The 72,089-nt window shown below is 44.9% G+C and overlaps 1 protein-coding gene across 2 annotated transcripts; it reads left to right on the forward strand.

Annotated features, from left to right (window-relative positions):
• The first annotated feature begins 11,611 nt into the window (after positions 1 to 11,611).
• On the forward strand, positions 11,612 to 59,333 carry DNAJC27 (DnaJ heat shock protein family (Hsp40) member C27). Of its 2 annotated transcripts, none has more exons than XM_073673852.1 (8): positions 11,612 to 11,782; positions 32,688 to 32,828; positions 46,228 to 46,310; positions 46,781 to 46,850; positions 47,827 to 47,991; positions 48,067 to 48,189; positions 48,298 to 48,458; positions 56,013 to 59,333. In XM_073673852.1, exons 2-8 carry the CDS (start codon positions 32,742 to 32,744, stop codon positions 56,143 to 56,145), a joined length of 822 nt encoding a protein of 273 aa, XP_073529953.1. In that variant the 5' UTR covers positions 11,612 to 11,782; positions 32,688 to 32,741; the 3' UTR covers positions 56,146 to 59,333. The 2 variants fall into 2 exon arrangements, with proteins under 2 accessions (XP_073529953.1, XP_073529952.1); XM_073673851.1 differs by having other exon boundaries at positions 32,737 to 32,828.
• Positions 59,334 to 72,089: the final 12,756 nt, after the last annotated feature.

Consider the following 72,089-nt stretch of genomic DNA (forward strand, 5'->3'; position numbering starts at 1 on the left):
CTGAAAAAGTAAAAAAACAATATCTGAATTGTTGGTTGTTTATTCTGCCTCACAAAAATTTGAATAGAAAGCGATCAAAAAAGTCACGTGTCCGAAAATGGTACCAATAAAAACGTCAACTCGTCCCGCAAAAAACAAGCCGTCACATGACTCTGTCAGCAGAAATATGGAAAAATTATAGTTCTCCAAATATGACGATGCAAAAACTAGTTTATGCAATAAAAATCTTCTTTTACTGTGTGACAGCTGTCAGTCATAAAAACCCGATATAAATCTAGTATCGCTGTAATCGCACCGACCTGAAGAATAAAGTCATCTAATCACTTATACCACACGAGGAATGGCATAAAAAAAAATAAAACCAATTCTTCACCTGCTGTTGATTTATTCATTCTGCCTCCCAAAGATCGCAGTAAGGCTTGGCTCACATTTATCCTGCGCTCTGCGCTGAGCGCTTACACCGAGGTTTCCGTGTAAATCTCTGAAATACGTGATTCAGACAGAATCTCCAGCAGAAGATTCCCTGTAATGAGGTAGATGGAGGCACTGTGGACGTTGTCTGCCCTGTGATTCCACGGTGCCCGTCTTTTTAGGCATGCACAAAAGTGCCGTCGGCCACAGTTTTGTGCACCTCTGATAATAAGGACAACGCTGAATAGAGGCCAGACGGAGTACAGAGTAACTCTGCTGTCTCATTATAGTGAATAGATCCCTCGGGGGTTTCATCTGAATCACGTCACTCAGAGATTTCGATGGAAACCCCGATATAAGTGCTCAGCCTAGAGAGCAGGATCAATGTGATCCAAAATGTTATGTAAAATGTTCCCAATAAAAGCTTCAACTCAATTCACAAAAAAAGCAAGTCCCCACTCAGGTCCGTCATCTGTTAGAAATATAGGAGCTTCCACGTTACTGGTAATACAAAGGCTCTGGAAAAGCGAAATGGCTCCTTGCCCCCCAAAAGAAATCCAGAAAATTCTGCGCTTCCAAATCCAAATGCCCCCCTCCCTTCTGAGCCTCACAGTGTACCTAAACCGCAGTTAGCGTCCACATGTTTGGCATTTCTGTGGCAATGAGAGCCCGCCTAATTTACAGGTGCGTGCCAGAAGCACAAGCTGGGCACAATGTATAGGCACTACAGCGTACTGGTCACTACAACATATTGGTCACTACAACGTACCGGTCACTGTAACGTACTGGTCACTACAACATACTGGTCACTACAATGGCAGATTCGCAATATTCACTCGGCAACATCCGCTTCTACTTGTTTCTGGAAAACACCCATGGAGTCAAAATCATCACTACACCTGTAGACAAATTCCCAGAAGGGTTTAATTTCCAAAATGGGGCCACTTGAGGGGGGATTCTGCTATTCTAGCACTTAGGGTCTCTGTATATGGAGTCCACAAACTATTCTATGATAATTTGTTCTTCAAGAGTCAAATAGCGCTCCGTCCCTCTCGAGTCTCACCGTATCACTAAGCAGTACGGTACAGCCACATATGGGTTATTTCCACGTTCAGCAGAAATTGTGGGACAAATTTTGGTGCCATTTTTACCCAGTGTGAAAATGTAAAATCTGGGGCTAAAACAACATTTTTGTAGTAAAAATTTAATTATGTTGTCTTCACTGCCCAATAGTATAAAATTCTGTGACACACCGGTGATGTCAATATGATCACTGCACCCCTAGATAAATTCATTGAGAGGTGTAGTTTGTAAAATGGGGTCTCTTATGGGGGTTCTGCTGTTCTGACACCTTGGGACCTCTCCAAGTGGGTTATGGCACTCGCAAACCATAACAGCAAAATCTCACTATAATATTGCGCTCCTTCCCTTTTGAGTTTTGCATTGTGCCTCAAAAGTATTTCATGATTACATGTAGGGTATTGGCGCAAACTGTGAGGTCCATTTTGTCCTATTAACCCTTATAAAAATTAAAAAACTTTGGGCTAAAACAACATTTTAGTGGTAAAAATATAATTATTTTTCCTTCACTGCCCTATGGTATAAAATTGTGTGAGGCACATGTGGTGTCAATATGATCACTGCATCACTAGATGACTTCATTAAGAGGTGTACTTTGTAAATTGACGTCACTTATGGTGGGTTTCTGCTGTTTTGGCACCTCAGGGGCTCTACCAATGTGACATGGCACCATCAAACCATTCCAGCAAAATCTGAACTCCAATATGGCGCTTCTTCCCTTCTGAGCTTTGCATTGTGCCTCAAAAGTAGTTTTCGACCACATATGGGGTATCGGCGTACTCAGGAGAAATTGTACAATTGTATGGCCCATTTTCTCCTATTAGTAAAATTTTAATTTTTCCTTCCACATTCCTTTAATGACTGTGAAGCCCCTAAAGGGTTAATAAACTTCTTGAATGTGGTTTTGAGCACCTTGAGGGGTGCAGTTTTTAGAATGGTGTCACTTTTGGGTATTTTCTGTCATAAAGGCCCCTCAAAGTCACTTCAAATGTGATGTGGTCCCTAAAAAAATAGGTTTTGTAAATTTTGCTGGAAAAATGAGAAATTGTTGATAAACTTTTAACCCTTCTAACAAAATGAAATTATGCTTTGAAAATGATGCTGATGCGAAGTAGACATGTGGGAAATGTTATTTATTAACTGTTTTGTGTGGTATAACTGTGATTTAAGGGCATAAAAATTCAAAGTTTGAAAAGTTTCATTTTTTTAAAAAAAAAAAAAAATCTTTGATATTTTCATAAATAAATGCAATTAATATAGACCAAAATTCACCACTAACATGAAGTACAATATGTCACGAAAAAACAATCTCAAAATCAGGGGAATCCGTTGAAGCGTTCCAGAGTAATTACTTCATAAAGTGACAGGGGTCAGAATTGAAAAAATTGGCCCGGTCATGAAGATGAAAACAGGCTTCGGGGTAAAAGGGTTTAGGCTTCAAAATGGACAAAGTGAATTAGACTATCATATATACAGTGGCGTACCGCCAATGGCGGCAGACCACGCGACTGCTATAGGGCCCATGAGCCGGGGGGGCCCCATAGCAGTCCAGGGGTGGACATACCGCCGCCTGTGCAGCTGCGCCGGGTCCCCACCATGCAGCTGCACCAAGGGGCCCGCAAGGTGCAGCTGCTCCCTGCACGCGGCGGTCAGGGAGCGATCCCTGCAGCTCCGCTGCTGTCAGGAGGAGATGCAGCACGCGCCTGGGTCAGGAAGAAAGCTGCCGGCAACCAGGAGGATGCTGCTGCAGGGGAGCGAGCTGAGGTAAGTTCTTTTTTTTTTTGTTTGTTTTTTTTACTGAAACGCTGGGGAGAGGAGGTGGGGGGAGAGCAATGGTGGGGTGGTGGGGCTGGGTAGAGCAATAATGGGGCTGATGGGGCTGGGGAGAGGGATGATGGGGCTGGGAAGAGCAATTGACGCGCCCCCTGGGCCGTGTGTGGGGGAATACCCGGAGCCGGGTCTCTGTGTAATGCTGGGGGTTTGTAGTCTCCGTGGCGGCGACCCGGTCCCGCGGCTCTTCGTGGTGAAACCAGTGTCGGATCTGTTTATTTGGTTCTTAATGTTTTTAAATGTCCGACTACGCCACCCGTGGATTGCGGTCACTGAGAACCGCCGCTGCGGGGCAGACCGCTGAGGCTGATGTTGTGTGTGCAGCAGAGGGTAGTATAACTCCCCACGGGAGGAGTATAGCCTCAGGGCAGCACGTGTAGATGGTGAGGGTTGTGGTGCGTGGGCGCAGCAGAAATGACTCAGAGTCCGTGCAGTGCAGTTCAGGGTCTTTACTGTTGGTAATGAAGAAGGCCCTGCCGGGAGTACTGGCTAACATTAGAGGCCTGGTCAGTCTGTGAGCGAACAAGAGTCCCCCTGGCCAGGTGGAGGTGTAGGCCTTGCCATCTGACTGCACTCTTCCTGGCTACCTTGCTGTAGTCGTGTAGTAACCCACGTCCCTGAGTGTACCGTGTGGTGCTCACCCGTATGGCTGGTGACTTGGGGCCTTTGGTACCTTCCGCTCCTCGATGGCGGTGCCGGTCCCTTGCGTGTGACTGAGCCTCCGGGCTTTCTATGGCCAGAGGACCTGGAATCCCCTGCCAGGTGGTTTCTGCTGCTGAATGTGGATATCCTCACAGCCTCGGACTCCGGTGTCCGGTTCTCTGCGTCTTCTGCCAGGATGAGCTCTATCAGCTCCAATCCCTGGCTCTCTGCTCCTGTGTTGCCTCCAGAGCTCCTTGCTCTGACTAGACTCGACTCTTTTAACCCCGCCCCAGATCCAGTTTATAAAGGGCAGGTTCCTCCCCTCCCTGGACTGGGGCAGGAGGCGTTGCATGCAACAGTGCTCCTGACCAGGAAAACCCATGCTCACTCTCAGACATGGTATTTCTACCACTGTGGCAACCAGACCCCCTGGGGTGCCACACAATAATGGGGCTGATGGGGCTGGGGAGAGGAGTGATGGGGCTGGGAAGAGCAATAATGGGGCTGATGGGAATGGGGAGAGGAGTGATGGGGCTGGGAAGAGCAATAATGGGGCTGGGAAGAGCAATAATGGGGCTGGGGAGAGCAATGATGGGGCTGGGAAGAGCAATAATGGGGCTGGGAAGAGCAATAATGGGGCTGATGGGGCTGGGGAGAGCAATGATGGGGCTGGGAAGAGCAATAAAGGGGCTGATAGGGCTGGGGAAAGCAATGATGGGGATGGTGGGAGAGAGCAATGATGGAGGTGCTGGGACAGAGCAATGATGGGGGTGCAGGGAGAGAGCAATAATGGGGTTGCTAGGAGAGAGCAATGATGGGGGTGCTGGGAGAGAGCAATGATGGGGGTGCTGGGACAGAGCAATGATGGGGGTGCTGGGAGAGAGCAATGATGGGGGTGCTGGGACAGAGCAATGATGGGGGGGCTGGGAGAGAGCAATGATGGAGGTGCTGGGACAGAGCAATGATGGGGGTGCTGGGACAGAGCAATGATGGAGGTGCTGGGACAGAGCAATGATGGGGGTGCTGGGACAGAGCAATGATGGGGGGCTGGGAGAGAGCAATGATGGGGGTGCTGGGACAGAGCAATGATGGGGTGCTGGGACAGAGCAATGATGGGGGTGCTGGGAGAGAGCAATGATGGGGGTGCTGGGAGAGAGCAATGATAGGGGTGCTGGGAGAGAGCAATGATGAGGGTGCTGGGACAGAGCAATGACGGGGGTGCTGGGAGAGAGCAATGATGGGGGCGCTGGGACAGAGCAATGACGGGGGCGCTGGACAAAGCAATGATGGGGGTGCTGGACAGAGCAATGACGGAGGCGCTGGGACAGAGCAATGACGGGGGTGCTGGGAGAGAGCAATGATGGGGGTGCTGGGAGAGAGCAATGATGGGGGTGCTGGGACAGAGCAATGACGGGGGTGCTGGGAGAGAGCAATGATGGGGGCGCTGGGAGAGAGCAATGACGGGGGCGCTGGACAGAGCAATGACGGAGGTGCTGGGACAGAGCAATGATGGGGGTGCTGGACAGACCAATGACGGAGGCGCTGGGACAGAGCAATGACGGGTATGCTGGACAGAGCAATGACGGGGGTGCTGGGACAGAGCAATGACGGGGGTGCTGGGACAGAGCAATGACGGGGGTGCTGGGACAGAGCAATGATGGGGGGGCTGGGAGAGAGCAATGATGGAGGTGCTGGGACAGAGCAATGATGGGGGTGCTGGGAGAGAGCAATGATGGGGGTGCTGGGAGAGAGCAATGATGGGGGTGCTGGGACAGAGCAATGATGGGGGTGCTGGGAGAGAGCAATGATGGGGGTGCTGGGACAGAGCAATGATGGGGGGGCTGGGAGAGAGCAATGATGGAGGTGCTGGGACAGAGCAATGATGGGGGTGCTGGGACAGAGCAATGATGGAGGTGCTGGGACAGAGCAATGATGGGGGTGCTGGGAGAGAGCAATGATGGGGGTGCTGGGAGAGAGCAATGATGGTGGTGCTGGGACAGAGCAATGACGGGGGTGCTTGGAGAGAGCAATGATGGGGGCGCTGGGAGAGAGCAATGACGGGGGCGCTGGGAGAGAGCAATGACGGAGGTGCTGGGACAGAGCAATGATGGGGGTGCTGGACAGAGCAATGACGGAGGCGCTGGGAGAGAGCAATGACGGGTATGCTGGACAGAGCAATGACGGGGGTGCTGGGACAGAGCAATGACGGGGGTGCTGGGACAGAGCAATGACGGGGGTGCTGGGACAGAGCAATGATGGGGGTGCTGGGACAGAGCAATGATGGGGGTGCTGGGAGAGAGCAATGATGGGGGTGCTGGGAGAGAGCAATGATGGGGGTGCTGGGACAGAGCTATGATGTGGGGCTGGGAGAGAGCAATGATGGAGGCGCTGGGAGAGAGCAATGATGGGGGCGCTGGGAGAGAGCAATGACGGGGGCGCTGGACAGAGCAATGACTGAGGTGCTGGGACAGAGCAATGATGGGGGTGCTGGACAGACCAATGACGGAGGCGCTGGGACAGAGCAATGACGGGTATGCTGGACAGAGCAATGACGGGGGTGCTGGGACAGAGCAATGACGGGGGTGCTGGGACAGAGCAATGACGGGGGTGCTGGGACAGAGCAATGACGGGGGTGCTGGGAGAGAGCAATGATGGGGGTGCTGGGAGAGAGCAATGATGGTGGTGCTGGGACAGAGCAATGACGGGGGTGCTTGGAGAGAGCAATGATGGGGGCGCTGGGAGAGAGCAATGACGGGGGCGCTGGGAGAGAGCAATGACGGAGGTGCTGGGACAGAGCAATGATGGGGGTGCTGGACAGAGCAATGACGGAGGCGCTGGGAGACAGCAATGACGGGTATGCTGGACAGAGCAATGACGGGGGTGCTGGGACAGAGCAATGACGGGGGTGCTGGGACAGAGCAATGACGGGGGTGCTGGGACAGAGCAATGATGGGGGTGCTGGGACAGAGCAATGATGGGGGTGCTGGGAGAGAGCAATGATGGGGGTGCTGGGAGAGAGCAATGATGGGGGTGCTGGGACAGAGCTATGATGTGGGGCTGGGAGAGAGCAATGATGGAGGTGCTGGGACAGAGTAATGATGGGGGTGCTGGGAGAGAGCAATGATGGGGGTGCTGGGACAGAGCAATGATGGGGGGCTGGGAGAGAGCAATGATGGAGGTTCTGGGACAGAGCAATGATGGGGGTGCTGAGAGAGAGCAATGATGGGGGTGCTGGGAGAGAGCAATGATGGGGGTGGTGGGACAGAGCAATGATGAGGATGGTGGGGATGCGGAGAGCAATGACGGGGGTGCTGGGAGAGAGCAATGATGGGGGTGCTGAGAGAGAGCAATCATGGGGGTGCTGAGAGAGAGCAATCATGGGGGTGCTGGGAGAGAGCAATGATGAGGGTGCTGGGACAGAGCAATGATGGAGGTGGTGGGAGAGAGCAATCATGGGGGTGCTGGGAGAGAGCAATTATGGGGGTTTCACTTTGCTTGTACTGTGAAGCCTTGTATGTTTTCCGTGTGCACATAGCCTTACAGTTAATTGGGGAGAGTCACAGAGACTGAATAATTTATATTATTGGCCGGTGCAGATTATAGTTAATGGGGGGCACAGTGCTGCTTATCACTTTATATTTTGATTACTAAGTGGCTAATAGTATATTAATGGGGGGGTACATATCTGTAGTCAGGGGCGCAGTGCGGGGGAGATGCATGTACAATGTGACCATGTTATTTTCTAGGCTGGAGATCATCGTGACAAGACGAGTCGTGGCTGGGAGATGTCGACATGAAGGTCTGACCAGATGGAGAAGAAGCAGCAGAAACTGACTCTGATCAGATGAGACGTCAGCGGTAAGTGCCTGGATGTAAATATTATTCTGTATCTGCACTGTGTGACTAGGAGTGATAATGTTATCTGTAAAATCCCTTAGGCCACATTCTCACATTTGTGTGAAATGTTCATGTGCTGCCAGATCTTTTTATCGGATGGTCCACGGACTCGTACAGTTTTATAGATCCATTCACACATCCATGAAAATCACGGATCTGAGAATGAGATCTAAGAGGGTCAGAGAATGTCCTGTTCTGATCCGATTTTGAGGATTAGAATAGGACGTGCTCAATGCGTCGGTAAAACAGGGCAGCACACCGACACTGCACACAGATGCAGGAATGTAGCCGTATTATGTATAGCACAGTCCTTTAGTATATAATGTACCCACTTATTATGTATAGCGCCATCCTTAGTTATATAGTTTCCTCTTTTATTATGTATAACACCCTCCCTTATTATGTACCATCCTCTCTAGCTCTAGGGGGTCACAGTTGGGGGATCATACTGTGTTGGGGTCAGCATACTTTGCCCTGGAAGTTGAGGTGGGGTACAGTAGGGTCAATATACTGCGTATGTGGAGGAATTCACCATGGGGGTATCATACTGTGGTTGGGGGCCCTTTTATTGGCATCACACTTTATGGGGCAATGAAAGAGAGATCTAGGACTTCAGCACGAGGAAAATTACTATGTAAAGGATGGAAAGTTGTGAGATCTGATCTTTGGTGACCTGACAATTATTTTTTTTTGGGGGGGGGGCCCAATTAGAGCTTCTGCTATGGGGCCCCATGATTCCTATGTACGCCCCTGCATATATAAGTAGCCACACAGGGTGGGAAGGCCATTCCAGATATCCCCACCCTACTGTGGACCTCTACTGTGTTTGTCAGGCTCTACAAGTAACGAGAGGCTTTTCTGGCCAGTCCATGTCCCATTTCTTCCTCAGGGACAGTGAGACTCATACAATCGGTACACTCTCCCACTGATATTGTCCACTTTATTAAGGAATTCTAACTGGAAGTCCAAGTTGTGAAACCCAAGATGATACTCAAGCAGATCAGAGCCGAGGACTTGTTGGAGCCTCTTCTAAAGCTCCCTGTCAATACTGTAGAACTATATATACTAATGTGTCTTCTGGTACTGTAAGTTAACCACCGGGAACACGACTTGTCATGAATGGTGATTCAGAGGGTGCTCATCCAGTAATTTATAAATGTCTGCAACCTGTACAAAACCAGGTAATGCCCAAGGTGCCCATATGTGGCAGAAAAATCTTTGTTTGTCTTTTGCCATTACCGCTTTGCACAAGTTCTGTTGGACGTCCTAGATATAACTCAAAGGCTTCTATAGTTAGACGCCGTCTATCTTACCACTGTGTGCTTGATGGACTCTCTCCTTGGGATCACATTGATCAGGCCATCCAGTAGGCCTGGGGAACACACTGACGGATTTATCCAGGAGGCCTGGAGGTCACACTGATTGGAATAGGATCACACTGATCGGACCATCCAGGAGGCCTGGGGAACATACTGACCGATTTAACCAGGAGGCCTGGAGGTCACACTGATTGGACTAGGATCACACTGATTGGGCCATCCAGGAGGTCTGGGGATCACACTGATCGGACCATCCAGGAGGTCGGGGATCACACTGACTGTGCCATCCAGGAGGCCTGGGCAACACACTGACCGATTTCTCTAGGAGGCCTGGAGGTCACACTGATTGGACTAGGATCACAGTGATTGGGCCATCCAGGAGGTCTGGGGATCACATTGATCAGGCCATCCAGGAGGCCTGGGGAACATACTGACCGATTTATACAGGAGGCCTGGAGGTCACACTGATTGGACTAGGATCACACTGATTGGGCCATCCAGGAGGTCGGGAATCACACTGATTGGGCCACCCAGGAGGCCTGGGGAACATACTGACCGATTTCTCTAGGAGGCCTGGAGGTCACACTGTTTGGACTAGGATCACAGTGATTAGGCCATCCAGGAGGTCTGTGGATCACACTGATCGGACCATCCAGGAGGCCTGGGGAACACACTGACGGATTTATCCAGGAGGTCTGGAGGTCACACTGATTGGAATAGGATCACAGTGATTGTGCCATCCAGGAGGTCGGGGATCACACTGATTGGGCCATCCAGGAGGCATGGGGAACACAATGACTGATTTATCCAGGAGGCCTGGAGGTCACACGGATTGGACTAGGATCACACTAATCAGACCACCCAAAAGGCCTGGTGAACACAATGATCGGACATTCCTAAAGGCCTGGAGATCACACTGACCGTACCATCCAGGAGGCTTGGGGAACACAATGATTGGACCATCCATGAGACCTGTGGAACACATTGATTGAACAATCTAGGAGGCGTGAAGATAAGACTAATCAGATCATCCTGGAGGCCTGGGGATCATACTGACCGTACCATCCAGGATGATGATTGGACCTGTGGGACACATTGATTGAACAATCTAGGAGGCGTGAAGATAAGACTAATCAGATCATCCTGGAGGCCTGGGGATCACACTGACCGTACCATCCAGGAGGATGATTGGACCATCCATGAGATCTGTGGAACACATTGATTGAACAATCCAGGGGGCGTGAGGATAAGACTGATCAGATCATCCTGGAGGCCTGGGGATCACACTGACCGTACCATCCAGGAGGATGATTGGACCTGTGGGACACATTGATTGAACAATCTAGGAGGCGTGAAGATAAGACTGATCAGATCATCCTGGAGGCCTGGGGATCACACTGACCGTACCATCCAGGAGGATGATTGGACCATCCATGAGACCTGTGGGACACATTGATTGAACAATCTAGGAGGCGTGAGGATAAGACTGATCAGATCATCCTGGAGGCCTGGGGATCACACTGACCGTACCATCCAGGAGGATGATTGGACCATCGATGAGACCTGTGGGACACATTGATTGAACAATCTAGGAGGCGTGAGGATAAGACTGATCAGATCATCCTGGAGGCCTGGGGATCACACGGATTGGACTAGGATCACACTGATCAGAACATCCAGGAGGACCTCCATCTCGGTACAACTATATTGCTCACTCACAGGCTGGGAATCATAGAGGATTGTGACGTTTACTGTACACTGCCATTACTGAAGAATATTGTACAATGAAATCCTGTCAAGGAAATAAAAAAAAAAAAATAGTTAAATGTAATAAAAAATATTGTAAAAAAAATATTCATTAAATAAAAAAATAACAATTTCAGTCCCCTAATTTTTAAAAAATTGGTATTGATGCGTCTTTAAAAAGCACAATCTATAAAAATATACAATTAATTATACAGTAAAGAACATAAAGAAAAAAAAAATAGAAAAGTTTGAGTTTTCAGCTATCGCATCTCTGGCAGAGAATCAAAGAAAATTAATATTTTATAGTTACCCAAAATAGGAGCCAATAAAAACGTCAACAAAAAAAAAAAAAGGGAAAAAAATTTTTTTTACAATTTTTTTTTATTAATCTCTAAAAAATAAATGAAGAGGAGGAAAAAAACAGAGGAAATGACAAATGTCTCTCCCATGTTCTGACTAGTGTTGGCATGCAGCGGTGTCAGTGCAGCATGCGGTAACTGTGCGTTTTCTGACATTACTATCCTGCGCTGATTTGCAGAACATTATATATTAGTGCCTGGCGACAATTTGCAATTAAAACAAAAACCCCAGTGCATGCCGGGTGATGTAGTCCAAGCTATGCAGGGAGGTAAGATGTCTGCCCTAGTAATGGGCGGGGGAAGCCTGGGGAACGCCCCCGGATCGTTACAGGTTTGTTTGCTGCTAAGGGTGACGTCACCTGTCACCGCCCCCTCTCCTCATTCCCGGCCCAGCTGCAGCTGTGGTCACATGACACAGATCAGGGGGCGACCCGGGGCTGAGCGGCCCCCAACGGGGGAGCAGACGTAGTGACCGGCACACTGCCCCCTACTGGAGAGGTGAGAGCTGCGCCCTCTACCCCTGACGCCAGGCATGTTCACTGTCCTCATTCACACCTCTGTATAGATAGGGGGATCTGCAAATATACACAGTGTATATATATATATATATATATATATATATATATCAGGGGTCAGCACCGCAGATACAACGGGGTATACAGCTCTATATACAGTGTAATATACAGGATATACAGCGGGGTATACAGCTCTATATACGGTGTAATATACAGCTCTATATACAGTGTAATATACAGGATATACAGCTCTATATACAGTGTAATATACGGGATATACAGCGGGGTATACAGCTCTATATACAGTGTAATATAAGGGATATACAGCGGGGTATACAGCTCTATATACGGTGTAATATACAGCTCTATGTACAGTGTAATATACAGGATATACAGCTCTATATACAGTGTAATATATGGGATATACAGCGGGGTATACAGCTCTATATACAGTGTAATATACGGGATATGCAGCGAGGTATACAGCTCTATATACAGTGTAATATACAGGATATACAGCTCTATATACAGTGTAATATACGGGATATACAGCAGGGTATACAGCTCTATATACAGTGTAATATACAGGATATACAGCGGGGTATACAGCTCTATATACAGTGTAATATACAGGATATGCAGCGAGGTATACAGCTCTATATACAGTGTAATATACAGCGGGGTATACTGCTCTATATACAGTGTAATATACCGGATATACAGGGGTATACAGCTCTATATACAGTGTAATATACGGGATATACAGCGGGGTATACAGCTCTATATACAGTGTAATATATAGGATATACAGCGGGGTATTCAGCTCTATATACAGGATATACAGCGGGGTATACAGCTCTATATACAGTGTAATATACGGGATATACAGCGAGGTATACAGCTCTATATACAGGATATACAGCTCTATATACAGTGTAATATACCGGATATACAGCGGGGTATACAACTCTATACAGTGTAATATACAGCTCTATATACAGTGTAATATACAGGATATACAGCGGGGTATACAGCTCTATATACAGTGTAATATACAGGATATACAGCGCTCAGCTCTATATATACAGTGTAATATACCGGATATACAGCGCTCAGCTCTATATATACAATGTAATATAGCGGATATACAGCGCTCAGCTCTATATATACAATGTAATATAGCGGATATACAGCGCTCAGCTCTATATATAGTGTAATATACGGGATATACAGCGCTCAGCTCTATATATAGTGTAATATACGGGATATACAGCGCTCAGCTCTATATATACAGTGTAATATAAGGGATATACAGCGCTCAGCTCTATATATACAGTGTAATATACGGGATATACAGCGCTCAGCTCTATATATAGTGTAATATACAGGATATACAGCGCTCGGCTCTATATATACAGTGTAATATACGGGATATACAGCGCTCGGCTCTATATATACAGTGTAATATACGGGATATACAGCGCTCAGCTCTATATATACAGTGTAATATACGGGATATACAGCGCTCAGCTCTATATATACAGTGTAATATACCGGATATACAGCGCTCAGCTCTATATATACAGTGTAATATATGGGATATTCAGCGCTCAGCTCTATATATACAGTGTAATATACGGGATATACAGTGCTCAGCTCTATATATACAGTGTAATATACGGGATATACAGCACTCAGCTTTATATATACAGTGTAATATACCGGATATACAGCGCTCAGCTCTATATATACAGTGTAATATACGGGATATACAGCGCTCAGCTCTATATATGCAGTGTAATATACCGGATATACAGCGCTCAGCTCTATATATACAGTGTAATATACGGGATATACAGCGCTCAGCTCTATATATACAGTGTAATATACGGGATATACAGCGCTCAGCTCTATATATACAGTGTAATATACGGGATATACAGCGCTCAGCTCTATAGATACAGTGTAATATACAGGATATACAGCTCTATATATACAGTGTAATATACGGGATATACAGCGCTCAGCTCTATATATACAGTGTAATATACGGGATATACAGCGCTCAGCTCTATATATACAGTGTAATATACGGGATATACAGCGCTCAGCTCTATATATACAGTGTAATATACGGGATATACAGCGCTCAGCTCTATATATACAGTGTAATATACGGGATATACAGCGCTCAGCTCTATATATGCAGTGTAATATACGGGATATACAGCGCTCAGTTCTATATATACAGTGTAATATACGGGATATACAGCGCTCAGCTCTATATATGCAGTGTAATATACGGGATATACAGCGCTCAGCTCTATATATAGTGTAATATACAGGATATACAGCGCTCAGCTCTATATATACAGTGTAATATACGGGATATACAGCGGGGTATACAGCTCTATATACAGTGTAATATACAGGATATACAGCGGGGTATACAGCTCTATATACAGTGTAATATACGGGATATGCAGCGAGGTATACAGCTCTATATACAGTGTAATATACAGGATATACAGCGGGGTATACAGCTCTATATACAGTGTAATATACCGGATATACAGGGGTATACAGCTCTATATACATTGTAATATACGGGATATACAGCGGGGTATACAGCTCTATATACAGTGTAATATACAGGATATACAGCGGGGTATGCAGCTCTATATACAGTGTAATATACGGGATATACAGCGAGGTATACGGCTCTATATACAGTGTAATATACCGGATATACAGCTCTATACAGTGTAATATACAGCTCTATATACAGTGTAATATACAGGATATACAGCGGGGTATACAGCTCTATATACAGTGTAATATACCAGATAGCGCTCAGCTCTATATATACAATGTAATATACCGGATATACAGCGCTCAGCTCTATATATACAGTGTAATATACGGGATATACAGCGCTCAGCTCTATATATAGTGTAATATACGGGATATTCAGCGCTCAGCTCTATATATACAGTGTAATATAAGGTATATACAGCGCTCAGCTCTATATATACAGTGTAATATACGGGATATACAGCGCTCAGCTCTATATATACAGTGTAATATACGGGATATACAGCACTCAGCTCTATATATACAGTGTAATATACGGGATATACAGCGCTCAGCTCTATAGATACAGTGTAATATACAGGATATACAGCTCTATATATACAGTGTAATATACAGGATATACAGCGCTCAGCTCTATATATACAGTGTAATATACGGGATATACAGCGCTCAGCTCTATATATACAGTGTAATATACGGGATATACAGCGCTCAGCTCTATATATACAGTGTAATATACGGGATATACAGCGCTCAGCTCTATATATGCAGTGTAATATACGGGATATACAGCGCTCAGCTCTATATATGCAGTGTAATATACGGGATATACAGCGCTCAGCTCTATATATAGTGTAATATACAGGATATACAGCGCTCAGCTCTATATATACAGTGTAATATACGGGATATACAGCGGGGTATACAGCTCTATATACAGTGTAATATACAGGATATACAGCGGGCTATACAGCTCTATATACAGTGTAATATACGGGATATGCAGCGAGGTATACAGCTCTATATACAGTGTAATATACAGGATATACAGCGGGGTATACAGCTCTATATACAGTGTAATATACCGGATATACAGGGGTATACAGCTCTATATACAGTGTAATATACGGGATATACAGCGGGGTATACAGCTCTATATACAGTGTAATATACAGGATATACAGCGGGGTATGCAGCTCTATATACAGTGTAATATACGGGATATACAGCGAGGTATACGGCTCTATATACAGTGTAATATACCGGATATACAGCTCTATACAGTGTAATATACAGCTCTATATACAGTGTAATATACAGGATATACAGCGGGGTATACAGCTCTATATACAGTGTAATATACCAGATATACAGCGCTCAGCTCTATATATACAATGTAATATACCGGATATACAGCGCTCAGCTCTATATATACAGTGTAATATACGGGATATACAGCGCTCAGCTCTATATATAGTGTAATATACGGGATATTCAGCTCTCAGCTCTAAATATACAGTGTAATATAAGGTATATACAGCGCTCAGCTCTATATATACAGTGTAATATACGGGATATACAGCGCTCAGCTCTATATATACAGTGCAATATACGGGATATACAGCACTCAGCTCTATATATACAGTGTAATATACGGGATATACAGCGCTCAGCTCTATAGATACAGTGTAATATACAGGATATACAGCTCTATATATACAGTGTAATATACAGGATATACAGCGCTCAGCTCTATATATACAGTGTAATATACGGGATATACAGCGCTCAGCTCTATATATACAGTGTAATATACGGGATATACAGCGCTCAGCTCTATATATACAGTGTAATATACGGGATATACAGCGCTCAGCTCTATATATACAGTGTAATATACGGGATATACAGCGCTCAGCTCTATATATGCAGTGTAATATACGGGATATACAGCGCTCAGCTCTATATATAGTGTAATATACAGGATATACAGCGCTCAGCTCTATATATACAGTGTAATATACCGGATATACAACGCTCAGCTCTATATATACAGTGTAATATACGGGATATACAGCGCTCAGCTCTATATATACAGTGTAATATACGGGATATACAGCACTCAGCTTTATATATACAGTGTAATATACCGAATATACAGCGCTCAGCTCTGTATATACAGTGTAATATACGGGATATACAGCGCTCAGCTCTATATATGCAGTGTAATATACCGGATATACAGCGCTCAGCTCTATATATACAGTGTAATATACCAGATATGCAGCGCTCAGCTCTATATATACAGTGTAGTATACAGGATTTACAGCGCTCAGCTCTATATATAGTGTAATATACAGGATATACAGCGCTCGGCTCTATATATACAGTGTAATATACGGGATATACAGCGCTCGGCTCTATATATACAGTGTAATATACGGGATATACAGCGCTCAGCTCTATATATACAGTGTAATATACGGGATATACAGCGCTCAGCTCTATATATACAGTGTAATATACGGGATATACAGCGCTCAGCTCTATATATACAGTGTAATATACGGGATATACAGCGCTCAGCTCTATATATACAGTGTAATATACGGGATATACAGCGCTCAGCTCTATATATACAGTGTAATATACAGGATATACAGCTCTATATACAGTGTAATATACGGGATATACAGCGGGTTATACAGCTCTATATACGGTGTAATATACAGCTCTATATACATTGTAATATACAGGATATACAGCTCTATATACAGTGTAATATACGGGATATACAGCGCTCAGCTCTATAGATACAGTGTAATATACGGGATATACAGCGCTCAGCTCTATAGATACAGTGTAATATACGGGATATACAGCGCTCAGCTCTATAGATACAGTGTAATATACGGGATATACAGCGCTCAGCTCTATAGATACAGTGTAATATACGGGATATACAGCGCTCAGCTCTATAGATACAGTGTAATATACGGGATATACAGCGCTCAGCTCTATATATACAGTGTAATATACGGGATATACAGCGCTCAGCTCTATATATACAGTGTAATATACAGGATATACAGCTCTATATACAGTGTAATATACGGGATATACAGCGGGTTATACAGCTCTATATACGGTGTAATACACAGCTCTATATACAGTGTAATATACAGGATATACAGCTCTATATACAGTGTAATATACGGGATATACAGCGGGGTATACAGCTCTATATACAGTGTAATATAAGGGATATACAGCGGGGTATACAGCTCTATATACGGTGTAATATACAGCTCTATATACAGTGTAATATACAGGATATACAGCTCTATATACAGTGTAATATACGGGATATACAGCGGGGTATACAGCTCTATATACAGTGTAATATACAGGATATACAGAGGGGTATACAGCTCTATATACAGTGTAATATACGGGATATGCAGCGAGGTATACAGCTCTATATACAGTGTAATATACAGGATATACAGCGGGGTATACAGCTCTATATACAGTGTAATATACCGGATATACAGGGGTATACAGCTCTATATACAGTGTAATATACGGGGTATACAGCTCTATATACAGTGTAATATACAGGATATACAGCGGGGTATGCAGCTCTATATACAGGATATACAGCGGGGTATACAGCTCTATATACAGTGTAATATACGGGATATACAGCGAGATATACAGCTCTATATACAGTGTAATATACCGGATATACAGCTCTATACAGTGTAATATACAGGATATACAGCACTCAGCTCTATATATACAGTGTAATATACAGGATATACAGCGTTCAGCTCTATATATACAGTGTAATATACCAGATATATAGCGCTCAGCTCTATATATACAATGTAATATACCGGATATACAGCGCTCAGCTCTATATATACAGTGTAATATACGGGATATACAGCGCTCAGCTCTATATATAGTGTAATATACGGGATATACAGCGCTCAGCTCTATATATACAGTGTAATATAAGGGATATACAGCGCTCAGCTCTATATATACAGTGTAATATACGGGATATACAGCGCTCAGCTCTATATATACAGTGTAATATACGGGATATACAGCGCTCAGCTCTATATATACAGTGTAATATACGGGATATACAGCGCTCAGCTCTATATATACAGTGTAATATACCGGATATACAGCGCTCAGCTCTATATATACAGTGTAATATATGGGATATACAGCGCTCAGCTCTATATATACAGTGTAATATACCGGATATACAGCGCTCAGCTCTATATATACAGTGTAATATACCGGATATACAGCGCTCAGCTCTATATATACAGTGTAATATACCGGATATACAGCGCTCAGATATATATATACAGTGTAATATACCGGATATACAGCGCTCAGATATATATATACAGTGTAATATACCGGATATACAGCGCTCAGCTCTATATATACAGTGTAATATACGGGATATACAGCGCTCAGCTCTATATATACAGTGTAATATACCGAATATACAGCGCTCAGCTCTATATATACAGTGTAATATACCGGATATACAGCGCTCAGCTCTATATATGCAGTGTAATATACCGGATATACAGCGCTCAGCTCTATATATGCAGTGTAATATACCGGATATACAGCGCTCAGCTCTGTATATACAGTGTAATATACCGGATATACAGCGCTCAGCTCTGTATATACAGTGTAATATACCGGATATACAGCGCTCAGCTCTATATATACAGTGTAATATACCGGATTTACAGCGCTCAGCTCTATATATACAGTGTAATATACCGGATATACAGCGCTCAGCTCTATATATGCAGTGTAATATACCGGATATACAGCGCTCAGCTCTATATATACAGTGTAATATACGGGATATACAGCGCTCAGCTCTATATATACAGTGTAATATACGGGATATACAGCGCTCAGCTCTATATATACAGTGTAATATACGGGATATACAGCGCTCAGCTCTATATATACAGTGTAATATACGGGATATACAGCGCTCAGCTCTATATATACAGTGTAATATACGGGATATACAGCGCTCAGCTCTATATATACAGTGTAATATACGGGATATACAGCGCTCAGCTCTATATATACAGTGTAATATACGGGATATACAGCGCTCAGCTCTATATATACAGTGTAATATACGGGATATACAGCGCTCAGCTCTATATATACAGTGTAATATACGGGATATACAGCGCTCAGCTCTATATATACAGTGTAATATACGGGATATACAGCGCTCAGCTCTGTATATACAGTGTAATATACGGGATATACAGCGCTCAGCTCTGTATATGCAGTGTAATATACGGGATATACAGCGCTCAGCTCTATATATAGTGTAATATACAGGATATACAGCGCTCAGCTCTATATATACAGTGTAATATACCGGATATACAACGCTCAGCTCTATATATACAGTGTAATATACGGGATATACAGCGCTCAGCTCTATATATACAGTGTAATATACGGGATATACAGCGCTCAGCTCTATATATAGTGTAATATACAGGATATACAGCGCTCGGCTCTATATATACAGTGTAATATACGGGATATACAGCGCTCGGCTCTATATATACAGTGTAATATACGGGATATACAGCGCTCGGCTCTATATATACAGTGTAATATACGGGATATACAGCGCTCGGCTCTATATATACAGTGTAATATACCGGATATACAGCGCTCAGCTCTATATATACAGTGTAATATACCGGATATACAGCGCTCAGCTCTATATATACAGTGTTATATACCGGATATACAGCGCTCAGCTCTATATATACAGTGTAATATACGGGATATACAGCGCTCAGCTCTATATATACAGTGTAATATACGGGATATACAGCGCTCAGCTTTGTATATACAGTGTAATATACCGAATATACAGCGCTCAGCTCTGTATATACAGTGTAATATACGGGATATACAGCGCTCAGCTCTATATATGCAGTGTAATATACCGGATATACAGCGCTCAGCTCTATATATACAGTGTAATATACCAGATATGCAGCGCTCAGCTCTATATATACAGTGTAGTATACAGGATATACAGCGCTCAGCTCTATATATAGTGTAATATACAGGATATACAGCGCTCGGCTCTATATATACAGTGTAATATACGGGATATACAGCGCTCGGCTCTATATATACAGTGTAATATACGGGATATACAGCGCTCAGCTCTATATATACAGTGTAATATACGGGATATACAGCGCTCAGCTCTATATATACAGTGTAATATACAGGATATACAGCTCTATATACAGTGTAATATACGGGATATACAGCGGGTTATACAGCTCTATATACGGTGTAATATACAGCTCTATATACAGTGTAATATACAGGATATACAGCTCTATATACAGTGTAATATACGGGATATACAGCGCTCAGCTCTATAGATACAGTGTAATATACGGGATATACAGCGCTCAGCTCTATAGATACAGTGTAATATACGGGATATACAGCGCTCAGCTCTATAGATACAGTGTAATATACAGGATATACAGCTCTATATACAGTGTAATATACGGGATATACAGCGGGTTATACAGCTCTATATACGGTGTAATATACAGCTCTATATACAGTGTAATATACAGGATATACAGCTCTATATACAGTGTAATATACGGGATATACAGTGGGGTATACAGCTCTATATACAGTGTAATATAAGGGATATACAGCGGGGTATACAGCTCTATATACGGTGTAATATACAGCTCTATATACAGTGTAATATACAGGATATACAGCTCTATATACAGTGTAATATACGGGATATACAGCGGGGTATACAGCTCTATATACAGTGTAATATACAGGATATACAGAGGGGTATACAGCTCTATATACAGTGTAATATACGGGATATGCAGCGAGGTATACAGCTCTATATACAGTGTAATATACCGGATATACAGGGGTATACAGCTCTATATACAGTGTAATATACGGGGTATACAGCTCTATATACAGTGTAATATACAGGATATACAGCGGGGTATGCAGCTCTATATACAGGATATTCAGCGGGGTATACAGCTCTATATACAGTGTAATATACGGGATATACAGCGAGATATACAGCTCTATATACAGTGTAATATACCGGATATACAGCTCTATACAGTGTAATATACAGCTCTATATACAGTGTAATATACAGGATATACAGCTCTATATACAGTGTAATATACAGGATATACAGCGCTCAGCTCTATATATACAGTGTAATATACCAGATATACAGCGCTCAGCTCTATATATACAATGTAATATACCGGATATACAGCGCTCAGCTCTATATATACAGTGTAATATACGGGATATACAGCGCTCAGCTCTATATATAGTGTAATATACGGGATATACAGCGCTCAGCTCTATATATACAGTGTAATATAAGGGATATACAGCGCTCAGCTCTATATATACAGTGTAATATACGGGATATACAGCGCTCAGCTCTATATATACAGTGTAATATACGGGATATACAGCGCTCAGCTCTATATATACAGTGTAATATACGGGATATACAGCGCTCAGCTCTATATATACAGTGTAATATACCGGATATACAGCGCTCAGCTCTATATATACAGTGTAATATATGGGATATACAGCGCTCAGCTCTATATATACAGTGTAATATATGGGATATACAGCGCTCAGCTCTATATATACAGTGTAATATATGGGATATACAGCGCTCAGCTCTATATATACAGTGTAATATACGGGATATACAGCACTCAGCTTTATATATACAGTGTAATATACCGGATATACAGCGCTCAGCTCTATATATACAGTGTAATATACTGGATATACAGCGCTCAGCTCTATATATGCAGTGTAATATACGGGATATACAGCGCTCAGCTCTATATATGCAGTGTAATATACGGGATATACAGCGCTCAGCTCTATATATACAGTGTAATATACGGGATATACAGCGCTCAGCTCTATATATACAGTGTAATATACGGGATATACAGCGCTCAGCTCTATATATACAGTGTAATATACGGGATATACAGCGCTCAGCTCTATATATACAGTGTAATATACCGGATATACAGCGCTCAGCTCTATATATACAGTGTAATATACCGGATATACAGCGCTCAGCTCTATATATACAGTGTAATATACCGGATATACAGCGCTCAGCTCTATATCTACAGTGTAATATACCGGATATACAGCGCTCAGATATATATATACAGTGTAATATACCGGATATACAGCGCTCAGCTCTATACATACAGTGTAATATACCGGATATACAGCGCTCAGCTCTATATATACAGTGTGATATACAGCGCTCAGCTCTATATATGCAGTGTAATATACCGGATATACAGCGCTCAGCTCTATATATGCAGTGTAATATACCGGATATACAGCGCTCAGCTCTATATATACAGTGTAATATACCGGATATACAGCGCTCAGCTCTATATATACAGTGTAATATATGGGATATACAGCGCTCAGCTCTATATATACAGTGTAATATACCGGATTTACAGCGCTCAGCTCTATATATACAGTGTAATATACCGGATATACAGCGCTCAGCTCTATATATGCAGTGTAATATACCGGATATACAGCGCTCAGCTCTATATATGCAGTGTAATATACCGGATATACAGCGCTCAGCTCTATATATACAGTGTAATATACCGGATATACAGCGCTCAGCTCTATATATACAGTGTAATATACGGGATATACAGCGCTCAGCTCTATATATACAGTGTAATATACCGGATATACAGCGCTCAGCTCTATATATACAGTGTAATATACGGGATATACAGCGCTCAGCTCTATATATACAGTGTAATATACGGGATATACAGCGCTCAGCTCTATATATACAGTGTAATATACGGGATATACAGCGCTCAGCTCTATATATACAGTGTAATATACGGGATATACAGCGCTCAGCTCTATATATACAGTGTAATATGCGGGATATACAGCGCTCAGCTCTATATATACAGTGTAATATACGGGATATACAGCGCTCAGCTCTATATATACAGTGTAATATACGGGATATACAGCGCTCAGCTCTATATATACAGTGTAATATACCGGATATACAGCGCTCAGCTCTATATATACAGTGTAATATACCGGATATACAGCGCTCAGCTCTATATATACAGTGTAATATACGGGATATACAGCGCTCAAATATATATATACAGTGTAATATACCGGATATACAGCGCTCAGCTCTATATATACAGTGTAATATACCGGATATACAGCGCTCAGCTCTATATATACAGTGTAATATACCGGATATACAGCGCTCAGCTCTATATATGCAGTGTAATATACCGGATATACAGCGCTCAGCTCTATATATGCAGTGTAATATACCGGATATACAGCGCTCAGCTCTATATATGCAGTGTAATATACGGGATATACAGCGCTCAGCTCTATATATACAGTGTAATATACGGGATATACAGCGCTCAGCTCTATATATACAGTGTAATATACCGGATATACAGCACTCAGCTCTATATATACAGTGTAATATACCGGATTTACAGCGCTCAGCTCTATATATACAGTGTAATATATGGGATATACAGCGCTCAGCTCTATATATACAGTGTAATATACCGGATATACAGCGCTCAGCTCTATATATACAGTGTAATATACCGGATATACAGCGCTCAGCTCTATATATAGTGTAATATACGGGATATACAGCGCTCAGCTCTATATATACAGTCTAATATACGGGATATACAGCGCTCAACTCTATATATAGTGTAATATACGGGATATACAGCGCTCAGCTCTATATATACAGTCTAATATACGGGATATACAGCGCTCAGCTCTATATATGCAGTGTAATATACCGGATATACAGCGCTCAGCTCTATATATACAGTGTAATATATGGGATATACAGCGCTCAGCTCTATATATACAGTGTAATATATGGGATATACAGCGCTCAGCTCTATATATAGTGTAATTTACGGGATATACAGCGCTCAGCTCTATATATACAGTGTATTATACGGGATATACAGCGCTCAGCTGTATATATACAGTGTAATATACGGGATATACAGCGCTCAGCTCTATATATGCAGTGTAATATACGGGATATACAGCGCTCAGCTCTATATATGCAGTGTAATATACCGGATATACAGCGCTCAGCTCTATATATACAGTGTAATATACCGGATATACAGCGCTCAGCTCTATATATACAGTGTAATATACCGGATATACAGCGCTCAGCTCTATATATACAGTGTAATATACCGGATATACAGCGCTCAGCTCTATATATACAGTGTAATATACCGGATATACAGCGCTCAGCTCTATATATACAGTGTAATATACCGGATATACAGCGCTCAGCTCTATATATACAGTGTAATATACGGGATATACAGCGCTCAGCTCTATATATACAGTGTAATATACGGGATATACAGCGCTCAGCTCTATATATACAGTGTAATATACGGGATATACAGCGCTCAGCTCTATATATACAGTGTAATATACCGGATATACAGCGCTCAGCTCTATATATACAGTGTAATATACCGGATATACAGCGCTCAGCTCTATATATGCAGTGTAATATACCGGATATACAGCGCTCAGCTCTATATATGCAGTGTAATATACGGGATATACAGCGCTCAGCTCTATATATACAGTGTAATATACGGGATATACAGCGCTCAGCTCTATATATACAGTGTAATATACCGGATATACAGCGCTCAGCTCTATATATACAGTGTAATATACCGGATATACAGCGCTCAGCTCTATATATACAGTGTAATATACAGGATATACAGCGCTCAGCTCTATATATACAGTGTAATATACAGGATATACAGCGCTCAGCTCTATATATACAGTGTAATATACAGGATATACAGCGCTCAGCTCTATATATACAGTGTAATATACAGGATATACAGCGCTCAGCTCTATATATACAGTGTAATATATAGGATATACAGCGCTCAGCTCTATATATAGTGTAATATACGGGATATACAGCGCTCAGCTCTATATATACAGTGTAATATACCGGATATACAGCGCTCAGCTCTATATATACAGTGTAATATACGGGATATACAGCTCTCAGCTCTATTTATACAGTGTAATATATAGGATATACAGCGCTCAGCTCTATATATAGTGTAATATATGGGATATACAGCACTCAGCTCTATATATACAGTGTAATATACGGGATATACAGCGCTCAGCTCTATATATACAGTGTAATATACGGGATATACAGCGCTCAGCTCTATATATACAGTGTAATATACGGGATATACAGCGCTCAGCTCTATATATACAGTGTAATATACCGGATATACAGCGCTCAGCTCTATATATACAGTGTAATATACCGGATATACAGCGCTCAGCTCTATATATACAGTGTAATATACCGGATATACAGCGCTCAGCTCTATATATACAGTGTAATATACCGGATATACAGCGCTCAAATATATATATACAGTGTAATATACCGGATTTACAGCGCTCAGCTCTATACATACAGTGTAATATACCGGATATACAGCGCTCAGCTCTATATATGCAGTGTAATATACCGGATATACAGCGCTCAGCTCTATATATGCAGTGTAATATACCGGATATACAGCGCTCAGCTCTATATATACAGTGTAATATACCGGATATACAGCGCTCAGCTCTATATATACAGTGTAATATACAGGATATACAGCGCTCAGCTCTATATATACAGTGTAATATACAGGATATACAGCGCTCAGCTCTATATATACAGTGTAATATACCGGATATACAGCGCTCAGCTCTATATATACAGTGTAATATACCGGATATACAGCGCTCAGCTCTATATATACAGTGTAATATACCGGATATACAGCGCTCAGCTCTATATATACAGTGTAATATACGGGATATACAGCGCTCAGCTCTATATATACAGTGTAATATACCGGATATACAGCGCTCAGCTCTATATATACAGTGTAATATCCCGGATATACAGCGCTCAGCTCTATATATGCAGTGTAATATACCGGATATACAGCGCTCAGCTCTATATATGCAGTGTAATATACGGGATATACAGCGCTCAGCTCTATATATACAGTGTAATATACGGGATATACAGCGCTCAGCTCTATATATACAGTGTAATATACCGGATATACAGCGCTCAGCTCTATATATACAGTGTAATATACCGGATATACAGCGCTCAGCTCTATATATACAGTGTAATATACCGGATATACAGCGCTCAGCTCTATATATACAGTGTAATATACCGGATATACAGCGCTCAGCTCTATATCTACAGTGTAATATACCGGATATACAGCGCTCAGATATATATATACAGTGTAATATACCGGATATACAGCGCTCAGCTCTATACATACAGTGTAATATACCGGATATACAGCGCTCAGCTCTATATATGCAGTGTAATATACCGGATATACAGCGCTCAGCTCTATATATACAGTGTAATATACCGGATATACAGCGCTCAAATATATATATACAGTGTAATATACCGGATTTACAGCGCTCAGCTCTATACATACAGTGTAATATACCGGATATACAGCGCTCAGCTCTATATATGCAGTGTAATATACCGGATATACAGCGCTCAGCTCTATATATGCAGTGTAATATACCGGATATACAGCGCTCAGCTCTATATATACAGTGTAATATACCGGATATACAGCGCTCAGCTCTATATATACAGTGTAATATACAGGATATACAGCGCTCAGCTCTATATATACAGTGTAATATACAGGATATACAGCGCTCAGCTCTATATATACAGTGTAATATACCGGATATACAGCGCTCAGCTCTATATATACAGTGTAATATACGGGATATACAGCGCTCAGCTCTATATATACAGTGTAATATACGGGATATACAGCGCTCAGCTCTATATATACAGTGTAATATACGGGATATACAGCGCTCAGCTCTATATATACAGTGTAATATACCGGATATACAGCGCTCAGCTCTATATATACAGTGTAATATACCGGATATACAGCGCTCAGCTCTATATATGCAGTGTAATATACCGGATATACAGCGCTCAGCTCTATATATGCAGTGTAATATACGGGATATACAGCGCTCAGCTCTATATATACAGTGTAATATACGGGATATACAGCGCTCAGCTCTATATATACAGTGCTCAGCTCTATATATACAGTGTAATATACCGGATATACAGCGCTCAGCTCTATATATACTGTGTAATATACCGGATATACAGCGCTCAGCTCTATATATACAGTGTAATATACCGGATATACAGCGCTCAGCTCTATATCTACAGTGTAATATACCGGATATACAGCGCTCAGATATATATATACAGTGTAATATACCGGATATACAGCGCTCAGCTCTATACATACAGTGTAATATACCGGATATACAGCGCTCAGCTCTATATATGCAGTGTAATATACCGGATATACAGCGCTCAGCTCTATATATGCAGTGTAATATACCGGATATACAGCGCTCAGCTCTATATATACAGTGTAGTATACCGGATATACAGCGCTCAGCTCTATATATACAGTGTAATATACAGGATATACAGCGCTCAGCTCTATATATACAGTGTAATATACAGGATATACAGCGCTCAGCTCTATATATACAGTGTAATATACAGGATATACAGCGCTCAGCTCTATATATACAGTGTAATATACAGGATATACAGCGCTCAGCTCTATATATACAGTGTAATATATAGGATATACAGCGCTCAGCTCTATATATAGTGTAATATACGGGATATACAGCGCTCAGCTCTATATATACAGTGTAATATACCGGATATACAGCGCTCAGCTCTATATATACAGTGTAATATACGGGATATACAGCTCTCAGCTCTATTTATACAGTGTAATATATAGGATATACAGCGCTCAGCTCTATATATAGTGTAATATATGGGATATACAGCACTCAGCTCTATATATACAGTGTAATATACGGGATATACAGCGCTCAGCTCTATATATACAGTGTAATATACGGGATATACAGCGCTCAGCTCTATATATACAGTGTAATATACGGGATATACAGCGCTCAGCTCTATATATACAGTGTAATATACCGGATATACAGCGCTCAGCTCTATATATACAGTGTAATATACCGGATATACAGCGCTCAGCTCTATATATACAGTGTAATATACCGGATATACAGCGCTCAGCTCTATATATACAGTGTAATATACCGGATATACAGCGCTCAAATATATATATACAGTGTAATATACCGGATTTACAGCGCTCAGCTCTATATATACAGTGTAATATACGGGATATACAGCGCTCAGCTCTATATATACAGTGTAATATACGGGATATACAGCGCTCAGCTCTATATATACAGTGTAATATACGGGATATACAGCGCTCAGCTCTATATATACAGTGTAATATACCGGATATACAGCGCTCAGCTCTATATATACAGTGTAATATACCGGATATACAGCGCTCAGCTCTATATATGCAGTGTAATATACCGGATATACAGCGCTCAGCTCTATATATGCAGTGTAATATACGGGATATACAGCGCTCAGCTCTATATATACAGTTTAATATACGGGATATACAGCGCTCAGCTCTATATATACAGTGTAATATACCGGATATACAGCGCTCAGCTCTATATATACAGTGTAATATACCGGATATACAGCGCTCAGCTCTATATATACAGTGTAATATACAGGATATACAGCGCTCAGCTCTATATATACAGTGTGATATACAGCGCTCAGCTCTATATATACAGTGTAATATACAGGATATACAGCGCTCAGCTCTATATATACAGTGTAATATACAGGATATACAGCGCTCAGCTCTATATATACAGTGTAATATATAGGATATACAGCGCTCAGCTCTATATATAGTGTAATATACGGGATATACAGCGCTCAGCTCTATATATACAGTGTAATATACCGGATATACAGCGCTCAGCTCTATATATACAGTGTAATATACGGGATATACAGCTCTCAGCTCTATTTATACAGTGTAATATATAGGATATACAGCGCTCAGCTCTATATATAGTGTAATATATGGGATATACAGCACTCAGCTCTATATATACAGTGTAATATACGGGATATACAGCGCTCAGCTCTATATATACAGTGTAATATACGGGATATACAGCGCTCAGCTCTATATATACAGTGTAATATACGGGATATACAGCGCTCAGCTCTATATATACAGTGTAATATACCGGATATACAGCGCTCAGCTCTATATATACAGTGTAATATACCGGATATACAGCGCTCAGCTCTATATATACAGTGTAATATACCGGATATACAGCGCTCAGCTCTATATATACAGTGTAATATACCGGATATACAGCGCTCAAATATATATATACAGTGTAATATACCGGATATACAGCGCTCAGCTCTATATATACAGTGTAATATACCGGATATACAGCGCTCAGCTCTATATATACAGTGTAATATACCGGATATACAGCGCTCAGCTCTATATATGCAGTGTAATATACCGGATATACAGCGCTCAGCTCTATATATGCAGTGTAATATACCGGATATACAGCGCTCAGCTCTATATATGCAGTGTAATATATGGGATATACAGCGCTCAGCTCTATATATACAGTGTAATATACCGGATATACAGCGCTCAGCTCTATATATACAGTGTAATATACCGGATATACAGCGCTCAGCTCTATATATACAGTGTAATATACGGGATATACAGCGCTCAGCTCTATATATAGTGTAATATACGGGATATACAGCGCTCAGCTCTATATATACAGTGTAATATACGGGATATACAGCGCTCAGCTCTATATATACAGTGTAATATACGGGATATACAGCGCTCAGCTCTATATATGCAGTGTAATATACCGGATATACAGCGCTCAGCTCTATATATACAGTGTAATATACGGGATATACAGCGCTCAGCTCTATATATACAGTGTAATATACGGGATATACAGCGCTCAGCTCTATATATAGTGTAATATACGGGATATACAGCGCTCAGCTCTATATATACAGTGTATTATACGGGATATACAGCGCTCAGCTGTATATATACAGTGTAATATACGGGATATACAGCGCTCAGCTCTATATATGCAGTGTAATATACGGGATATACAGCGCTCAGCTCTATATATACAGTGTAATATACCGGATATACAGCGCTCAGCTCTATATATACAGTGTAATATACCGGATATACAGCGCTCAGCTCTATATATACAGTGTAATATACGGGATATACAGCGCTCAGCTCTATATATACAGTGTAATATACGGGATATACAGCGCTCAGCTCTATATATACAGTGTAATATACGGGATATACAGCGCTCAGCTCTATATATACAGTGTAATATACGGGATATACAGCGCTCAGCTCTATATATACAGTGTAATATACCGGATATACAGCGCTCAGCTCTATATATACAGTGTAATATACCGGATATACAGCGCTCAGCTCTATATATGCAGTGTAATATACCGGATATACAGCGCTCAGCTCTATATATGCAGTGTAATATACCGGATATACAGCGCTCAGCTCTATATATACAGTGTAATATATGGGATATACAGCGCTCAGCTCTATATATACAGTGTAATATACGGGATATACAGCGCTCAGCTCTATATATACAGTGTAATATACGGGATATACAGCGCTCAGCTCTATATATACAGTGTAATATACCGGATATACAGCGCTCAGCTCTATATATACAGTGTAATATACCGGATATACAGCGCTCAGCTCTATATATACAGTGTAATATACAGGATATACAGCGCTCAGCTCTATATATACAGTGTAATATACAGGATATACAGCGCTCAGCTCTATATATACAGTGTAATATATAGGATATACAGCGCTCAGCTCTATATATAGTGTAATATACGGGATATACAGCGCTCAGCTCTATATATACAGTGTAATATACCGGATATACAGCGCTCAGCTCTATATATACAGTGTAATATACGGGATATACAGCTCTCAGCTCTATTTATACAGTGTAATATATGGGATATACAGCGCTCAGCTCTATATATAGTGTAATATATGGGATATACAGCACTCAGCTCTATATATACAGTGTAATATACGGGATATACAGCGCTCAGCTCTATATATACAGTGTAATATACCGGATATACAGCGCTCAGCTCTATATATACAGTGTAATATACAGGATATACAGCGCTCAGCTCTATATATGCAGTGTAATATACAGGATATACAGCGCTCAGCTCTATATATACAGTGTAATATATAGGATATACAGCGCTCAGCTCTATATATACAGTGTAATATACGGGATATACAGCCCTCAGCTCTATATATACAGTGTAATATACGGGATATACAGCGCTCAGCTCTATATATACAGTGTAATATACGGGATATACAGCGCTCAGCTCTATATATACAGTGTAATATACAGGATATACAGCGCTCAGCTCTATATATACAGTGTAATATACGGGATATACAGCGCTCAGCTCTATATATACAGTGTAATATATGGGATATACAGCGCTCAGCTCTATATATACAGTGTAATATACCGGATATACAGCGCTCAGCTCTATATATACAGTGTAATATACCGGATATACAGCGCTCAGCTCTATATATACAGTGTAATATACAGGATATACAGCGCTCAGCTCTATATATACAGTGTAATATACAGGATATACAGCGCTCAGCTCTATATATACAGTGTAATATACGGGATATACAGCGCTCAGCTCTATATATACTGTAATATACGGGATATACAGCGCTCAGCTCTATATATACAGTGTAATACACAGGATATACAGCGCTCAGCTCTATATATAGTGTAATATGCAGGATATACAGCGCTCAGCTCTATATATACTGTAATATACGGGATATACAGCGCTCAGCTCTTTATATACAGCATTGACGTATGTTGTATACTTCTCCTGTCTCGTGCAGGTCGGTGTATGTTTCCGCTCTTCATGGCTCCTCGTCTTCTCCTTTGCAGCATCCATGGAGACGAACTTACAGAAGAGGAAGGAGAACCGCAAAGCGCTGCGCATCAAAGTCATCAGCATGGGCAACGCCGAGGTGGGAAAGGTGAGCGGAGGCCGCCTGGTAATGCACAGTGTGATTTATGTCGTATCAGGGACTGGAAATTATAGAGTTAAATATAAATACACCCCGTATACAGGAATATCTGAACTGTTCACACACCTTTGTCAGTCCTACAAGTTCCTTTGCAGAGTGCAGCCGTCGGAATGAGTTTGTCATCGGTTGCTGCGCTCTGCATAGGCAGCAACTTAGATGTCGAGTGTCTTAGAATGATGAAGTGAGTTTTGTCATCTTGGCCGCTGCCTGTGCAAAGCAGAGCAGCCAGGGACAAACTCAGTTCTGCTGCTGCGCTCTGCATAGGTATCCAAAATTTTGTGAGAGATCCGCTGCTGGCACTGTTACATGGGGCACTGTGCTGCTGGCACTGTTACATGGGGCACTGTGCTGCTGGCACTGTTACATGGGGCACTGTGCTGCTGGCACTGTTACATGGGGCACTGCTGCTGGCACTGTTACATGGGGCACTGCTGCTGGCACTGTTACATGGGGCACTGTGCTGCTGGCACTGTTACATGGGGCACTGTGCTGCTGGCACTGTTACATGGTGCACTGTGCTACTGGCACGGTTACATGGGGCACTGTGCTGCTGGCACGGTTACATGGGGCACTGTGCTGCTGGCACGGTTACATGGGGCACTGTGCTGCTGGCACTGTTACATGGGGCACTGTGCTGCTGTTACATGGGGCACTGTGCTGCTGGCACTGTTACATGGGGCACTGTGCTGCTGGCACTGTTACATGGGGCACTGTGCTGCTGGCACTGTTACATGGGGCACTGTGCTGCTGGCACTGTTACATGGGGCACTGTGCTGCTGGCACTGTTACATGGGGCACTGTGCTGCTGGCACTGTTACATGGGGCACTGTGCTGCTGGCACTGTTACATGGGGCACTGTGCTGCTGGCACTGTTACATGGGGCACTGCTCGGCTGGCACTGTTACATGGGGCACTGTGCTGCTGGCACTGTTACATGGGGCACTGCTCTGCTGGCACTGTTACATGGGGCACTGCTCTGCTGGCACTGTTACGTGGGGCACTGTGCAGCTGGCACTGTTACATGGGGCACCTCTTGGCTGGCACTGTTACATGGGGCACTGCTCGGCTGGCACTGTTACTGTGCTTGATTGGCAGCAAACTCGCCTGACCTTAACCCCATAGAGAATCTATTATAGAGAATCTATGGGGTATTGTCAAGAGGAAGATGAGAGACCCCAGACCCAACAATGCAGACGAGCTGAAGGCTGCTATCAAAGCCACCTGGGCTTCCATAACCCCTCAGCAGCCACAGGCTGATCCCTCCATGCCACAGGCTGATCGCCTCCATGCCACATTGCCGCATTGATGCAGTAATTGATGCAAAAGGAGACCGACCAAGTATTGAGGCATTTACTGAACAGACATTTCAGTAGGACATTTTTGATTTTAAAATCATTTTTCCAGCTGTTGTTATAAAGTATTCTAATTTACTGAGATAATGACTTCTGTGTTTTCATTGGCTGTAAGCCATAATCATCACCATTAACAGAAATAACCACTTGAAATAGATCACTCTGTGTGTAATGACTCTATATAATAGATCCCTCTGTGTGTAATGACTCTATATAATAGATCCCTCTGTGTGTAATGACTCTATATAATAGATCCCTCTGTGTGTAATGACTCTATATAATAGATCCCTCTGTGTGTAATGACTCTATATAATAGATCCCTCTGTGTGTAATGACTCTATATAATAGATCCCTCTGCGTGTAATGACTCCATATAATAGATCCCTCTGTGTGTAATGACTCTATATAATAGATCCCTCTGTGTGTAATGACTCTATATAATAGATCCCTCTGTGTGTAATGACTCTATATAATAGATCCCTCTGCGTGTAATGACTCTATATAATAGATCTCTCTGTGTGTAATGACTCTATATAATAGATCCCTCTGTGTGTAATGACTCTATAATAGATCCCTCTGTGTGTAATGACTCTATATAATAGATCCCTCTGTGTGTAATGACTCTATATAATAGATCCCTCTGTGTGTAATGACTCTATATAATAGATCCCTCTGCGTGTAATGACTCCATATAATAGATCCCTCTGTGTGTAATGACTCTATATAATAGATCCCTCTGTGTGTAATGACTCTATATAATAGATCCCTCTGTGTGTAATGACTCTATATAATAGATCCCTCTGCGTGTAATGACTCTATATAATAGATCTCTCTGTGTGTAATGACTCTATATAATAGATCCCTCTGTGTGTAATGACTCTATATAATAGATCCCTCTGTGTGTAATGACTCTATATAATAGATCCCTCTGTGTGTAATGACTCTATATAATAGATCCCTCTGCGTGTAATGACTCCATATAATAGATCCCTCTGTGTGTAATGACTCTATATAATAGATCCCTCTGTGTGTAATGACTCTATATAATAGATCCCTCTGTGTGTAATGACTCTATATAATAGATCCCTCTGCGTGTAATGTCTCTATATAATAGATCGCTCTGTGTGTAATGACTCTATATAATAGATCGCTCTGCGTGTAATGACTCTATATAATAGATCCCTCTGTGTGTAATGACTCTATATAATAGATCCCTCTGTGTGTAATGACTCTATATAATAGATCCCTCTGTGTGTAATGACTCTATATAATAGATCACTCTGTGTGTAATGACTATATAATAGATCCCTCTGTGTGTAATGACTCTATATAATAGATCCCTCTGTGTGTAATGACTCTATATAATAGATCCCTCTGTGTGTAATGACTCTATATAATAGATCCCTCTGTGTGTAATGACTCTATATAATAGATCCCTCTGTGTGTAATGACTCTATATAATAGATCCCTCTGCGTGTAATAACTCTATATAATAGATCCCTCTGCGTGTAATGACTCTATATAATAGATCCCTCTGCGTGTAATGACTCCATATAATAGATCCCTCTGCGTGTATTGACTCTATATAATAGATCCCTCTGCGTGTAATGACTCTATATAATAGATCCCTCTATGTGTAATGACTCTATATAATAGATCCCTCTGTGTGTAATGACTATATAATAGATCCCTCTGTGTGTAATGACTCTATATAATAGATCCCTCTGTGTGTAATGACTCTATATAATAGATCCCTCTGTGTGTAATGACTCTATATGCAGTCACTGTGTACACACATTACATTACTGATCCTGAGTTACATCCTGTATTATACCCCAGAGCTGCACTCACTATTCTGCTGGTGCAGTCACTGTGTACATACATTACATTACTGATCCGGAGTTACATCCTGTATTATACTCCAGAGCTGCCCTCACTATTCTGCTGGTGCAGTCACTGTGTACATACATTACAGTACTGATCCTGTACTGATCCTGAGTTACATCCTGTATTATACTCCGGAGCTGCACTCACTATTCTGACGGTGCAGTCACTGTGTACATACATTACATTACGGATCCTGAGTTACATCCTGTATTATACTCCAGAGCTGCACTCACTATTCTGCCGGTGCAGTCACTGTGCACATACATTACATTACTGATCCTGAGTTACATCCTGTATTATACTGCAGAGCTGCACTCACTATTCTGCTGGTGCAGTCACTGTGTACATACATTACTGATCCTGAGTTACATCCTGTATTATACTGCAGAGCTGCACTCACTATTCTGCTGGTGCAGTCACTGTGTACATACATTACATTACTGATCCTGTACTGATCCTGAGTTACATCCTGTATTATACTCCAGAGCTGCACTCACTATTCTGCTGGTGTAGTCACTGTGTACATACATTACATTACTGATCCGGAGTTACATCCTGTATTATACTCCAGAGCTGCACTCACTATTCTGCTGGTGCAGTCACTGTGTACATACATTACTGATCCTGAGTTACATCCTGTATTTTACTCCAGAGCTGCACTCACTATTCTGCTGGTGCAGTCACTGTGTACATGCATTACATTACTGATCCTGAGTTACATCCTGTATTATCCTCCAGAGCTGCACTCACTATTCTGCTGGTGCAGTCACTGTGTACATACATTACATTACTGATCCTGAGTTACATCCTGCATTATCCTCCAAAGCTGCACTCACTATTCTGCTGGTGCAGTCACTGTGTACATACATTACATTACTGATCCTGAGTTACATCCTGTATTATACTCCAGAGCTGCACTCACTATTCTGCAGGTGCAGTCACTGTGTACATACATTACATTACTGATCCTGAGTTACATCCTGTATTATACTCCAGAGCTGCACTCACTATTCTGCTGGTGCTGTCACTGTGTACATACATTACATTACTGATCCTGTACTGATCCTGAGTTACCTCCTGTATTATACTCCAGAGCTGCACTCACTATTCTGCTGGTGCAGTCACTGTATACATACATTACATTACTGATCCTGAGTTACATCCTGTATTATACTCCAGAGCTGCACTCACTATTCTGCTGGTGCTGTCACTGTGTACATACATTACATTACTGATCCTGTACTGATCCTGAGTTACCTCCTGTATTATACTCTAGAGCTGCACTCACTATTCTGCTGGTGGAGTCACTGTGTACATACATTACATTACTGATCCTGAGTTACATCCTGCATTATACTCCAGAGCTGCACTCACTATTCTGCTGGTGCTGTCACTGTATACATGCATTACATTACTGATCCTGTACTGATCCTGAGTTACCTCCTGTATTATACTCCAGAGCTGCACTCACTATTCTGCTGGTGCAGTCACTGTGTACATACATTACATTACTGATCCTGAGTTACATCCTGTATTATACTCCAGAGCTGCACTCACTATTCTCCTGGTGCAGTCACTGTGTACATACATTACATTACTGATCCTGAGTTACATCATGTATTATACTTCAGAGCTGCACTCACTATTCTGCAGGTGCAGTCACTGTGTACATACATTACATTACTGATCCTGAGTTACATATTGTATTATACTCCAGAGCTGCACTCACTATTCTGCTGGTGCAGTCACTGTGTACATACATTACATTACTGATCCTGAGTTACCTCCTGTATTATACCCCAGAGCTGCACTCACTATTCTCCTGGTGGAGTCACTGTGTACATACATTACATTACTGATCCTGAGTTACATCCTGCATTATACTCCAGAGCTGCACTCACTATTCTGCTGGTGCTGTCACTGTATACATACATTACATTACTAATCCTGTGCTGATCCTGAGTTACCTCCTGTATTATACTCCAGAGCTGCACTCACTATTCTGCTGGTGCAGTCACTGTGTACATACATTACATTACTGATCCTGAGTTACATCCTGTATTATACTCCAGAGCTGCACTCACTATTCTCCTGGTGCAGTCACTATGTACATACATTACATTACTGATCCTGAGTTACATCCTGTATTATACTCCAGAGCTGCACTCACTATTCTGCAGGTGCAGTCACTGTGTAAATACATTACATTACTGATCCTGAGTTACATCCTGTATTATACTCCAGAGCTGTACTCACTATTCTGCTGGTGCAGTCACTGTGTACATACATTACATTACTGATCCTGAGTTACATCCTGTATTATACTCCAGAGCTGCACTCACTATTCTGCTGGTGCAGTCACTGTGTACATACATTACATTACTGATCCTGTACTGATCCTGAGTTACCTCCTGTATTATACTCCAGAGCTGCACTCACTATTCTGCTGGTGCAGTCACTGTGTACATGCATTACATTACTGATCCTGAGTTACATCCTGTATTATACTCCAGAGCTGCACTCACTATTCTCCTGGTGCAGTCACTGTGTACATACATTACATTACTGATCCTGAGTTACATCCTGTATTATACTCCAGAGCTGCACTCACTATTCTGCTGGTGCAGTCACTGTGTACATACAGTACATTACTGATCCTGTTACATCCTGTATTATACTCCAGAGCTGCACTCACTATTCTGCTGGTGCAGTCACTATGTACATACATTACATTACTGATCCTGAGTTACATCCTGTATTATACTCCAGAGCTGCACTCAGTATTCTGCTGGTGCAGTCACTGTGTACATACATTACTGATCCTGAGTTACATCCTGTATTTTACTCCAGAGCTGCACTCACTATTCTGCTGGTGCAGTCACTGTGTACATGCATTACATTACTGATCCTGAGTTACATCCTGTATTATACTCCAGAGCTGCACTCACTATTCTGCTGGTGCAGTCACTGTGTACATACATTACTGATCCTGAGTTACATCCTGTATTATACTCCAGAGCTGCACTCACTATTCTGCTGGTGCAGTCACTGTGTACATGCATTACATTACTGATCCTGAGTTACATCCTGTATTATACTCCAGAGCTGCACTCACTATTCTGCTGGTGCAGTCACTGTGTACATACATTACTGATCCTGAGTTACATCCTGTATTATACTCCAGAGCTGCACTCACTATTCTGCTGGTGCTGTCACTGTGTACATACATTACATTACTGATCCTGTACTGATCCTGAGTTACCTCCTGTATTATACTCCAGAGCTGCGCTCACTATTCTGCTGGTGCAGTCACTGTATACATACATTACATTATTGATCCTGAGTTACATCCTGTATTATACTCCAGAGCTGCAGTCACTATTCTGCTTGTGCTGTCACTGTGTACATACATTACATTACTGATCCTGTACTGATCGTGAGTTACCTCCTGTATTATACTCCAGAGCTGCACTCACTATTCTGCTGGTGCAGTCACTGTGTGCATACACTACATTACTGATCCTGAGTTACATCCTGTATTATACTCCAGAGCTGCACTCACTATTCTGCTGGTGGAGTCACTGTGTACATACATTACATTACTGATCCTGAGTTACATCCTGTATTATACTCCAGAGCTGCACTCACTATTCTGCTGGTGCAGTCACTGTGTACATACATTACATTACTGATCCTGAGTTACATCCTGTATTATACTCCAGAGCTGCACTCACTATTCTGCTGGTGCAGTCACTGTGTACATACATTACATTACTGATCCTGAGTTACATCCTGTATTATACTCCAGAGCTCCACTCACTATTCTGCAGGTGCAGTCACTGTGTACATACATTACATTACTGATCCTGTACTGATCCTGAGTTACCTCCTGTATTATACTCCAGAGCTGCACTCACTATTCTGCTGGTGCAGTCACTGTGTACATGCATTACATTACTGATCCTGAGTTACATCCTGTATTATACTCCAGAGCTGCACTCACTATTCTCCTGGTGCAGTCACTGTGTACATACATTACATTACTGATCCTGAGTTACATCCTGTATTATACTCCAGAGCTGCACTCACTATTCTGCTGGTGCAGTCACTGTGTACATACAGTACATTACTGATCCTGTTACATCCTGTATTATACTCCAGAGCTGCACTCACTATTCTGCTGGTGCAGTCACTATGTACATACATTACATTACTGATCCTGAGTTACATCCTGTATTATACTCCAGAGCTGCACTCACTATTCTGCTGGTGCAGTCACTGTGTACATACATTACTGATCCTGAGTTACATCCTGTATTTTACTCCAGAGCTGCACTCACTATTCTGCTGGTGCAGTCACTGTGTACATGCATTACATTACTGATCCTGAGTTACATCCTGTATTATACTCCAGAGCTGCACTCACTATTCTGCTGGTGCAGTCACTGTGTACATACATTACTGATCCTGAGTTACATCCTGTATTATACTCCAGAGCTGCGCTCACTATTCTGCTGGTGCAGTCACTGTATACATACATTACATTATTGATCCTGAGTTACATCCTGTATTATACTCCAGAGCTGCACTCACTATTCTGCTTGTGCTGTCACTGTGTACATACATTACATTACTGATCCTGAGTTACCTCCTGTATTATACTCCAGAGCTGCACTCACTATTCTGCTGGTGCAGTCACTGTGTACATACATTACATTACTGATCCTGAGTTACATCCTGTATTATACTCCAGAGCTGCACTCACTATTCTGCTGGTGGAGTCACTGTGTACATACATTACATTACTGATCCTGAGTTACATCCTGTATTATACTCCAGAGCTGCACTCACTATTCTGCTGGTGCAGTCACTGTGTACATACACTACATTACTGATCCTGAGTTACATCCTGTATTATACTCCAGAGCTGCACTCACTATTCTGCTGGTGGAGTCACTGTGTACATACATTACATTACTGATCCTGAGTTACATCCTGTATTATACTCCAGAGCTGCACTCACTATTCTGCTGGTGCAGTCACTGTGTACATACATTACATTACTGATCCTGAGTTACATCCTGTATTATACTCCAGAGCTGCACTCACTATTCTGCTTGTGCTGTCACTGTGTACATACATTACATTACTGATCCTGTACTGATCCTGAGATACATCCTGTATTATACTCCAGAGCTGCACTCACTATTCTGCTGGTGGAATCACTGTGTACATACATTACATTACTGATCCTGTACTGATCCTGAGTTACATCCTGTATTATACTCCAGAGCTGCACTCACTATTCTGCTGGTGCACTCACTGTGTACATACATTACATTACTGATCCTGAGTTACATCCTGTATTATACCCCAGAGCTGCACTCACTATTCTGCTGGTGCAGTCACTGTGTACATACATTACATTACTGATCCTGAGTTACATCCTGTATTATACTCCAGAGCTGCACTCACTATTCTGCTGGTGCAGTCACTGTGTACATACATTGCATTCCTGATCCTGAGTTACATCCTGTATTATACTCCAGAGCTGCACTCACTATTCTGCTTGTGCTGTCACTGTGTACATACATTACATTACTGATCCTGTACTGATCCTGAGTTACCTCCTGTATTATACTCCAGAGCTGCACTCACTATTCTGCTGGTGCAGTCACTGTGTGCATAAACTACATTACTGATCCTGAGTTACATCCTGTATTATACTCCAGAGCTGCACTCACTATTCTGCTGGTGGAGTCACTGTGTACATACATTACATTACTGATCCTGAGTTACATCCTGTATTATACTCCAGAGCTGCACTCACTATTCTGCTGGTGCAGTCACTGTGTACATACATTACATTACTGATCCTGAGTTACATCCTGTATTATGCTCCAGAGCTGCACTCACTATTCTGCTTGTGCTGTCACTGTGTACATACATTACATTACTGATCCTGTACTGATCCTGAGTTACATCCTGTATTATACTCCAGAGCTGCACTCACTATTCTGCTGGTGGAATCACTGTGTACATACATTACATTACTGATCCTGTACTGATCCTGAGTTACATCCTGTATTATACTCCAGAGCTGCACTCACTATTCTGCTGGTGCAGTCACTGTGTACATACATTACATTACTGATCCCGAGTTACATCCTGCATTATCCTCCAGAGCTGCACTCACTATTCTGCTGGTGCAGTCACTGTGTACATACATTACATTACTGATCCTAAGTTACATCCTGTATTATACTCCAGAGCTGCACTCACTATTCTGCTGGTGCAGTCACTGTGTACATACATTACATTACTGATCCTGAGTTACATCCTGCATTATCATCCAGAGCTGCACTCACTATTCTGCTGGTGCAGTCACTGTGTACATACATTACATTACTGATCCCGAGTTACATCCTGCATTATCCTCCAGAGCTGCACTCACTATTCTGCTGGTGCAGTCACTGTGTACATACATTACATTACTGATCCTGTACTGATCCTAAGTTACATCCTGTATTATACTCCAGAGCTGCACTCACTATTCTGCTGGTGCAGTCACTGTGTACATACATTACATTACTGATCCTGAGTTACATCCTGTATTATACTCCAGAGCTGCACTCACTATTCTGCTGGTGCAGTCACTGTGTACATACATTACATTACTGATCCCGAGTTACATCCTGCATTATCCTCCAGAGCTGCACTCACTATTCTGCTGGTGCAGTCACTGTGTACATACATTACATTACTGATCCTGTACTGATCCTAAGTTACATCCTGTATTATACTCCAGAGCTGCACTCACTATTCTGCTGGTGCAGTCACTGTGTACATACATTACATTACTGATCCTGAGTTACATCCTGTATTATACTCCAGAGCTGCACTCACTATTCTTCTGGTGCAGTCACGGTGTACATACATTACATTACTGATCCTGAGTTACATCCTGTATTATACCCCAGAGCTGCACTCACTATTCTGCTGGTGGAGTCACTGTGTACATACATTACATTACTGATCCTGAGTCACATCCTGTATTATACTCCAGAGCTGCACTCACTATTCTGCTGGTGCTGTCACTGTGTACATACATTACATTACTGATCCTGAGTTACATCCTGTATTTTACTCCAGAGCTGCACTCACTTTTCTGCTGGTGCAGTCACTGTGTACATACATTACATTACTGATCCTGAGTTACATCCTGTATTTTACTCCAGAGCTACACTCACTATTCTGCTGGTGCAGTCACTGTGTACATACATTACATTACTGATCCTGAGTTACATCCTGTATTTTACTCCAGAGCTGCACTCACTTTTCTGCTGGTGCAGTCACTGTGTACATACATTACATTACTGATCCTGAGTTACATCCTGTATTATACTCCAGAGCTGCACTCACTATTCTGCTGGTGGAATCACTGTGTACATACATTACATTACTGATCCTGTACTGATCCTGAGTTACATCCTGTATTATACTCCAGAGCTGCACTCACTATTCTGCTGGTGCAGTCACTGTGTACATACATTACATTACTGATCCTGAGTTACATTCTGTATTATACTCCAGAGCTGCACTCACTATTCTGCTGGTGCACTCACTGTGTACATACATTACATTACTGATCCTGAGTTACATCCTGTATTATACTCCAGAGCTGCACTCACTATTCTGCTGGTGCAGTCACTGTGTACATACATTACATTACTGATCCAGAGTTACATCCTGTATTATACTCCAGAGCTGCACTCACTATTCTGCTGGTGCAGTCACTGTATACATACATTACATTACTGATCCTGAGTTACATCCTGTATTATGCTCCAGAGCTGCACTCACTATTCTGCTGGTGCACTCACTGTGTACATACATTACATTACTGATCCTGAGTTACATCCTGTATTATACTCCAGAGCTGCACTCACTATTCTGCTGGTGCAGTCACTGTATACATACATTACATTACTGATCCTGAGTTACATCCTGTATTATACTCCAGAGCTGCACTCACTATTCTGCTGGTGCAGTCACTGTGTACATACATTACATTTCTGATCCAGAGTTACATCCTGTATTATACTCCAGAGCTGCACTCACTATTCTGCTGGTGCAGTCACTGTATACATACATTACATTACTGATCCTGAGTTACATCCTGTATTATGCTCCAGAGCTGCACTCACTATTCTGCTGGTGCACTCACTGTGTACATACATTACATTACTGATCCTGAGTTACATCCTGTATTATACTCCAGAGCTGCACTCACTATTCTGCTGGTGCAGTCACTGTATACATACATTACATTACTGATCCTGAGTTACCTCCTGTATTATACTCCAGAGCTGCACTCACTATTCTGCTGGTGCAGTCACTGTGTACATACATTACATTACTGATCCTGAGTTGCATCCTGTATTATACTCCAGAGCTGCACTCACTATTCTGCTGGTGCAGTCACTGTGTACATACATTACATTACTGATCCTGAGTTACATCCTGTATTATACTCCAGAGCTGCACTCACTATTCTGCTGGTGCAGTCACTGTGTACATACATTACATTACTGATCCTGTACTGATCCTGAGTTTCCTCCTGTATTATACCCCAGAGCTGCACTCACTATTCTGCTGGTGGAGTCACTGTGTACATACATTACATTACTGATCCTGAGTTACATCCTGCATTATACTCCAGAGCTGCACTCACTATTCTGCTGGTGCTGTCACTGTGTACATACATTACATTACTGATCCTGAGTTACCTCCTGTATTATACTCCAGAGCCGCACTCACTATTCTGCTGGTGCAGTTACTGTATACATACATTACATTACTGATCCTGAGTTACATCCTGTATTATACTCCAGAGCTGCACTCACTATTCTGCTGGTACAGTCACTGTGTACATACATTACATTACTGATCCTGAGTTACATCCTGTATTATACTCCAGAGCTGCACTCACTATTCTGCTGGTGCAGTCACTGTGTACATACATTACATTACTGATCCTGAGTTACATCCTGTATTATACTCCAGAGCTGCACTCACTATTCTGCTGGTGCAGTCACTGTGTACATACATTACATTACTGATCCTGAGTTACATCCTGTATTATACTCCAGAGCTGCACTCACTATTCTGCTGGTGCTGTCACTGTGTACATACATTACATTACTGATCCTGTACTGATCCTGAGTTACCTCCTGTATTATACTCCAGAGCTGCACTCACTATTCTGCTGGTGCAGTCACTGTGTACATACAGTACATTACTGATCCTGTTACATCCCGTATTATACTCCAGAGCTGCACTCACTATTCTGCTGGTGCAGTCACTGTGTACATACATTACATGACTGATCCTGTACTGATCCTGAGTTACATCCTGTATTATACTCCAGAGCTGCACTCACTATTCTGCTGGTGTAGTCACTGTGTACATACATTACATTACTGATCCTGAGTTACATCCTGTATTATACTCCAGAGCTGCCCTCACTATTCTGCTGGTGCAGTCACTGTGTACATACATTACATTACTGATCCTGAGTTACCTCCTGTATTATACTCCAGAGCTGCACTCACTATTCTGCTGGTGCAGTCACTGTGTACATACATTACATTACTGATCCTGAGTTACATCCTGTATTATACTCCAGAGCTGCACTCACTATTCTGCTGGTGCAGTCACTGTGTACATACATTACATTACTGATCCTGAGTTACCTCCTGTATTATACTCCAGAGCTGCACTCACTATTCTGCTGGTGCAGTCACTGTGTACATACATTACATTACTGATCCTGAGTTACATCCTGTATTATACTCCAGAGCTGCACTCACTATTCTGCTGGTGCAGTCACTGTGTACATACATTACATTACTGATCCTGTACTGATCCTGAGTTACATCCTGTATTATACTCCAGAGCTGCACTCACTATTCTGCTGGTGCAGTCACTGTGTACATACATTACATTACTGATCCTGAGTTACATCCTGTATTATACTCCAGAGCTGCACTCACTATTCTGCAGTCACTGTGTACATACATTACTGATCTTTCTTGTCCTCCCTATAGAGCTGCATTATAAAGCGTTACTGTGAAAAGCGATTCGTCCCCAAGTATCAGACGACCATCGGGATTGATTACGGCGTCACTAAGTAAGTGTGGAAACCTTTGTCACTTGTCAGTGATGTCTGGTTTTGCTGCATACCTTTATAGGCATTCTGTATGTCCTACATAAAGCACTAGCGCCAATCTTGCCCCTGCAGGCCTGCTCTTGTATGTCGGCCCCTTGATCCTTTTTTCCTTTCTCCAGACTCCATTCTCTAGTCTGGGATGATCATTAGGATCTTTTCTGTGTGATGCTGCCACCTGCTGGTGAAATTACATATATCGTCTTCACACCATGGTATTGGTCACCCCTCTATCCCCAGGGCCTGCTGACATCATCAGAGCCAATAATATGGATAGATTTTACATAATTTCATTAAAATTTTCCAAATAATGGCATGAGTCCGGTCAGAGCAGCGGCCCCCCTGTGTAGTGACTGACAGGACCGTCTCCCCACAATGACCTACAGAATTGTCCCCACGACCCCTGAATCTTTCTCACTTTTTTTATTTTTCAGAGTCCAAATCAGAGAACGAGAAATCAAGGTGAACATATTCGACATGGCCGGCCACCCATTCTTCTATGAGGTGAGTGGACAAGTATGTGGGGGCGCCCTAAATTCTTAATTATTTTAACCCCCCTCCATTGTGCTAATTTATCCCAAATATAGTACCGGTAGAGACTACTACTCCTGCCGCAAAAATCAAGACCTCACTCAGGTCCGTCCATGCACAAGTATAAAAGATATGGCTACAGGACGATGGAAAAAAGAATTCAAAACTGCTACATTTTCTGCGTAGAGTTCCGGAACTACCTGTCTCCATGGCAACAGACTGCAAACAATCCCTCTGTAGTCACAGCTGCAGTCTTGCTTGATTCCACCTTTCAGGTGCAGATTGGGTAGAGCTAAGCAAAATGAGTAGCAGGAAACTGGTCCAGCGGCCACAATGGTGGTCTGTGCCCCCCCCCCCAGACCACAGCCCTAGGGACCTCTTTCTACTTGCCAACTAGGGGTGCTAACAGTTAGGAGGAAGTCTGCAGGGCTCCAGGACAGCGACCACAGACGTGGCCACTGAACCAAGGTCTTAAAAATCTTTTTGTTCAAGCAAATGTGACTGCAGGATCTGACTACAGGAAGCCTGTTTGTAGTCTGTAACCGTGGAGACACACAGGTAACGTAGGAGCTGTATACGCAAAACGATTGAAATTTTTTACTAAAGACTATTTTCAAAGTTGCTTCATTTTTCATACGTTGCCTCTCTGTGAGTAGATATGATGTTAATTCTGAAAGATATGACACCTTAGTTAACCTACGTATATTTTACTATAAAAAGAAGGTTAAAAAATGCTTCACTTTACTAGTTCACACTTATTATGCACAGTCTAGCTGCTGCATAACCTCTTTTTTTGGGAAGGAAGATTAGATCCTGATGAATCACTCACAGCTCATAGAGATTCTGCAGCAGCTGTGGCAATATCCTAGAGATCTGGGGTTTGGGTAGTACAGTGCATTGCCACAGCTGCTGCAGAATCTCTTGGTTGACATCACTGCCCATCTCATAGGTCCGGAACGAGTTCTACAAGGACACTCAGGGGGTGATCCTGGCGTACGACGTCTGCCTGAAGGAGTCCTTCGATAGTCTGGACGCCTGGTTGTCGGAGATGAAACAGGAGCTGGGCCCGCAGGGCAACATTGAGAACATCGTCTTTGCAGTCTGCGCCAACAAGGTGAGTGCGGCATACCTGTGGTTATAGCCCTATGTGCACAGCGCCCCCCTGTGGTCACTATATGTCCTCTCACAGATCGACTGCACCAAGCATCGGTGTGTGGATGAGAGCGAGGGGCGACTCTGGGCCGAGAGCAGGGGTTTCCTATACTTTGATACTTCCGCCCAAAGTGGAGAAGGAATCAACGAGATGTTCCAGGTAACGTGAATGAGCACCAGAGCGTAGCAGAGCCGAGAGTGTGGTGCGGCACGTCCAGCTCTGCTGAATCTGGGTGCGATCTCTCATGTCCGTGTCTTCTCTTCTAAGGCGTTTTACTCCGCCATCGTGGACTTATGTGACAACGGCGGCAAGAAACCCGTGTCCTCCATTAACATCGGCTTCACCAAAGAGCAGGCGGATACTATTCGCCGGATTCGTAACAGCAAGGACAGCTGGGACATGCTAGGGGTGAAGCCGGGGGCCACCAGGTAAACGGGGGAAACACGTATTCTCAGGCATATATAGCCATTAACTATTTCATTCCCATAGACTGCCAGTAATTTAGCATTTTCACTGCCCTAGACCACCAGGACTATTAATCCCCTTACTGCCCTAGACCACCAGGGCTAATAGACCCCTCACTGCCCTAGGCCACCAGGCTATTAATCCCCTCACTGCCCTAGACCACCAGGGCTATTAATCCCCTCACTGCCCTAGGCCACCAGGCTATTAATCCCCTCACTGCCCTAGACCACCAAGGCTATTAATCCACTCACTGCCCTACACCACCAGGGCTATTAATCCCCTCACTGCCCTAGACCACCAGGGCTATTAATCCCCTCACTGCCCTAGACCACCAAGGCTATTAATCCACTCACTGCCCTACACCACCAGGGCTATTAATCCCCTCACTGCCCTAGACCACCAGGGCTATTAATCCCCTCACTGCCCTAGACCACCAGGACTATTAATCCCCTCACTGCCCTAGACCACCAGGACTATTAATCCCCTCACTGCCCTAGGCCACCAGGCTATTAATCCCCTCACTGCCCTACACCACCAAGGCTATTAATCCCCTCACTGCCCTAGACCACCAGGACTATTAATCCCCTCACTGCCCTAGGCCACCAGGCTATTAATCCCCTCACTGCCCTAGACCACCAAGGCTATTAATCCCCTCACTGCCCTAGACCACCAGGGCTATTAATCCCCTCACTGCCCTAGACCACCAAGGCTATTAATCCCCTCACTGCCCTAGACCACCAGGGCTATTAATCCCCTCACTGCCCTAGACCACCAGGGCTATTAATCCCCTCACTGCCCTAGACCACCAGGGCTATTAATCCCCTCACTGCCCTAGACCACCAGGGCTATTAATCCACTCACTGCCCTAGACCACCAGGGCTATTAATCCCCTCACTGCCCTAGACCACCAGGGCTATTAATCCCCTCACTGCCCTAGACCACCAGGGCTATTAATCCCCTGACTGCCCTACACCACCAGGACTATTAATCCCCTCACTGCCCTAGACCACCAAGGCTATTAATCCCCTCACTGCCCTAGACCACCAAGGCTATTAATCCCCTCACTGCCCTAGACCACCAGGACTATTAATCCCCTCACTGCCCTAGGCCACCAGGCTATTAATCCCCTCACTGCCCTAGACCACCAAGGCTATTAATCCCCTCACTGCCCTAGACCACCAGGGCTATTAATCCCCTCACTGCCCTAGACCACCAAGGCTATTAATCCCCTCACTGCCCTAGACCACCAGGGCTATTAATCCCCTCACTGCCCTAGACCACCAGGGCTATTAATCCCCTCACTGCCCTAGACCACCAGGGCTATTAATCCCCTCACTGCCCTAGACCACCAGGGCTATTAATCCCCTCACTGCCCTACACCACCAGGACTATTAATCCCCTCACTGCCCTAGACCACCAGGGCTATTAATCCCCTCACTGCCCTACACCACCAGGACTATTAATCCCCTCACTGCCCTACACCACCAGGGCTATTAATCCCCTCACTGCCCTAGACCAGAGGTCCCCAACCGCCGGTCCACGGACCAGGACCGGGCCGTTGGGGTTTTTCAGCCGGTCCGCGGGGAGAGGGGGCCCCTCCAGCCTCCAGCAGGGCCGCCATCAGGGCATGACTGCCCTGACTCCAGTATGGGGCCCGGCCGGTAGGAGCCCCCTCGGAGCCCCCCTCTTGTGCGTCTCTCTCCTCATGGGGCCCCCGGCCGCATGCTAAGCGCCGGGTCCGGGACATCTTAGCGCTGCGCTGCTGCGGCAGCACCTTCATGATTCCCCTGACTTCCGGTCATGTGACGGCGCCGTCACATGGCCGGAAGTCAGGAGAACCTGGTGTCAGCGATTTGGACGAGCGCCAGGATTCTGCAGGGATCGCATGGGGGTAAGTATAACAAGTTTTATTTTTTTTTAAATACAATTAACTAGGAGTGGGGGGAATGGAAGATGCACATGGGGGGAGGGGAGAGATGAGAGATGCACATGGGGGAGGGGAGAGATGAGAGATCCACATGGGGGGGAGGGGAGAGATGAGAGATGCACATGGGGGAGGGGAGAGATGAGAGATCCACATGGGGGGGAGGGGAGAGATGAGAGATCCACATGGGGGAGGGGAGAGATGAGAGATCCACATGGGGGGGAGGGGAGAGATGAGAGATGCACATGGGGGAGGGGAGAGATGAGAGATCCACATGGGGGGGAGGGGAGAGATGAGAGATGCACATGGGGGAGGGGAGAGATGAGAGATCCACATGGGGGGGAGGGGAGAGATGAGAGATGCACATGGGGGAGGGGAGAGATGAGAGATCCACATGGGGGGGAGGGGAGAGATGAGAGATGCACATGGGGGAGGGGAGAGATGAGAGATCCACATGGGGGGAGGGGAGAGATGAGAGATGCACATGGGGGGAGGGGAGAGATGAGAGATGCACATGGGGGGAGGGGAGAGATGAGAGATGCACATGGGGGGGAGGGGAGAGATGAGAGATGCACATGGGGGGAGGGGAGAGATGAGAGATGCACGGGGGGGATGAGAGATGCACGGGGGGGGTGAGAGATGCACGGGGGGGTGAGAGATGCACGGAGGGGGATGAGAGATGCACGGGGGGGTGAGAGATGCACGGGGGGGTGAGAGATGCACGGGGGGTGGATGAGAGATGCACGGGGGGTGGATGAGAGATGCACGGGGGGGGGATGAGAGATGCACGGAGGGGGATGAGAGATGCACGGGGGGGTGAGAGATGCACGGGGGGGATGAGAGATGCACGGGGGGGATGAGAGATGCACGGGGGTGAGCTGCACATGGGGGGGTGAGAGATGCACATGGGGGGGTTATGTTTACATAACTTTGTTGCCTTATGAAGGGCGGAGGGGGCCCCCAAAAATTTCTTGCACAGGGGCCCACTACAGTCTGTGTCCGCCCCTGGGATGAAGTAAATGCAGCTGAACAGCAGCTGTCAGGACAGCTGCCCTGTCCTGCTGCAGGGCGTGATGGGGCCTCAGTGATGCGGCTCCTGGCACAGCACATTATGTGGGGCTCCTGGCATAGCTCCTGGCGGGGACCTGGTCTACACTATATGATAAGTATGCACTAAACTCCAAATCCCTCCATTACCCCGCCCCCATATGACCAAAGCCCCGCCCACCCCACCCCCTCCTTGCTGGGCCATGGAAAAATGATCTTGCTTCAAGCCGGTCCCTGGTGCAAAAAAGGTTGGGGACCACTGGTCTAGGGCAGTGAGGGGATTATTAGCCCTGGTGGTCTAGGGCAGTGAGGGGATTAATAGCCCTGGTGGTCTAGGGCAGTGAGTGGATTAATAGCCTTGGTGGTCTAGGGCAGTGAGGGGATTAATAGCCCTGGTGGTCTAGGGCAGTGAGGGGATTATTAGTCCTGGTGGTCTAGGGCAGTGAGGACATTAATAGCCCTGGTGGTCTAGGGCAGTGGTCCCCAACCTTTTTTGCACCAGGGACCGGCTTGAAGCAAGATCATTTTTCCATGGCCCAGCAAGGAGGGGGTGGGGTGGGCGGGGCTTTGGTCATATGGGGGCGGGGTAATGGAGGGATTTGGAGTTTAGTGCATACTTATCATATAGTGTAGACCAGGTCCCCGCCAGGAGCTATGCCAGGAGCCCCACATAATGTGCTGTGCCAGGAGCCGCATCACTGAGGCCCCATCACGCCCTGCAGCAGGACAGGGCAGCTGTCCTGACAGCTGCTGTTCAGCTGCATTTACTTCATCCCAGGGGCGGACACAGACTGTAGTGGGCCCCTGTGCAAGAAATTTTTGGGGGCCCCCCCCGCCCTTCATAAGGCAACAAAGTTATGTAAACATAACCCCCCCATGTGCATCTCTCACCCCCCCCATGTGCAGCTCACCCCCGTGCATCTCTCACCCCCCCCATGTGCAGCTCACCCCCGTGCATCTCTCATCCCCCTCCGTGCATCTCTCATCCCCCCCGTGCATCTCTCATCCCCCCCCCGTGCATCTCTCATCCACCCCCCGTGCATCTCTCACCCCCCCGTGCATCTCTCATCCCCCCCCCCGTGCATCTCTCATCCCCCCCCCGTGCATCTCTCATCCACCCCCCGTGCATCTCTCACCCCCCCGTGCATCTCTCATCCACCCCCCGTGCATCTCTCATCCCCTCCGTGCATCTCTCATCCACCCCCCGTGCATCTCTCACCCCCCCGTGCATCTCTCACCCCCCCGTGCATCTCTCATCCCCCTCCGTGCATCTCACCCCCCCGTGCATCTCTCACCCCCCCGTGCATCTCTCACCCCCCCGTGCATCTCTCATCCCCCCCGTGCATCTCTCACCCCCCTCCGTGCATCTCTCACCCCCCTCCGTGCATCTCTCATCCCCCCCGTGCATCTCTCATCCCCCCCGTGCATCTCTCATCCCCCTCCGTGCATCTCTCATCCCCCTCCGTGCATCTCTCATCCCCCTCCGTGCATCTCTCATCCACCCCCCGTGCATCTCTCATCCACCCCCCGTGCATCTCTCATCCCCCCCGTGCATCTCTCATCCCCCCCGTGCATCTCTCATCCCCCCCGTGCATCTCTCATCCCCCTCCGTGCATCTCTCATCCCCCTCCGTGCATCTCTCATCCACCCCCCGTGCATCTCTCATCCACCCCCCGTGCATCTCTCATCCACCCCCCGTGCATCTCTCATCCACCCCCCGTGCATCTCTCACCCCCCCGTGCATCTCTCCCCTCCCCCCATGTGCATCTCTCATCTCTCCCCTCCCCCCATGTGCATCTCTCATCTCTCTCATCTCTCCCCTCCCCCCCATGTGGATCTCTCATCTCTCCCCTCCCCCATGTGCATCTCACATCTCTCCCCTCCCCCCATGTGGATCTCTCATCTCTCCCCTCCCCCATGTGCATCTCTCATCTCCCCCCCCCCCCATGTGGATCTCTCATCTCTCCCCTCCCCCATGTGCATCTCTCATCTCTCCCCTCCCCCCCATGTGGATCTCTCATCTCTCCCCTCCCCCATGTGCATCTCTCATCTCTCCCCTCCCCCCATGTGCATCTTCCATTCCCCCCACTCCTAGTTAATTGTATTTAAAAAAAAATAAAACTTGTTATACTTACCCCCATGCGATCCCTGCAGAATCCTGGCGCTCGTCCAAATCGCTGACACCAGGTTCTCCTGACTTCCGGCCATGTGACGGCGCCGTCACATGACCGGAAGTCAGGGGAATCATGAAGGTGCTGCCGCAGCAGCGCAGCGCTAAGATGTCCCGGACCCGGCGCTTAGCATGCGGCCGGGGGCCCCATGAGGAGAGAGACGCACAAGAGGGGGGCTCCGAGGGGGCTCCTACCGGCCGGGCCCCATACTGGAGTCAGGGCAGTCATGCCCTGATGGCGGCCCTGCTGGAGGCTGGAGGGGCCCCCTCTCCCCGCGGACCGGCTGGAAAACCCCAACGGCCCGGTCCTGGTCCGCGGACCGGCGGTTGGGGACCTCTGCATTAGACCACCAAAGATTTAACTATTACCCTTTTACACTAGACTACCAGGGACTTAACCATTAACTACTTCACTCCTGTGCCCCACTGGTGATTTAATGATTTCACTGCCATTTACCACTAGAGAGTTATCGTTAACCCCTCTGCTGCCCCAGTCCGCCAGGGCTTCATCATTAACCCTTTCACTGCCTCAGTCCACTAGGGATTCATCATTAACCCTTTCACTGCCTCAGTCCACTAGGGATTCACCATTAACCCCTTCATTGCCTCAGTCCACCAGCGATTTACCATTAACCCCTTCACTGCCCTAGTCCACCAAGGATTTACCATTAACCCCTTCACTGCCTCAGTCCACCAGGGATTTACCATTAACCCTTTCACTGCCCTAGTCCACCAGGGACTTAACATTAACCCCTTCATTGCCTCAGTCCACTAGGTATTCACCATTAACCCTCTCACTGCCTCAGTGAACCAGGGATTAACCATTAACCCCTTCGCTGCCTCAGTCCACCAGGGATTCAACATTAACCCTCTCACTTCCTCAGTCCACCAGGGCTTCATCATTAACCCTTTCACTGCTCTCGGCCACTGTTTCTCCGCTGTAGGCCTGAAGCACTAGAGCGTGATTTTCAGGGTGACACCAATTATTTCACCTGTACAATAATATCGAAATCCTGAAAAAAAAAGCCCCTCTGGGGTGATATGGAGGGACTGGAGTTGAGAATTATAGCTGCAGACCATCATGGATTTACCTCTTTCGATGCCCCGGACCCCCGCAAGTTTAACAATTAACCCTTTAAATGCCCTGGCCCATCAGGCATGAGAGCGCACTTCTTGGGTATTCTATTGGTGCTGTGTGCACTATATGGCAGTGTACCATGTGCACTGTATGGCTACAGATGCCAGGCTTATGTAGACGCTATATGGGAGCACTATTTAGGCGTAACATGGCGGTTTTATCTGGATCCTTCATCTAATGAGAACACAAGTGACTTCTCATCCTCACAGTTTCCTGAACGCTGCACCCCGGTGTAGTCTGACACACGAGCCATAAGGTTGTGTCTGTAGTGTATGGTCATCAGAAAAAAAAAACTAAGTACACCTCTTTGAATTCTATGGCTTTAGGTATCTGAACATAATGGTAATATTAAAGAGGAGGCTCAATGACTGCACCATGCCCAGGTCCTGTGCCTGCAAAACAGCCCAAATCATCCCACCTCCGTGCTGGACAATTGGTCTGGCTTTCACAAGGTCAAGCATCCACACCGTGCTCTTGTCTGTCCAAAGGACTTTATTCCAGGAGTCTTTTGGTTTATTCAGATACAACTTTGCAAACTATAAAGAGACAGAACTCCCAAAAACAAATCACGCTTGTCCATTTTTTTTTTTCTAATTGTCCTGTCATGAGTTTGAACATTTTACATGCTGAGACCTTTAGACTCTGAGCTTTAGCTCTTGGGTTGCTTTGTACTTTATCTGAGCGTTGCACCCTCTGACCTTGGGACGAATTTACTGGGAAGATTGTTAACTATATTGAATGTTTTCCACGTGTGAATAATCTCCCTCACTGTAGAATGATGGACTCTAATTGGAAGCGGTCTTGTAACCCCTCCCAGATTGATGGGCAGCAACAACTGCTTCCCTGCGATCATTGCTGATGTCTTTCCTCCACGCCTGGATGATCAAGATCAGCAAAACTGCCCAAACTTCTGCTTTTACAGAGGTGGTTGCACTTGCTAATGAAATGGCTGATACTTACTATTGTAATTCCTATGGGTGTACTTAATTCTTCATACTCTGCCTTCACAGTATGGTCTAGCTTTCAGTAGTTAAATAACGACACGGTGTAATTTTGTCATATGTTGTTCTTTATTTCTCATTGTATTCATCTAATTTTAAGATCTTCTAAGAACCAGATGTTTGGGGTTTTTTTATGTCCCGAATTGAAAGAGGGTGTACTTACTTTTTTTCTTTATTGATAGGTGGCACTACTGTGTTTGTTATACCGTCGTTATTATTCTGCATTTTCTCTTATAGGGAAGAAGTAAATAAAGCCTATCGGAAGCTCGCGGTGCTCCTCCACCCGGACAAATGCGTCGCTCCAGGGAGTGAAGACTCCTTTAAGGCGGTGGTGAACGCCCGGACAGCATTATTAAAGAACATAAAATAGAGATCATCCTGAGAGTCCAATCCCCTGACACACCCAGCACTAAAAGATTGTACTGGGGGCTGCGACGCCCCCTTGTGGATAATACACCGCCATATTTATGATACAGTATCGGCTGCATGCAAACACAGTGTGGACTCTTCAATTATGGCATCTATGCACAGGCGGAGCTTGGGTCGCTCCTTGGGGCTGTTATTGGGTCCCTCCTCAGGGGCGGTATTGGAACGCTTTTCGAGGGCCTGGTTCTTGGGTCACTCCTTGGGGACGGTTCTTGGATCATGGTTCTTGAGTCACTCCTCGGGGGGTGGTTCTTGGGTCGCTCCTCGGGGGGCAGTTCTTTGGTCGCTCCTCAGGGGTGGTTCTTGGATTAATCTTCGGGGCTGGTTCTTGGGTCGCTCCTCGGAGGCGGTTCTTGGGTCGCTGTTCGGAGGCGGTTCTTGGGTCGCTCCTCGGGGGTGGTTCTTGTGGCACTCCTCAGGGGCAGTTCTTGGATCGCTCTTTGGAGGCGGTTCTTGTGTCGCTCCTCAGGGGTAGTTCTTGGATCACTCCTCGGAGGCGGTTCTTGGGTCACTCCTCGGGAGCGATTCTTGAGACGCTTCTCGGGGGCAGTTCTTGGGTCGCTCCTCGGAGGCGGTTCTTGTGTCGCTCCTCAGGGGCAGTTCTTGTGTCGCTCCTCAGGGGGCAGTTCTTGAGTCGCTCCTCGGGGGCAGTTCTTGGTTCGCTTCTCAGGGGCAGTTCTTGGGTCCCTCCTCGGGAGCGATTCTTGAGTCGCTTCTCGGGGGCAGTTATTGGGTCGCTCCTCGAAGACGGTTCTTGGGTCGCTCCTTGGCGGCGGTTCTTGGGTCGCTCTTCAGAGGCGGTTCTTGGGTCGCTCCTCAGGGGCAGTTCTTGGATCGCTCCTTGGAGGCAGTTCCTGGGTCGCTCCTCGGGAGCGATTCTTGAGTCGCTTCTCGGGGGCAGTTCTTGGATCGCTCCTTGGGGGCGGTTCTTGGGTTGCTCTTCGGAGGCTGTTCTTTGGTCGCTTCTCGGGGGCAGTTCTTGAATCGCTCCTCAGGGGCAGTTCTTGGATCGCTCCTTGGAGGCGGTTCTTGGGTCGCTCCTTGGAGGCGGTTCTTGGGTCGCTCCTCGGAGGCGGTTCTAACCGTATAAGCACAAGCAGGTTTTGTATCTCCAGTTTCCCCTCCATTATTTCCCTTTTTGTTTTAGTTGTCATGTTGGGAGATACGGAGTCAGGTGTGTAATCGGTGCAGTCAGGATGAAGGTTGCTTTTTGTGTTCTTCCACTATAGAGCACCATATTATTTTTCAAGAATGGGCACCTATAGGTTTTGTATCGTGTATGGCACTGGGGTTATTTAGAGGCGGCTTTAAGATTGCGAGTCGTCCTAAGAAACACAAAGGAAAATATATACAGCGTATAGAAGAGAACATGAACTACCACTAGGTGGCGATGCAGACTCCTGAGAGTTAAAGGGACAGTATCCCCAAATCATGAAAAAAATAATGGAGGATATCCCATAAATAACATATATCTACAGGATAGATGATAAATGTCTCATCTCTGGGAGTCTGACCCCTTGATTCCCTGCCGATCATGAGAATAAGGGTCCCAAAGTGCCCTGTGTGATTGGAGCCGTAGTGAGCACGTGCGACCACTTCTCCATTTACTGCCTTTAGGACTGATGGTCGCACGTGCTCAGTGTCGCGTCATTCTCACAGTGACCTTTACAGGGGTCTCCTGACAATCCCCTAATTAAGGTTGTCCCAGTGCCCAATGCAGTCCTCATTAGGGGCTTCGGTTTGCACAAGAATTAACCCCTCCTTAAAGGGGTTGTGCAAAATTAGAAAAACATGGTTGCTTTCTTCCCAGACCTGTGTACAGGTTATATGTGACATTGAGGCTCAGTCCCTTTAATGGAGCTACTCCGCAATACCAGTCATAACCCACAGGCAGGTGTGGCGCTGTTGGCATCTTATACAACCCAGTTTTGAGATGAAGATATGTTTAGGCATATTGCTCCCTCTAGGGGGCACTACATTACTCACAAGGTTTATAGATTGCAAGTCCTGCTTCTGTATTATTGAAATTCTGTTAAAGGAAACCGTCAGCATGTTTGTCGTCAAACTCCCCCCAAATAACTTAAAGGGGTTGTCGACTACCTGGACAAACCCTTTATTTAAATAAAGTGCTCTTCCTTGTAAAATAAAAGTAACATATACTTACCTCTTGCAACAGTGCCATTAAAGCTGCACTGGAACTCCCGGGACTGGTGTGACATTGTTATGTCATGTGAACCCTGCAGCCAATCACTGGCCGCTATTGGGCAGCTGCGCTCTCACTTCTTACATTACACGTAATTCAAATCACCGAGCAAACTGTCTACAGACACTCAGCAAGCGGGATGCAGGGAGATTTCAGCTCTGAAGCTGGCAGAATTGTGAATTCAGCTCTAGAGTAAGTACTCGGAGTTCTGCAGGAGGTGGTGTTTGTAAATAAATTTATCAGGGCACTTCCCACTCCAGTATGTTAATGAGACTTCATGGGGCCCCCAGAGGATGTTTTATTGAGCGTTTTGTTATATATATAATGTATTTGAGGCTATATTGTGATATTTAACCCTCTCTGCACTTACCACTTCACACTCCCTCATGAAATGTAATGGGCATTTCCCTTTTTTTTTTATTTTGTTATATGGAAACCATTAGCAAGCAGGATATCTCTACTATATTTTTATTCTGCTTATCTGACATCTTCTAGCCGCCACTCCAGTTAAAATCCCCCTAAAAAACGCCCAAGGGACAAGGGGACCCTTATTCGAGAATTTGGTGGCTTCTAGCATTTATCACTTGCAGAAATACCCATTGAATAAGATCCACATCCCACTCACAGCAGGAACCTATTACCCAACTCCAGTAACCGACAGACCGGTCATTAGCAGCCCGCCTACTTGTTGATGGTTTCCACGTTGCAATTTCTTTATTAAAATGAACGGGGGGAAAAAAAAAAAAGGGTAATGACGACAGACGACCTAGGAGAGAGGGAGCCCAACTTTACTTTCCCCCCCCCCCCCCCGATAGTCACTTCCTTTTTTATTAACCCTTTGAGTGCTGGATATTGGCTTTGTATTATTATGTTTGTATATTTTGTGTTGTGTTTTTACCTTCCATAAAATATTTGGGTTTTACACTTCAGACGTGGCATGTATTTCATCGACCCGCAACGCTGACGCCGTGACGCACGTTATCATTGTTACTAAGTAAAACTGCTAACACTCGGGGGGGTCCCTGGGGGTTCACTGACTTACACTGACGAGCAAAAGGGTAACAATACTTTGAGCTTGTGACTTTCAGGCTCCATATCTCACCATCCTCTACTGCTGAACGTGAGACTCTCATCATTTTATAGACCTTCATCTTGGCTATCTCGTACATAAATCTGACTTGTGACTATTCGGCATATGATTAGTTCTGCAGATTCTCGTCAGGTCCCTGCATTGTTACTGTTTTGCTCCTGGTGGTGGAGAAATCTTTTTCTTCCTCTTACTACAAATTACAACCTGTTCTCACATTCCCCAATAGCTCAGTGAGTTATTAGGTTGATTCCCAAGAGAAAGGTCACCGGTTCGGATCGAGGAGCCGCCATGAAGAAGATTTCCCAAGAAAAGAGAAACAGCATCATCCAGCTCATCGATAGCGGACTCTCGGCCAAGAAGATTGCCAAACCGCATCATGTGAGCGCCATGACAGCTGGAAGAATACGAAATGAAGTCCATCCATCCATTCACAAGCCAAGAGGTGGACGTCCAGGCAAAATATCAGAGTCATCAAGTCGGCTCATCACAAGGTCTATCAGTTCTGACAAACACGGCAGTGGAGGAGGCTCTAAGCTTCGTAATAGTGAGATCACAGACGTCCATGAAAGCACCGGGCGACGCACGTTACACAAGTCTGGAATGGTGGCTCAAAAATGGTGAAGAAGCCTCGACTTCAATATTATCATAAGAAGCGGCGGCTCGAGTTTGCAAAAAAGTACGAAAAGAAGATTGGAAAAAGGGTGATTTGGAGCAATGAGATGAAAGTCAATAGACGAGGATCTGATGAGGGCAAATGGGTCTGGAAGAAACCAGGGAAAAAGGTGCGAATGGATGGAGAAACTGAAGGAACTGTGAAGTGCGGTGGAGGAAGCCTGATGATATGGAGTTTTTTCACAGCCAAAGGCGTTGGATACTTGACCAGGATCGATGGTGATCTCAATGCTGAGCTATATGTGAGTATCCTACAAGACGAGTTACTTCGTACACTCCAGTACTATGGGTGTGAAAAGGACGACATAGTGTTCCAGAAGGACAACGACCCGAAGCATACGTCGAGAAGAAATGGTTCAATGACAATGAAGTAGAGGAGCTTGATCGGCCCCAAAGTCCCCAGACCTCAACACAATCCAACACTTGTGGTTAGAGGTGAAGAAAAAGCTGTATACATACCCAATTGAGTCTCTACTGTAAGAGCGGTCACGCTACATAGTCTCTACTATAACACTGGTCACACCACGAAATCTCTACTGTAACAGCAGCCATACTACAGAGTCCCTGCTGTAAGAGCGGTCACATTATGAAGCTCTGTACTGTAAGGGCGGTCACATTATGAAGCTCTGTACTGTAAGAGCAGTTACACTATGAAGCTCTGTACTGTAAGGGCGGTCACATTATGAAGCTCTGTACTGTAAGGGCGGTCACACTATGGAATCTTCACTGTAAGTGATCATATTAACAGATGTCTACTGTAAAGAGGTCATAATATAGACAGTGGCGTAACTAGAGTTCGATGGACCCAGATGCAAAATTTGGACCTGCCCCCCCCCCCCTGCATGTTGGTTAGATGTATTGTCCCTTGTAGTGTTCTAAATCCTATAAAGACATATTGTAACATACCTGGCGGCGTACTTGCATAGTGCACCATCTCCCACCATGCAAGATCGCAAATCTTCAGTCCAGTTTGCCAGCCTGGCTTCTGATCATGCTGTCTGCTTGTCCCTGTCCTGACTGCTTAGGGCGGCGGCCCGGTTGCTTCCTGTTTTTTGTAGCTGCTGTGGGCACACCTCTAATGCGTCCTCAGCCTATTGCTGTCTGTCACTGGATATTTAAACCAGCTCCACCTTGAAGCTGGTGCCTGAGCAACTCTTTCCCTCAGAGAGCTCCTTGCCTCTGATGTGCCCGGTCCCGTTCTGTTTTTCCTGCCTGTCCGCCTTCCTGGAGGCTGTATTCCCAGGCCTGTCTGAACACGCTCCTAGCCTGTTCGTCCCGCCTTCTGGGGGCCGCATACCCAGACTCGCTCCTGTAGTGTCAGTTCCTGTCTGAACACTCAGTTCCTGTCTGAACACTCTCCTAGCCTGTTTGTCTCTGTGTCCGTACCTTCCCTTTTCCTGCAGTCTCTGAACCTGCACCTAACTCCCACTCGATGTCTCTGTACTTCTGTTGTGAGTTTAGAGTCCACTCGCTACTTCATTGCAAGTACCTTGTGTGTATCTGGTTCTGCCTGTCCCTCCCTTTCTGTTCATGTGAACAGAGCCCTGTCCTCTCTGCTCTGCCTTGCTCACCGCTCCGGCGGTTCCTGCCTGCTTTGCCTTGCTCACCGCTCCGGCGGTTCCTGCTTGCTCTGCCTTGCTCACCGCTCCGGCGGTTCCTGCCTGCTCTGCCTTGCTCACCGCTCCGGCGGTTCCTGCTTGCTCTGCCTTGCTCACCGCTCTGGCGGTTCCTGCCTGCTCTGCCTTGCTCACCGCTCCGGCGGTTCCGCCTGCTCTGCCTTGCTCACCGCTCCGGTGGTTTCTGCCTTGCTCACCGCTCCGGCGGTTTCGCTCTGCTCTGCCTTGCTCACCGCTCCGGCGGCCCCTCTCTGCTCTGCCTTGCTCACCGCTCCAGCGGCCCCTCTCTGCTCTGCCTTGCTCACCGCTCCGGCGGTTCCTCTCTGCTCTGCCTTGCTCACCGCTCCGGCGGTTCCTCTCTGCTCTGCCTTGCTCACCGCTCCGGCGGTTTCGCCCTGCTCTGCTTGCTCACCGCTCCGGCGGTATCTCTCTGCTCTGTCTTGCCCACCGCTCCAGCGGTTCCTCTCTGCTCTGTTTGTCTACCGCATCTGCGGTTCTGTTCCTGAGTCTCAGTCTGTACTGGACCCCATCCAGTCTGCACGCCAGCCGTGCTTGTCAGTACCCCCCTGTCTGCATACCAGCCGTGCTTGCCAGTACCTCCCCGTCTGTACGCCAGCCGTGCCTACCTATACCCACCAGTCTGTGTGCCAGCCTAACCTGCCTGTTCCTGTATTCCCCGGTGTAGGTAAACAGCCGTGTCCGGGGTCTGACCTGGAGTAGCACCTGGTCCCTCTGCTCGGTTCCTCCCTGGTGCACGGCGTTATTAGCCGTGGTGCGACCTTGGTCGGATCGGGTGGATACTTAGTTACGCCCCTCCAGGCACTCTCCGGTTCATGGCACAGTGGAATCACTAAATCACGCACACGCCAGTCAGTCCGGGCGTGTGCATAACACATATGTGTTCACCCCCCATTCATTATGTAGTAATGTCCCCCATCCTGTGCTAGTGTCTCTGTTATGATAGTCTAGCAACTCTCTTACAATAATAGGCAAAATTAAAAACTACGACTGACCCTGCCGGTTCCTGTACAGACTAAAGATCCTGACCCTGCAGTCTCTAGTGGTTCCTACGTGAGCTGAGAAAGCCCTAACCACAGACTAGACTATGGCAGCTCAGGCCAATACTATCTGAAAGGCTGTCGAGCTCTTGACGTTCCTCCTAAAGAACCGGAGGGCAGAGCAGAGTGTTAATTACCTACAGAAGGGAAAGTGTGCAGAAAAAGAAAATATCCCAGAGTGAGTAAAGTAAACCACAAAATACAAAATAAAGTATTATGTACGTAGTGTTAAATAATATGCCGCCTACTTCCTAAAAAGAAACAGAAGATAGATGCAGGGAAAAGAACAGAAACAGCAGATAGATAAACCCTAGCTGGTCTTTCACTGACTTTTTTTAAACCACAACTGAATGTATGAACATCCAAAAGAGACTATCACCAGCAGGAAATACCAGCAGGGGGACAAAATATAAAGCTGCACCCAGAAGGTAATAGGACAGACAAATTAAAACACATGTGTTATGCTAAAGAGACTGCAGCCAGAATAACAGAACCTAAAAACCCGGAGAAAAGGTGTGTTTGCTGTGGCTCGGTGGGTAGAGAAGCCGACCACAAAACGCAGGCTAAAGGGTTCGAACCCAGGAATATGACAGTTCCCCATCCTGGGCCCCTTCATGGGTCCCCCATCTTGGTATATATGTTCACCTTCTTGGTATATATGTCTCCCAACCTGATATATCCCCTATCCTGGGCTCATATTGGTACATACAGTAGTGTTTAAAATAATATCAGTGTCCTCATAAACATGAGTTAAGCACAAAATCTTTATACTAGTTTTTATTTCCCTGCACTGGGAACATTGTACACTGTTTTCTAATTCAAAACATGAAGAGAAATGTATTTATTTTACTCACTTATAGAGCGCCATTTATTCCACAGCGCTTCACAGACAATATCATCACTGTCCCCATTGGGGCTCACAATCTACATTCCCTATCAGTCTTTGGAGTGTGGGAGGAAACCGGAGAACCTGGAAAAAACACACACAAACACGGGGAGAACATACAGACTCCTTGCAGATGTTTTCCTTGCTGGGATTTGAACCCAGAACCCCAGCGCTGCAAGGCTAACCACTGAGACACCATGCTGTCCCTTAAATGTATATAATTTTTAACTACTTTACAGAAAATAACAAATAATGAACATTGGGCTATTCTAAAAAATAGCAGTGTCTGCATTTGTCTTTACAAACTCACAATATGTCTCTTTTTTTGAGGATTAAGCGGTCCTGTGAATCACTTACCTAATATTTACAACCCCTGGCAAAAATTATGGAATCACCGGGCTCGGAGGATGTTCATTCAGTTGTTTAATGTTGTTGAAAAAAAGCAGATCACAGACATGGCACAAAACTAAAGTCATTTCAAATGGCAACTTTAGGGCTTTAAGAAACACTAAAACAAATCAAGATTAAAAATGTGGTACTCAGTAAGGGTCATTTTTTTCAGACCAAGCAGAGGGAAAAAATTATGGAATCACTCAATTCTGAGAAAAAAATTATGCAATCACCCTGTAAATTTTCATTTCCAAAACTAGCACCTGCATCAAATTAGATCTGCTCATTAGTCTGCATCTAAAAAGGAGTGATCACACCTTGGAGAGCTGTTGCACCAAGTGGACTGACATGAATCATGGCTCCAACACGAGAGATGTCAATTGAAACAAAGGAGAGGATTATCAAACTCTTAAAAGAAGGTAAATCATCACGCAATGTTGCAAAAGATGTTGGTTGTTCACAGTCAGCTGTGTCTAAAATCTGGACCAAATACAAACAACATGGGAAGGTTGTTAAAGGCAAACATACTGGTAGACCAAGGAAGACATCAAAGCGTCAAGACCGGAAACTTAAAGCAATATGTCTCCAAAACAGGAAATGCACAACAAAACAAATGAGGAACGAATAGGAGGAAACTGGAGTCAATGTCTGTGACCGAACTGTAAGAAACCACCTAAAGCAAATGGGATTTACATACAGAAAAGCTAAACATAAGCCATCATTCACACCTAAACAGGAAAAAACAAGGTTACAATGTGTCATGGTACATAGTTTTCCCTGTCCTGCATTTCTGTATAAAATGTCATGATGTGATGTAAGTACCCATGGCCTTTCCCAGATCTTTGTTCCTCAACCATAATTTAACTTGGGCTTGTGTCAACACCGCTAGAGGACTCCCCATTGTTCTCTTAAGCAGGGGGAGAACTCACAGTACACATCTTTATAGACACATCGGAGCCATGCCATGGACTAAACCATCGACTAGGGGGGGGGGACCTCTCCTCCCCTACCCTTGGGCTGTTCCCGGTAGCCCAAGACAATGGACTTTTGCGTGACCAGTGTTGTGTTGGGAGATCTCTGGAGGAAGAAGAGTGGGGGCTCTTAGCTGCGGCAAGACCTCACGCCTGTTGGTGATTGTGGACTTATTATGGACCTTAGGAATAACATGGATTTTTGATTTGGTATGCTGCCCGCCTTAATAAACCCCGTTGGATCGTTCTTAGTCCGGTGGTCTCTTCTTGCTCTGCCGCATACCCCGTCACACAATGGGCTAAGGAAAAGCAATCGTGGACTGTGGATGACTGGATGAAAGTCATATTCAGTGATGAATCGCGAATCTGCATTGGGCAAGGTGATGATGCTGGGACTTTTGTTTGGTGCCGTTCCAATGAGATTTATAAAGATGACTGCATGAAGAGAACATGCAAATTTCCACAGTCATTGATGATATGGGGCTGCATGTCAGGTAAAGGCACTGGGGAGATGGCTGTCATTACATCTTCAATTAATGCCCAAGTTTACATTGATATTTTGGACAGTTTTCTTATCCCATCAATTGAACGGATGTTTGGGGATGATGACATCATTTTTCAAGATGATAATGCATCCTGCCATAGAGCAAAAACTGTGAAAACATTCCTTGAAAGAAGACACATAAGGTCAATGTCATGGCCTGAAAATAGTCCGGATCGCAATCCAATTGAAAATCTTTGGTGGAAGTTGAAGAAAATGGTCCATGACAAGGCTCCAACCTGCAAAGCTGATCTGGCAACAGCAATTAGAGAAAGTTGGAGCCAGATTGATGAGTGACAAACAGTACTCTTCAAGTCCATGCCTCAGAGACTGCAAGCTGTTATTAAAGTCAGAGGTGGTGCAACAAAATACTAGTGATGTATTGGAGTGTTCTTTTGTGTGTGTGTTTCTTTTTCATGATTCCATAGTTTTTTCCTCAGAATTGAGTGATTCCATAATTTTTTCCCTCTGCTTGGTCTGAAAAAAATTACCCTTACTGAGTACCACAATTTTAATCTTGATTTGTTTTAATGTTTCTTAAAGCCCTAAAGTTGCCATTTGAAATGACTTTAGTTTTGTGCCATGTCTGTGATCTGCTTTTTTTCAACAACATTAAACAACTGAATGAACATCCTCCGAGCCCGGTGATTCCATAATTTTTGCCAGGGGTTGTAGTTGTTACCCGCAGTTTTTTAGAACTGCTTCACATCTATGTTGCATAGAGTCAACCAACTTCTGGTACCTGTCAGCTGTTATTCCAGCCCAGGATGCTTAGATTACATCTCACAATTTTTTGGCATTTGTTGGCTTTGCCTCAGAAACAGCATTTTTGATGTCACCCCACAAGTGGACTATCGCTCCAGGACTCTGACGTTCTGTTCATGCGTCGGTTCTATGACAGCACGTTAGTCCATCTGGGCCTTGCCGCTGGACTCATGAGGATCCTGGATTAGGTAAGTTACAGAATATACGATTTTTTTTATTTAGGCCTCGTACATTATAGCGACCACTGTGGAGGCCCATATAAAGTGTGGTTGCCATTATAAAGTTTGGAGGCTAATGTGGGGTCCATTATACAGTTTGGGGGCTAATGTGGGGTCCATTATACAGTTTGGGGGCTAATGTGGGATCCATTATACAATTTGGGAGCTAATGTGGGGGCCATTGAACAGTTTTGGGGCTAATGTGTTGTCCATTATACAGTCTGGGGGCTAATGTGTGGTCCATTATACAATTTGGGGGCTAATGTGGGGCCATTATACAGTTTGGGGGCTAATGTGGGGTCCATTATACAGTTTGGCGGCTAATGTGGGGTCCATTATACAATTTGGGGGCTAATGTGGGGGCCATTATACAGTTTGGGGGCTAATGTCGGGTCCATTATACAGTTTGGCGGCTAATGTGGGGTCCATTATACAATTCGGGGGCTAATGTGGGGGCCATTATACAGTTTGGGGGCTAATGTTGGGTCCATTATACCATTTGGAGGCTAGCGTGGAGCCATTATACAGTTTGGGGGCTAACACTGGGGCAATTATACATTTTGGGGGCTAATGCGGGAGCCATTATACAGTTTGGGGGCTAGTGCAGTGGCCATTATGCAGTTTGGGGGCAAATGTGGGGGCAATTATACAGTTTGGGGGTTAATGTGAGGCCATTATACAGTTTGAGGGCTAATGTAGGGACTACTGTGGAGACGCTTATACAGTATGGGGGTTATTATACAGTGTGAGGGCTACTGTGGGGGCCATAATGTGTTTTTAGGAGCAGTGGGTAGATCATGCTATGTGTGATACTGGTATATATGATGCCCATCCAGGTATATATGTCCCCCATCCTGGTATATATGTCTCCCATCCTGGTATATATGTCCCCCATCCTGGTATATATGTCTCCCATCCTGGTGTATATGTCCACCATCCTGGTGTATATGTCCCCCATCCTGGTATATATGTCCCCCATCCTGGTATATATGTCTCCCATCCTGGTATATATGTCCCCCATCCTGGTATATATGTCCCCCATCCTGGTATATATGTCCCCCATCCTGGTATATATGTCTCCCATCCTGGTATATATGGTACCCATCCTGGTATATATGTCCCCCATCCTGGTATATATGTCTCCCATCCTGGTATATATGGTACCCATCCTGGTATATATGTCCCCCATCCTGGTATATATGTCTCCCATCCTGGTATATATGGTACCCATCCTGGTATATATGTCCCCCATCCTGGTATATATGTCTCCCATCCTGGTATATATGTCCCCCATCCTGGTATATATGTCTCCCATCCTGGTATATATGTCTCCCATCCTGGTGTATATGTCCCCCATCCTGGTGTATATGTCCCCCATCCTGGTATATATGTCTCCCATCCTGGTATATATGTCCCCCATCCTGGTATATATGTCTCCCATCCTGGTATATATGTCCCCCATCCTGGTATATATGTCCCCCATCCTGGTGTATATGTCCCCCATCCTGGTATATATGTCTCCCATCCTGGTATATATGTCCCCCATCCTGGTATATATGTCCCCCATCCTGGTATATATGTCCCCCATCCTGGTATATATGTCTCCCATCCTGGTATATATGTCCCCCATCCTGGTATAGACACAAAATATTAGCCAAATCTCATCAGACCTATATTCACAGGTGTACACCACCAAAAAGCCATAACAAACTGTAAGGGGAAGGAAAAGAGGAAAGATGTGAGTTTATTTTTTTCCTTAATTTCTGTGGAAGCAGAAAAGCAATGTCTGACTTTCATTTGTTCATTTTTATAGATTTTTAATTTATTATTACTTTTTTCAGATTCAAGTGATTTCTGTGACCATTGTGGGTTTTTCTTTCATTAAACGAGGGGTATCAACAATTTTGACCACGTGTGTATATCTCCATCCTGGTATATATGATCCCCATCCTGGTATACAGTGGGGAAAATAAGTATTTGATGCACTGCCGATTTTGCAAGTTTTCCCACCTACAAAGAATGGAGAGGTCTGTAATTTTTATCATAGGTCACTTCATACTGGAGCAAGTTCAGAGAAGAGCTACCAGGATGGTGAGCAGACTGCAAACTATGTCCTACGAGGAACGGGTAAAGGATCTGGGAATGTTTAGCTTGCAAAAAAGAAGGCTGAGAGGAGACTTAATAGCTGTCTCAGCAGCTTAGCTACCGGTGGAGCACAGGGTGTGGTCGCCCCGGGCCCCATGCTCAGGGGGGGCCATCATGGGGCACCCACCCGGAGATACGCTACTCTTAACTATAACGGAGTGCACAGCATTCCAATATACTTAAGCCAGGGCTGCACAGCGTGCGACTTGCCGCCGGCTCCCTACTCCCTGTGCTCAGATGTATTCACGTCTTTTAGATGTGAATACCTCTGAGCAACAATGCAGCGCTGGGAGATGGGGGAGCGCTCGACATCTCTCCGCCCCGAAGTGCAGTGGAGTGATGAGGTCGCACACTGCTGACCTCATAACTCTGCTGCTGTGATCAATGAGCCGCAGAGCGTCAAAGGACACGTCCTACTTTCATATTATGGGGCAGTGGGGAAAATTGTGAGAGGGAGCAGTGTGGGTGGACCATATGGAGAAGTGTTGGGAAAGTATATAGAGGAGGGAGTATGGGGGACAATATAGAGGAGTAAGGAGACCATTTGGAGAAGTGGGGGACATTATGGAGAGTGGGGGCCATATGGCAAAATGAGTGTTCAATATGAAGAAGTGGGGGCACAGTATGGAGGGGTGGGAGCATAGGGGACAATATGGGGGAACAGGATGGAGAATTTGGAGGGTCTGAAGACCATATGGAGAAGCGGAAGTGTGGGGGGGATTGTATGGAGAAGTGAGGGTGATCAATGAGTGGAACAGGCGGCCATGAGAGATGGTGGTGAGGTCTCCTTCAATGGAAGTCTTCACACAGAGGCTGGACAGACATCTGTCTGAGATGGTTTAGTGCAGGGGGGTTGGACACGAGGACCCTGGAGGTCCCTTCCAACTCTAATATTCTAGGATTCTATATACTATATGTGCCCATCCTGGTACATACAGTAGTGACCAAAATCTTTGCATTTTTTCTAATAGTGTGATGACTTCTGTCTGGTTGTTGTGATGCCATTTTCCTGGTGGTAAATTGAAAGTGCATGAAGTTGTCATCATACAAGACCTTAATTTTAACTAAAATGCTTTTGAATATAGGTCTGGTTTTTTAATTAGCGAAAACTGACTGCCAGAAGTTTTGCATCTACTATTTATTGATTACGGCATCGAGAGTTTACAATGCCATAACTTAGTATTTTGTAGCATAACTAGTGTTGAGCATTCCGATACTGTAATATCGGGTATCGGCCAATATTCGCGGTATCAGAGTTCTGATACTGAGTTCCGATATTTTTACAATATCGGATACCGGAATCGGAAGTTCCCATAATGCCTGCGCTCTGCAATGTCTCTGAAGGATGACAAGCTGGATGGCAGAGCTCAGCTGAGATCCAGCCTGTCATCTCAATGCCATCCCAGCGTGGGAGAATTCTCCTGATTGTATAACAGCCGGCGGCTTTTAAACAATCACTCAGCCCCATACTGCTTCCTCGCAGCCTCCCACCCCGATCCTCCGCTCCCCTCGCCACCTCCCATCCCGATCGTAAGTTAGGACAGGGCGGGGAGCACAGCACCAAGGAGCGGGGAGCGAAGGACCCGGGCGGGGAAGCCGGCAATGAAAAGACTTCACCGCCGGCTTTCCCGTTCTGTGCTGCGCTTTCCCGCCGGTTATTTCAAATGAACAGCTGAGGTATCAGGTGATGCCGATCAGCTGTTCATTTGAAGTCGCTGCGGTGCCCTCAGAGGGTTCATGTGAGTTCATGCTTGACTGCATTGCATGAACTCACATGAACTTTCCCACGGCCGCCCAGGTCAGCCTCACCTCCCAGACCATCAGCCCGTCTTGATTGGTGTGTGTGGGTGTCTGTGCGATGCCTGCGGGTGTGCGCGGTGTCTGTGCGATGTGTGCGGGTGTGTGCGTGCAGGCAGACATAGGCCGATGTGACACTACTACTCCCATCGGCCTATGTCTGTCCCCCGTCCACTCCTGCCAGCAGGATCAGCTCGATGGGAGCAGTAGTTCCCATCAGCCTGATCCTGCTATTTAAATTGCCCTACTGTGTCCGCAATAAATGTTAAATACATGTCATTGGTGGCCAGTGGTTACCTAAAATAAATTAGTTCATACATTACCTGTCCCCGCCGATCGCCACCTAAAATAAAGTAAAAAATAAAAAACTACACCTATACTCACCTAGACACCTAATTCCTCGAAGCCATCGATCTCCTGTAATAAAATATAAAATAATAAACCACAACCTTATCCTTACCCCTCCGTAGTAGTCCACGAGTGTCCCACGAAGATCTCCAGTTCAGAGCAGCCACATAGAATGTGACCGCTCTGAACCGCTGCCGCCGCTAGAATGATGGGGCCGTAAAGCAGCCCCGTCATTGCATAAGCGGGTTCACCGGAGTTCAGGCAGCGCTGCTCCGATCAGCTCCTTTACGGCCCTGCTGTACCGTGAGAAATTCCCACGGTACAGCAGTGCCGTAATGGAGGTCTCCGGAGCTGCGCTGACTGAATGCACTCCGGTGACCTCAGTCAGGGGCTCACGCTGCCGGGAGCGGACGTGTTCCCGGCAGTGTGAGCTTACAGCAGCCATGCACAGCTGTCACCATCTCCAGATGTGACAGCTGTGCATGGGAGATCAGCGCAGGAACGTGGACAGGTAACTATTTTTTTTAGTAAACTAAGAATTAAATAAAATGGTGTGTTTTATTTCAAATAAATTATTTTTTTCTTGGTGTAGTGTGTTTTTTCTTTTTAACACTTTGTAGGTTAGTAATGGGGGTGTCTTATAGACGCCCATCATTACTAACCTGGGCTTCATGGCAGCTGGTGCAGACATGAACCCCAACCCTATTACCCACTGCCACCGCACCAGGGCAGCGTGGAAGAGCGAGGCTAAGTGCCAGAATTGGCGCATCCTGTGGATGCGCCATTTCTGGGGCGGCTGACGGCTGGTGTTTCTAGCCTGGGAGGGGGCCAATATTCATGGCACCCTTCCTGGGCTATTAATATCAGCCCCCAGCTGTCTGCCTAGCCTTTGCTAGCTATTAAAATAGGGGGGGACCCCACGTCATTTTTTTTGGGGGGGTCCCCCATTTTAATAGCTAGTAAAGGCTAGGTATTCAGCTGGGGGCTGATATTAGTAGCCTGGGAAGCTCCGTGGGTATTACCCCCTTCCCAGGCTTCAAACATCTGCCCCAGCTGTCTGCTTAACCTCCTCTAGAGACTAAAATTATGGGGCATCCCACGCCAATTTTTTTTTAATAAATCCTTTATTTTAACACTAAATGACACTTGATGGGTTAATAAAGATGCAGTCCCTAAATTATTATTTAT

The sequence above is a fragment of the Phyllobates terribilis genome, unplaced genomic scaffold (genome assembly GCF_046119375.1).
Source record: "Phyllobates terribilis strain yellow unplaced genomic scaffold, ASM4611937v1 Scaffold_3__8_contigs__length_932513732, whole genome shotgun sequence".
Taxonomy (NCBI): Eukaryota; Metazoa; Chordata; class Amphibia; order Anura; family Dendrobatidae; genus Phyllobates; species Phyllobates terribilis.

What these genes read in the sequence shown, in the direction of transcription:
- DNAJC27 (XM_073673852.1), top strand. Translation starts at nt 32,742, where the DNA reads ATGGAGACGAACTTACAGAAGAGGAAGGAGAACCGCAAAGCGCTGCGC. An exon ending in ATTGATTACGGCGTCACTAA is followed by an intron (nt 46,311 to 46,780) that starts GTAAGTGTGGAA and finishes TTTATTTTTCAG; the next exon opens with AGTCCAAATCAGAGAACGAG. An exon ending in GTGAAGCCGGGGGCCACCAG is followed by an intron (nt 48,459 to 56,012) that starts GTAAACGGGGGA and finishes TTTCTCTTATAG; the next exon opens with GGAAGAAGTAAATAAAGCCT.